The sequence below is a fragment of the Durio zibethinus genome, chromosome 16 (assembly GCF_047325235.1).
Source record: "Durio zibethinus cultivar Kanyao isolate XHJ-2024 chromosome 16, ASM4732523v1, whole genome shotgun sequence".
Lineage (NCBI taxonomy): Eukaryota > Viridiplantae > Streptophyta > Magnoliopsida > Malvales > Malvaceae > Durio > Durio zibethinus.
The window spans coordinates 17,324,685-17,381,317 of record NC_143177.1 but is presented as its reverse complement, the minus strand read 5'-3'; the positions used below and the strand labels follow the sequence as shown (position 1 = coordinate 17,381,317).

Here is a 56,633-nt window from a genome sequence, read left to right as displayed (position 1 = left end):
AACAAGTACCCCATCCCATTCATTGTGAACTTGTTCGATTAACTTGGAAGTGCAAGATGGTTCACCAAGTTGGATTTAAGGTCAGGCTACTATCAAGTCAGGATCGCTGAGGAAGATGAGCCAAAGACAGCATGTGTCACTTGGTATGGTTCGTATGAGTTCTTGGTGATGCCTTTCAGACTCATGAACGCCCCAACAACATTCTGCACCCTTATGAACAAGGTACTTTAGTCATTCCTTGATCGATTTGTTGTGGTTTATTTGGATGACATTGTGATCTCTAGCCAGACTTTGGGAGAGCATGTAGACCACTTGAGATAGGTGTTCGAGGTGTTGTGGGTGTACAAGCTATTTGTCAAGAGGGAGAAGTCCTTATTCACCCAGTAAGAGATCCCGTTCCTTGGCCATATAGTGGGAGGTGGCAGGATACGCATGGATGAAGGCAAGATACACGTCATCTTGGAGTGACAACCGCCAGCCAAGGTCACTGAGTTGAGATGTTCCTTGGGTTGGTTAACTACTACAGGCACTTCATCAAAGGTCACTCAACAATAGCCATGCCATTGACTGACTTGCTCAAGAAAGGGAGAGCATGGGAGTGGAGCGCAGGGTGCCAGGAAGCCTTTGACAGGTTGAAGCGGGCTGTGATCGAGGAGCCAGTCTTGGCTTTGCCAGACCATGCCAAGCCGTATGAGGTGCATACAGATGCATCAGACTTTACCATAAGGGGCGTGTTGATGCAAGAGGGACATCCAGTCACGTTCGAGAGCAGAAAGCTGAACGAGACTAAGCACAAGTACACGGTCCAAGAGAAGGAGATGACTGTAGTGGTGCACTACTTGTGCACTTGGCACCATTACCTGTTGGGGTCAAGGTTCACAGTGAGGATGGACAATGTGGTGACCAGCTACTTCTAGATACAGAAGAAGCTGTCCCCCAAGCAGGCAAGATGGTAAGATTTTCTTACGAAATTTGACTTTCAGATGGAGTACAAGCCGAGGCGGGCGAACCTAATGGCAAAAGCCCTGAGCAGGAAGGCTAACCTTGCTGCCATTAGCCAACTAGAGGGGTCATTGATGCCGCGCATCAAGGAGGGACTTACGCATAATCCTACAGCCAAGGCTTTGATGGAGTACACCCAGCAAGGTAAGACTAGGCGATTTTGGTTGTAAGATGGCTTGCTATACACCAGGGGCAGTAGACTATTTGTGCTGCAGCACGAGAAGCTCCGCAAGGAAGTTTTGCAAGAGTGTCATGATTCAAGGTGGGCTGGACACCCCGAAGTGAGCCATACCTTGGCACTGATCGAGGATCGGTACTACTGGCCGCACATGAGGGACGATGTGGAGGCCTATGTGAAGACTTGTCTTATGTGCCAATAGGACAAGGTGGAGCTCAAGAAACCAGGTGGTTTCTTGGAGCCATTGCTAGTGCCAGAGTGACCATGGGAGAGTGTTTCTCTGGACTTTATAGTCAGTCTACCCAAGACAGAGAGGTTTGGAAGCATCATGGTAGTGGTGGACAGGTTTTCCAGGTATGGAATTTTCATTCCAGCAACCAAAGAGTGCCCAGCCGAGGAAGCAGCTCGATTGTTTCTGAAAAACATGGTTAAGTACTGGAGAGTGCCGAGGACCATTGTTAGTGATCGGGACGAGCGTTTCACGGGCAGGCTCTGGACTGAGTTGTTTAAGCTATTGGGGTCAGACTTGAACTTTTCCACCAGCATGCATTCACAGACTGATGGGCAAACAGAACGAGTAAATGGACTATTGGAGGTCTACCTCAGGCACTATGTGAGTGCCACACAAAGGGACTGGCCAAAGCTGCTAGATGTTGTGCAGTTTTCCTACAACTTGCAAAGGAGTGAGGCAATGAACCAGAGCCCATTTAAGGTTGTGACAGGGCAACAACCACTAACACCCGGTTCGATTGCTGCAGGTTATACAAGGCCAAATCCAGCAGCATACAAGTTTGCCAAGGCATGGCAGGAGCAAACTGACTTGGCCAGAGTTTGTCTACATAAGGCGGCCAACAGGTCGAAGAAGTGGGCAGACCAAAATAGGAGGGATGTGCAGTTCCATGTTGGAGACTTGGTGTTGGTGAAGCTGTATCCCATTGTGTGCCACAGGGGGCTACACAAAGGCATAGTCCGAAGGTATGAGGGACCTTTTTGAGTAGTCAAGAGGGTAGGCAAGGTTGCCTACAAGCTGGATATGCCACCCAAGCTGAGGGTACACCCAGTGTTCCATTGAGCATGTTCAAGCCATTCCATGAGGATGAGGGAGATCCAGGACGGGCAAAGTCAAAGCGTGCACCATTAGGAGCAAGGGCCTCATATGAGAAGGAGGTCCACAACATCATAGCTGATCGGGAGGTGAGACGAAAGAACTATCAACCAAGATAAGAGTACTTGGTGCATTGGAAGGGACTTCCAGATAGTAAGGTGAGCTGGAAACCAGCAGATGACTTATGGCAGTTCAGGGACCAAATCAGGCAGTACCATACAGAAGACGTAATGAGGGCATTGCGTAATCAGGTGTGGGAGAATGTCACGCCCTGGGCAGGTGCGCAAGGCACATCAAGCAGACCAGCAGGCGAGCCAGAGGTTGAGGCCTGTAGACCAGGCATGCTGGCGGGTATCTGTGCACAAAGCCTAGGAAACGAGTTCAGAATGCCCGCCCAACTTGCAAGCCAGCCCGTGAGACCAAGGCTTGGCATACAAGCTGCCCGTACCACATCCAGAAGGGCCCAAGGTGCTGGACATGCAAGGGAAGCTTCTGGAAGCAGGCAGGATCAGCTGGAGCATCCTGGCAGATTTGGTTGACCCTAAAAATCAAGAGTTAGCGTCCTGATTGATTGTAATCTGTATAATCCCATGATTTTAGCCTTTATTCTAAGGATATGCCATTAAGTTATAGCTGGAGCCTCAACTATAAATAGAGGGTTACTCCAACCTCATTTGTACAACATCAAACACTTCTGTTTCAGTGAATACAAGAGCATTTCCAGAATTCTGTCTGTTCATCCTGTTTCTCTTTAACTTGCGTAATCAGCCTTTCCTATTGTTCTAGTGCCCGCACGCTTGTGTTTTAGGCTGACTTAGGCATAAAGGAGGAGATTCCAAGTCTAAGGCCGCACGGATTCTTAGTCTAAGGTCAGAGCCCGTGACATAGGCACATGGCTAGACCATTATTGGCAAAAGCTTGAATTTGGTACAGCCACTTACCTTGACCACCATCAGCACAACTGGTCTTTGGTATAGGCACTTGGTTAGCCATCATTAAAACATGTTGGCCCTTGGTGTAGGGACATATGTCAATTAACATTGGTGAAGATGGCCCTTGGTGCGGGCAATTTCTCAAACACCATTGACACAAGCTAGCTTTTATTACAGGCACTTACCTCAAACACCATTAGCACTTGCTGGGCCTTGGTATGGGCACATGCCTCGACCACCATCAGCATTTGTGAACCCTTGGTGCAGGATATGCCTATATGAAAAAAGTGTTCTCATTTTAGACATACTAATGTTTATTGCTAACATATCTGTAAAATCTTTCATGCTCTTTAGGGGTTGATTATTTATGCCCCCTTCTCCCTTATAGGGTAATAGGTATGCGTGATAGGCTTGTCATTTCTTACATCTATGAAAATGTCCCTAAAGGAAAATTCAGGCCATGCATGTGTTCTAGTCATGTTGTTTAATGATTAGTTACTATAGTGACCTACAAGTGCCTATGGCCTTAACGAATTGGTATGCATGTGGAAAAAGGGCTTGGTTGTGCTGAGCTCAAGCCTATGCCTGTGTCATGAGTTAGGAGTTTAGCCTAGGTACTATGTGACCTTAGGTAGGAAACTACCATCCGTATGCATAAGTCAACCTCTAAACCAACTCAGTGCCGTGTACTAACTGACTATGCCATGCACTTGTGCTAGAACTTAACTAACCTCTTAAGAGTTTAAGAGAAAGCTAAGAAAAAAATGGTCAAGGCAAGAGTAGTTTATTGAATTGATGGGGTATGTACACTTACTCTTGGAACACAGTCCCTATGTGTTCTCTACAATGGCTTTCAAGGCCTCGGTCCCTAATGCTCACACTCTTGCTTCCCTATATTGTCATTTGGTTGTGGTTTACATACAAATGATAGAGAGGCTCTTTTATTTATACTTGAGCCCCCTTGGTACTTATGGCTACAATGAATCCAAGTGTATGGGCATTAAGGGCCTTTTGGATAGTTCTAGGGTGCCAACGCTCCAACAAGGTTGGCTAAGCCTTTTCTAGAGATATACTGGTTTCAAGCTCTCTATCGAGCCCTTAGGTTTGGAAGAGTTTGGGCACTTCCTAACTGCCTATGCCTAGCGGGTTCCAAAGTCTTCTTTATTTGGGTGCTATTCTACCCATAGCTAGGGTATTCTAAAGGCTTCTTTGTCTAGGCATTATAGTGCCCATCATTGTGCTTGTGCTAGCCCTTTTGGAACCTTTGGTGCCCGTGCACTTTGCTTCCTTCTAAGCTTCTCTAAACCTTTCATGCCCTTGCACTTAGCTTACCTTCAAGCAATACTAGGCCTTTCTGTGTCTAATGACCCATGCCACATCTTGGGGTGTTTTAAAACCTTTCAGCAAGTAGTCTCCATGCCTATTACCATATAGCTTACCATGAGTGTACTCCTGCACTTTGGTTGTGGCCTTGGCCTTCACACTTAGGAAAAGTATGCACCTTTAGGACTTTAATCTTAATATTTCCTAGTGCTTCACTTGCACCATCTTAAGCAAGTCCCAGCAAGAGTCCATCTTAGTCTAAAACTCATGTGCGGTCTGTGACATTATCTTCCACTAATTTTAGCATCACCCTTATTGCTAGGGGAATTCTAATCCTTCATCGTACATGCTCATTGGATCAATGTTTGTCTCTTATCCTGATGGTCCTTGGCACTTGATCATGATTGTCCTTTTCTCTTACCTTCACATTAATGCATTTGTTGTTGATCTGACTTCCACTTAAGAGTTGCCTATTACACACTCTGATGGGAGGGTTTTGGTTGATCTTTTTATTTCAACTAATGGCTCTTTGTAGCCACACTCCATTGATCCTATTGGCTTGACTGGTGGCTCTTTATACCCATACCATTATCATTTTTAGCAAGAGCTTGAGAGGTTTGCTCCCCCTAGCTTAACTGAATAGCACTGAGCCTCAACACACCATTAGAGTCTTCAAGGTGTTAATTGCTAGATCATTCTTGCCATTGGACTCCTTATAAGTCTTCATAATGGCTACAAGCTTATTTTGTTATGGGCAATCCTTGGGCCTATGTTATCCTGAACACAAGAAACAGCTAAAGGTAAAGGCCTTCTTACCTTTGTCCTTGTTAGACTTCTCGACCCATACCTTGCAATGTTAGGGCTTTTCCTTAACCTCATCCACTAATGAAAAGCAGTTACTTTATCTCTTCCACTCAAGCCACTGTCCCTAGGCTCGAGAGAGTTGGTGCACTCATTCTTGAACAATGATTCAACAATTGTAATTTCTTGACTCAAGTCTTGGATCATATGCCACTTTAACTTGATTTTTACCCATGACTTTAACTCATCGAGGAAGTAAAACAAGGCTTCTTGCTCACCTATGTTGGGAACCATAAGTGATAGTTCTTACTTACCCATGCTAGGGTTTAACCCTACGTGTTCTCTACAAAGGCTCTCAAGGCCTAAGTCCCTAATGCTCACACTCTTGCTTCCCCATGTTGTCACTTGGTTATAGCTTATGTACAAATGTGGGGAAGGCTCTCCTATTTCTACTTGAGCCCCCTTGGTACTTATGGTTATAATGAATCCAAGTGTATAGCTATTAAAGGCCTTTTAGATAGTTCTAGGGTGACTAGGCTCTAAAAATGTAAGCTAAGGCCTTTCTAGAGATGTGCTAGTTTTAGGCTCCCTACCAAGCCCCTAGGTTTGGAAGAGTCTAGGCACTTTTGATGAGTGCATGCACCTAATGGGTTTTAGAGTCTTCTCTATCTAGATGCCACTTTGCCTGTAGCTAGGGTCTTTTAGAGGCTTCTTTATCTAGGCGCTTAGTGCCTATCTCTACGCCTGTGCCTGGCTTTTCTAGAACCTTTGGTGCCCATACACCTGGCCTACCTCTAGCTTTTTTAAATCATTCAATGCTCACAGCACTGGCCTATCTCTAGGCAGTTTTAAGCCTTTTTGAGCCTAACTACCCATGCCACATCCTGAGGTGTTCTAAAACCTTCCAACAAGCAATCCTTATGCCTAGTAGCTTGTAGCTCACCATGAGTGTACTGCTACACTCCAACCTTAGCTTGGTCTACACACTTGGGTAAAGTATGTACCTTTAGGACCTTGGTCTCGATCTTTCCTAGTGTATCACCCGCACCATCTTGAGTAAGTCCCGTCACTTGACCTTTTTGGTTTAGGACTCATGCATGGTCCATGACATTTTCCCACACTTATTCTAGCAATGCTTTCATTGCTAGGGAAACATCGATCCTTCACTACATTTGAATGTTGGATCATTGTTTATCTCTTATCTGGATAGTCCTTGGCACCTAATCATGATCATCCTTTTCTCTTACCTTGACAGCGTTGCATCTATTGTTGAATCGATTTTCTCCTAAGAGTCACCTACTGCATATTATAATGAATGGGGTCTGGCTAATCTCTTTGGTTCAATTGGTTGCTCTCACCAACTACACTCTGTTAATCTTGTTAGCTTGACTGTGGCTATCCTTTGCCATACCATTATCACCTTTATTGAAAGCTTGAGAGGTTTGACCTCTTAGCTCAATCGAATAGCATCGAGCCTCAACACACCATTGGAGTCTTCAAGGTGCTGATTGCTACCATTATTCTTACCATTAGACTCTTCATTGGTCTTCACACTAGCTACAAGCTTTCTCCATTGTGGGCAATCCCTAGGCCTATGTAATCCTAAACACAAAAAGCATCTAAAGGTAATGGCTTTCTTACCTTTGTCCTTGCCAGGCTTTTTGATCCTTACATTGCGATGCTAGGGCTTCTCCTCAACCTTGTCCTCTAATGAAGAGTGGTTACTTTTGTTTCCCACACTCAAGCTACTATCCCTAGGCTCAAGAAACTAGTGCATTGATACTCAACCAAAGATTTTGCAATTACAATTACCTAACTCAAGTATCAGACTTTATGCCACTTCAACTTAATTCTTGCCCATGGCTTTAACCTTCAAGAAAGTAGAACATGGCTTCTTGCTTACCCATGCTAGGAACCATTAGTGACAGTTTCGGGAACTCTTGATAATAGTCTCACACTCTTCCCTTTGAGTGAGCCAGTGAAGCTTCATTTGAGCTTTTTCTTTTACATACTCTAGCTTAAATTGTTTCATCAGTTCCTTTACAAACCGACCCCATGTAGTGATTGCAGTCTACCTTTACTGCATGGCATCATACCTTTCATGCCACCACAATAGGGCCATATCAGTTAAGTACAAGGTAGTGGTGCTATCATGGCTTTCTCTACTGTACCAACCACTAGAAAGTATTGCCCTTGCCCTTTATGAAGTTTTTGACTCTTTTAGCTGAATGACTTCCCATGAATGGCTTTGGCTTGGGTACCTCCACCTTAGGTTCCAAACCATCGTTTGCAACAATGGTAGCTTAAAATACAGCAAATTCTTGCTCGAGTTGCTTTAGTTCTTCTCGAAAGGCTACCACTTGAGCCTTTAGAGGTTCTTTATGCTACATAAGCACTTCCATCTCTTGAGTCAAGGCATCAGGCATCTCTTCTTTAAGCTTTTCTTATGCTAAGTCTCATTCTTGGATGCAATCCTTGGTGTCTTTGAACTGATCCCTTAAATCTCATATGGCTAACTCACATTTTGCCAACTGAGAGTCGATGATGACAACAGATCCTTTGAACTAGCCTTTTCCATTTGCCTATGGCTGGGTAGCTCTCTGCACTTCACTCGTGCACTCCACCTGAGGGTTACTGGCCATGCTTTTACACATTCAAACAGTTGCAAAGCTTGAACTAAGGATTTCTTATAATTTTCCTAAGAGCACTCAAGTGTCTTTATACCATACTCTTGGCACAAACAATAAGCAATCACCTATAAAACAATTTCCACTGCAAGTTTATAGTACAACTGACACACTAACACACAAGTTGCTTGTGCATTTGAACTGACACCAACATCGATCGTAATCAAGGTTTGAAACTTACTTTGATTCCAACTCCAGTTAGAGCTAACATTAATGCCAATTGTCATAGGCCAAAAGCTTAAGCCTAGCTATCGTGTCATTTTAAACGAGAAACTATCATCTATATGCCTAAGTCAACCTTTAAACAAACTAGATGCCATGCACTAATTGACAATGCCATGTACTAACTGACTGTGCCATGCACTTGTGCTAGAACTCAACTAACCTCCTAGGAGTTTAGAAAAAAGCTAGGAAGGAAGTGGTTAAGGCAAGAGTAGTTTATTTACTTGAAAAGGTATGTACACTTGCTCTTGGAACATAGTCCCTATGTGTTCTCTACAAAGGCTTTCAAGGCTTAAGCCCCTAATGCTTACACTCTTGCTTCTCTATGTTGTCACTTGGTTATGACTTATGTACAAATGAGGGGGAGGCTCTCCTATTTATACTTGAGCCCTCTTGGTACTCATGGTTACAATGAATGTAAGTGTATGGCCATTAAGGGCCTTCTAAATAGTTCTAGGGTGCCCATGCTCCAACAAGGTTAGCTAAGGCCTTTCTAGATATATGCTGCTTTTTGGCTCCCTACCAAGCCCTTAGATTTGGAAGAGTCTAGGCATTTTTTATGACTGCTTGTGCCTAGCAAGTTTTGAATCTTTTCTCTCTAAGCACCATTCTACCCGCAATAAGAGTTATCTAGAGGCTTCTTCATCTAGGTGCTATAGTGCCTATCATTGTGCCTGAGCCTGGCCTTTCTAGAACCTTCGATGCCCATACACCTGGCCTACCTCTAGGTTTTTCTAGAGACTTCCATGCCCGCACACTTGGCCTATCTCTAGGTGGTTCTAAACCTCACTATGCTTGACTACCTATGCTATATCTTAGGGTGTTCTAGAATCTTCTAGCAAGCAATCCTCATGCCTAGCATTGTGTAGCTCAATACGAGTGTACTTTTGCACTCCGACCTTGGCCTTGGAATGCACACTTGGGTAAAGTATGTGCCTTTAAGACCTTGGTCTTGATCCTTCGTAGTAATTCACCTACACCATCTTGAGGAATTCTCATCATGTGACCTTATTGGTCTAAGACTTGTGCACAGTTTGTGACACCTACGACTGATGCTGTCTTAGACCCCAGACTAAGTCCTTGAATTAGGCAACAGTTCCCTTGGGTGGTGCAACCAAAAGCTGCAGTTGTGGGCTTGGTTTGGCCAAGTCTTTCAACTATTTGGTAGTCTCATGGTCTTTTCTCGTTGACCACAAAAATACCTTGAATTGGCCAAGCCCGTGAATGTAGCCAATGCTGGCTAAGACCCAAGGAATAAGTCCCTGAATCAAGCAATGTCCCATTGGGGTGGTGACAATAGGTTTGCATGTGTGGTCCCAACAGGACCAAGCATTGGTGGTGTCATGCCATCGTTGCTTGTTGGTTGGTAGGGGTAGTCTCATGGCCCTTGCTGATGTTTTTCCCATGCCAAGCGGTTGTGGCATGGCCTCATACATCATTTCCCCTACTTGTTCATCGAGTAATCGATTAGGTGGGTTATGGACCAGTGTGCATGGTTGCTACCATTTGTATGCAATAGGCATATGAGTGGTGCTATGGTTGTGCATAGTCACAGGCTCTATACTCAATGCATCAAACTGTCAACATGTCATCCTCTTCAATCTCCCCTTATGTGGTTATCATACCTTAGGGCATAATTAGGATCATGTGCTGCATTCCTAAGTCAATGCGAACGAGATGTCTTGCCATCCCTCATCCTTCTTGTGTCCATAAAGGCTATAGATTATACCTTAATCATGCCAAGTGTCCTAAGTGTGCCACCCAAACCTCCATGGCTACATTGGTGCACTAGTGTTCAATTATGCTTTCAAATGTAGAATGTTTCATGGGCATGGGCTTTCAGCCCATGTTCATCTGATGCTATACATTTTATGTGCTTGACACGAACAACACTTCTGCTCCGTATTGGCTCTCTTCGTAGCTAAGTTAGTGCATTAAGGCCCATACAGTGCTAACATCCTGAAAGAATGCTAACTAGTTGATCCTACTAGAAGTCCTATGCTTGTTTCAAAGATTGATTAAGCCATGCATGTGTAAGTATAAACTAATTCAAATGATGAAACTATGAATGGCTTATTAAATTAGTTATAGTTTGTTTAATAGTATTTATTACTCAGATAACTATAGTAATTCTAGAGCTAATATGTGCAACAAACCCTACCTTCTAGAAGGGATGCATCTATTAGATAAAAGGATGACATGAGCTTTGCTCGTTGCTCTAATAATTCATGGTAACTCAACAAATTGTATGGCCTTTGTGCCAGTGACACATCATTAAAAATTTTGCCCTATCAACTTTTGATGGTAGGATAGTGGTATACTATGGTGGTGATGGTTGATAAAGAATTAGGGTTTGATTTCAGAAAGAGAGCTTGAGAAATGGCTACCACATCCAAGGAAGGCAGTAGGCATGCAAATTACCCAATCTTGACATAGAGAGGGAGTGATAATAAATAATGATACTAGCCTCTATGAGTCTAGTAATTGGAATGAGTACAATTTAAATCTCTTAATGAGGATCCATTGGAGGGTAAGTTTGGTGCTAGTAGCCATGGTAATTCTAGCTCCAATAGGGTATATTTAAGTTGTTACAGTTAAAGAGCTTGTAGTTGAAACTAGGATTGGGTCGTTCGATCCACCTCACGGTGAGCACCAGTTTACTCGTCCATATTGTTGGCAATGTGCTCTTGGCCTTAATTAGTCAAGTCGTTCCTCTAGAGCTATTACTTTGAAGTAATTAAAGTGCTCATAGTAGGTTTATGCTTGTATACATTAGCATGGGATACCATCATAGGATTTCATTCATATTATGTTGGCCTTTGGGATCAGAGTAATGATTAATAGGGATAGTTGAAAGCATTTGTATTTCATAGTCAAAGGTGAAATTCTTGGATTTATGAAAGATGAACAACTATGAAAGCATGGCAAAGATGTTTTCATTAATCAAGAACAAAAGTTGGGGGCTCGAAGATGATCAGATACCAACCTTGTCTCAACCATAAACGATGTTGACTAGGGATCAGTGGATGTTACTTTTAGAACTCTACTAGCACCTTATGGGAAATCAAAGTGTTTGAGTTTCGGAGGGAGTATGGTTGCAAGGTTGAAACTTAAACGAATTGATGGAAGGGCACCACTAGGAGTACAACTTGTAGCTTAATTTGACTCAACATAGGGAAACTTACTAGGTCCAAAAATAGAAAGGATTAATAGACTGAAAGCTTTTTCCTGATTCTATGGGTGGTGGTGCATGGTAGTTCTTAGTTTGTGAAGCAATTTGTCTAATTAATTCCATTAATGAATGAGACCTCAACTTGCTACTATCTACATGGAGTTGATCCTTTGTGTCTAGCTTCTTAGATGGACTATGGTCACTTAAGCCAAGGAAGTTTGAGGCAATAACAAGTTTGTAATGCCCTTAGATGTTTTGGGTTACACACATGCTACATTAATGTAAAAACAAGTATGTAGCCTTAGCTGATAAGCTCGGGTAATCTTTGAAATTTCATCATGATGGGGATAAATCATTGCAACTGCTAGTCTTTAATTAGGAATTCCTAGTAAGCATGAGTCAACTTGCATTAACTATGTCCTTGCCCTTTGTACCACTCATTGCTTTTACCGATTGAATGTTCCAATTAAGTGTTCAAATCACAGCAACATGGATGGTTTTTTGGCCATGACATCATGGGGTCCACTAAACCTTATCATTTAAAGGAAGGAAAAGTCATAAACAAGGTTTCCATAGGTGAACCTATGGAAGGATCATTGTCGAAACCTACTCAATGAATGACACATGAATGTGTTAATGAAACATCGACGAAGCGAGGGTGCTTTCATGCCCTAAGCCCTTTCTGGCCTTGGGCATGCATGATGGTTGATTCATTCTACCTCACAACCTGGCGAAACAATTGGTATCATCACCCATAGTCGAATAACAAACCCCTCCATGTGAATTGCTCCAAGGAACTGGAATAAAAAAGAGCAAGTGTGATATCACCATCTTATTTGCAGTGCATGCACGGGTGGCACCTTGACTCCTTTTGTCATGAAAAACCAAAATGACTCTCAACAACAAATATCTTGGCTATTACATCGATGAAGAACATAGCAAAATGCTATACTGGGTGTGAATTGCAAAACCCTATGTGTAGAAAAATTCTTGTATTTTTGTTGGCATCCACAAAAAAATTTAGCTAAAAAATCTATGTGTAGAAGATTTTGTGGCCATTTAAAAAAAATGTCCCCATTTTAGACACTTGGAAGGCTACTAACATGCAAACTTGTAAAAGCTTTGATGCTTTTTAAGAGGTGTGAGTTGTCAAGGTTCATTGGGGAATAAAGGGCCAATATAAGGGCCAATATAAGGGCCAACGACTAGCGCCCATCACATATCATGTGTGCACACCCCCTGGCCCCCTACCCCAATTGCCAAAACCCCTAATGCCACTGATCAAGCTCTTTGGTGATGCTCAGGTGATGGTGCCCTAGGCAAAAAAATGTGACACCAGCACATGCCCATGCCTAGAATTTGCACCATAGCCCAAAATCAAACTTCAGCCAAGGCTTCAACCATCAACAGCATATTTTGGCAGATGGTGCGAGCACATGCTGACGGATAAAGCAGGCACATGCTGGCAGATAGAGCAGGCATATGTCTTAACCATCATCAGCACAAGTTGGCCTTTGGTATAAGCACTTGCCTTGACCACCATCAACATAAGTTGGCCCTTGGTATAGGCACTTACCTCAACCACCATCAGCATATGTTGGCCCTTGGTGTAAGCACATGCCTTGATCAGCATTGGCATAATCTGGACCTAGTGTGAGCACATGCCTTGATTAACATCGACAACAAATGGCCCTTTGTCATGGGCCACACATTCCTTAGACTAAAACCATGCATCCATCTAACACCAAACTACTCCTAGGTGAGGTCAACCTTTTTTCAAGTCCATTTCTCCATGGATAGATCATTTTCCAATCCTTCAAGATACATACTCATGAGCCCTTTTTGGCTCAAACCCCATAAGAATTTACATGTATTCCCAAACTCATAGGGAGGAACCCAACTCCCATCACAATTCTTAATCATCGAATCTCAAGGTAGCCCCGAGCTCCTATCTTTGCCTATAGGCATTAAGATCTGGAGCACCAACCCACCTTGCTCATAATGGCACACAACACTAATTCTCATGATTTTGTCTCATTTTGGCCTAGTGAGAACCCAACACCATGCCTGCCTACATCGTATGCAAGTTCTCATGGCTTAAACTTGAAGGCCCAACACAAATACTAGTCAGCTACTAGCTTAAAGGCACACTAGGCTCATCTCATCCTATGAAATTCATATCTTAGGGCCTAAGCCCTTAGCCTCATTCTAGGCTACCCGCACACATGATGGACATTCAATATCACGCTCGTCCCACTTTGGGGACTTAGGTGTGCTACCCTAGCTATAGCACACTTCTACCAATTAGCCATAAGGGTCTACTAATGTGCCTACCTGCTAGCTCGCTCATCCTTTAGGCTTTATGGCAACCCTCTTATGCAAACCTCATTTCACGATTCTTCTAGCTCAAAGAGGGGAAACTAAGGGGCATAGACTACCTAACCCCATGGTTCAATGCAAAGGTGCGATACGCTGGCCCCAACCATCCCTAGATTTACCATGACTTGAGGAGACACCATACCACACTCATGACCTGACAATGTTTGCCCACCTAGACACCATATGTGCCTAAAAGTAGCTCACTTAAGACTAGCTAGGCCCCTTTAGCCTGTTAACAAAGAGGGTGGTGGAAAGCTGACACAAGTCATCCCCTTATGAAGAGTGTAAAAAATTTCCTAACCATCTAACCATAAGTCGTAAGACTATCTAAAATAGGGACACTTTTCTCCCCAGCCATCTCAATGCCTTTCTTTATCCATCCTAGGGCCTAGTGACCTTCCTCTTACTCACCATAATTCCAGCATTCCAATTATTGCTCCACCAACCCACTCAAAAGTGTCTGTGCATGACTTTGACTAACAGCACCAACTGGTTACCAAGCTCTAGGGCACCCTCCCACTGGCTTGCACTTACCCATGCATCTTGAGGCCTAGGGCTCATAGTGCCTACACAAATTATTAGCAACCTGTTCCTATGCTTAAAATTCCCATGCACAACTCCATGACCACTGTTTTGACCATAAGGCCTCATCGACTGCTCAGCTTAGGGTCAATCATGGTAAGATCGAGGCACACTAGGGCCTAACCATGACACTTTCCCTCACTTACTATATCGATAGCCCTCATCGATGCTAAGGCCACACCCATCTCTCTTGTTGCACACAATTGACATTTTCTCATATATCTCACACTTGTGCCCTCAAGGATTGGGTCAAGATCTTGTCACATGAGGCACTTCGCATAGTATTCATTCGTTGTTGATGTCGATGGATCTCATCCCAACTCTAATGCACCTCAGTTACTCAATATGTGACACTGCACTGCTTCCTTCATGATCTTATAATGTTGTGACCTCGAGGCACCCTTTTTGATCATGACCTTTAGTAAAATGAAGATCACTTGCTTTGCCACATATCGGTGCACCCTACTAGTGTGACCCATCACACCAACCACATGCCTGTGGCACTAATTCTTTGATGCACCCCTCTGGACATGGTGGTTAGGTCAATTGCACTCGTATGGCACCACCCACAAAAGACCCTAGCATGGTGGCATTTAAACACTTCGATCATCTCACAACTTCGGTCCTTCTGGCCTCTCCAAGGTCACCTCTCTACGTGTGGCCATCTGGCTATTTGCCCTCATGGTGGCACCTTAACATATGCCATCTGAGACTTAAACACAGTTTTTAATAAACTCGTAGGCTTTGCTGCCTAGGCTTAGTTCCATAGGAAATCACAAGTCTCCCTCACTTTTAGTCAAACTTAGCTCAGCTTTACATGTAATCATGCTTGGCTCTACATGCAATCATGCCTTCATGATGGTTCCACAACTCATTTGTCTTGACTTTGGCATATCTCAAAGGGTAACTTAAAGCCCACCCAATGCTCTAAGATTTGCTGATCCACTCTAAACACAAAGTCCTCTGACTTGCTCTATCCAAGGTTCACCAACCCACTCAAGACTCAATGTCCACTGACCTATTCAAAGTTAGGGCCATCCCATTAGCCAATATCTACTCAAAAGGTTCCACACTTAGCTCATCTTAACTATCTCAATTTTAACTTGCTCAAACTCGTCTAGCCCACTGACTCAATTAACTCAAATGCCAATACCAATGGCTTACTCAACTCATTTGGTCCTTTGACCCATACAACTCAAGGCTTTGTCAACTGGCCAACTTTCACTTGCTTGTTCCATTAAATTGCACAATGTCATAGTCCATAAACCACCACATCCTATAAGGCCTTCTCTCTCAACCAACATAAAGCATGGTCCACTCACACTCTCATAATCTTCTGACTGTGAGAACTCATGGTCCATTAACTATCACAAACTTAAGTCTTCAATTATCTACCAACTTAAACTTCTTTGCCTCTACAAAATGGCTATGCGTTTGGACCCAAATACTCAGCTCGTACTTTTACTAGGGCACTTGCACCATACAACAAGTGCAAATGTTACTAACTAATCTTAATACACATGACCCATGTCTCTCAGGATAAAACGTAATCGGCCTACATGGCCTTACTTAAACACCATTTCAAGGAGTAGCCTATTTTCATAATTCAATCTCAACATAGTTTTTCCATTCAAAAGGCATCGCATACCTGCACAAGTTAACTTCTTTCCCTAGGTAAGGCTAGACTCCCATGCCCTTTCACTTGGCATCTAAGAGCCTACTTGAAGGCCTTTCACTTAAGCCATTTTTTTATGTATCACCTCAATGGCTTAGTCCAGAGCCCACATATTGATGATATCGCGATCTCAACTCAATAGCTCTTTTTGGCTTACTTCGCCTCAATTTCTCATTATCATGCCCACACCTAGGGCCACATTAGTCACACCATTGTGCCAAACTAGGCTCTGATACCACATGTCACAAGCCACATATTCTTTAGACTAAAACCATGCATCCGTGTAGCATAAAGACAACTCTTAGTCAAGGTTAGCCTTTTCTTGAGTTCATTTCTTCATGGATAGATCATTTTTTGATCTTTCAATCTACATACTCGTGAGCCCTTCTTGGCTCAAACCCTATAGGGTCAAACATTCATTCCCAAACTCTATAGGGAGAAGCCCAACTCCTATCATGATTCTTAGTCCATGAATCTCAAGATGGCTTCAAGCACCTATCTTTACCTGCAGGCATCAAGATCATAAGCATTAGCCTGCCTTACTTAAAAAGATGCATAGCCTTGGTTCTCATGATTTTATATCATTTTGGCCTGGTGAGAACCTAACACCATACCTGCCTACATTGTACTCAAGCTCTCATGCCTCGAACCCAAAGGCAAAACACAATGCTAGTCAACAGCCATCCCAAAGCCACATTAGGCCCATCTCATCCCATGAAACTCATATCTTAGGGCTTGAGCCTTTAGCCTTATTTTAGGTTACCCACACACTTGATCGACATTCAATATTATGCCTATCCCACCTTAGGGACTTGGTTGTGTTACCTAGCTATAGCATACCTCTGTTGATTAGCCATAAGGAACTAGTAGTGTGCCTGCCTACTAGCCCATTCATCCCTCAAGCTTAGTGGGCCCTTCCTATGTATACACCATCTCATGATCCTTCTGGCTCAAGGAGAGGAAACTGAGGGGCATAGCAAATGCCACCACCTAACCCCATGGTTCAACACAAAAACATGATATGAGGATCGTTAGCCCCAACCATAGTTTTACCATGACCTAATAAGACACCATGCCACACTCGTGACCCAATGATGCCCACTTATCGAGACACCACATGTGCCTAAGAGTAGCTTACTTCAAACTAGCTAAGCCCCCACCTATTTGTTAGCCAAAGGAGTGGTGGAGAGCTAACACCAATCATCCCCCTATAAAGAATGTAAGAGATTTCCTAGGCATCCTACTAGGACTCGTAAAACTAATTGAAATGGGGACATTTTTCTCTCCAGCCATCCCAAGGCCTTTCTTCACCCAATTTAGGGCCCAATCACCATTTTTTTGGTCACCATAATTCTAGCATTCCACTCATTACTCCACTAACCCACAAAAGGGTGCCTGTGCATGACTTCAACTAATAGCACCCAATTAGCTACCAAGCTCCAGTGCACCCACCCATTTGCTTGCACTTGCCTGTGCATCTTAGGGCCTAGGGCTCCCACTGCCTGCACACACTATCAATAACCTATTCTCAAGCTTAAAATGTCTATGCATAGCTCTAAAACTAGTCTTGACCATAAGGCCTCATCTATTGCTCAACTTTGGGTCAATCATGGCAAGATCAAAGCACACCAAGGCCTGACCATGCACCCTTATTGTAAGCACTTGTCTTAAACATCATTGGCATGTGCTGGGCCTTAGTGTGGGCACATGCCTCGACCATCATTGACACCTATAGACACTTGGTCCAGGATATGCCTATTTGAAAAAAACATCCCCATTTCAAACACTTTAATGCCTATTGCTAGCATATTTGTAAAATCTCTCATGCTCTTTAAAGGGTGGTTATCTAGGCCTTTTTTTACCCTCTCGAGAGGAGTAAGTATACATGATGGGCCTATCATTATGTACATCTATGATAACATCCCTGGAGCACAATCTAGGCCATGTAAGCCTTCAAGCTGTGTTGTCTAACTACTAGTTACTTTGGTGACCCTCAGGTTCCCATGACCTTGATTGGTTGGTGTGCATGTGAAACCAAGCTCAAGCTCGTGCTTGTGACTAATACTGCCTTAAACCCTAGACCAAGTCCTTGAATCAAGCGATGGCTCATTAAGGTGGTGCAAATAGAAGCTATGATCATAGGCTAAGTTTGGCTAAGTCTCTAGGGTATTTGGTAGTCTTATGGTCCCTTCTCATCGACCATAAAAATGCCTTACTCTAGCCTAGCCTATGCATTGACGGTACCTAAGACCCTAAGAACAAGTCTTTAAATTAGGCAACATCCCTTTGGATGGTGATAGTAGAGTTTGCATGTGTAGTCTTAGCTAGACCAAGCATCAGTGGTGTCATGTCGTTGTTGCTTGTTGGATGGAAAAGGTAGTCTCATGACCCTTACTTGTGATTTTCCAAACCAAGCAGTGGTGGTGTGGCCTCATACATCATTTCATCTACTCACTCATCGAGTAATTGATAAAGGGTTATGGATCAATGTACATGGATTCTGCCACTTGTACACAATAAGCATATGAGTGGTGCTATGGTTTTGTGTGTTGGCAAGTTCTAGGCTCGATGCATTGAATGGTCAACCTATTATCCTCTTAAATCTTCCCTATATGGTTATCGTACCTTAGGGCATAATTGAGATACTAAGCTGCATATTGACACTAAAAAGAGAGAGAGCCTTGTTTTGTTTGGACCTTGTCATACCATGGGCCACTATCTGCATGTTGGGTTGTTTGGGAGTACAACCTTAATGGGGTGGTAAATTCTATCCAAGGCTGAATATAGGTGAGAGACCGATAGCAAACAAGTATCATTTAGGAAAGATGAAAAGGACTTTAAAAATAGAGTAAAAAAGTGCTTGAAATTGTTAGGAGGAAAGCGAAAGGAAGCCAGTGATACACCCTGGTTGGATGTAAAATGGCGAGAGCTAGTTCGTTAATTAGCTCAAGGTATGGATTGATGTAGGTCATGGTGGTGGCCTAAGCTTGGGCTTTTTATATACCTACCATGATCATGGAATACAGCACACACCATTTTGACGTTGGCCTATAGGTTCTTTATGCGGCTTGCCTTGAAACATAGACCAAGGAGTCTAACATGTGTGCAAGTCAATGGGCTAGAAAATGCATAAGATGCAAAGAAGCTAATTGGCAAGATCCCTCATGGGTGCACTATCAACCAACCTTAATCTTCTAAACTATACCTAAGTGAGGCAAAGGAAGAGAAAACTTTATTGGAGGTTCGTAGTGATACTAACATGCAAATCATTCATCTGACTTGGATATAGGGGTAAAAGGCTAATCAAACCATCTAGTAGTTGGCTCCCTACAAAGTTTCCTTTAAGATAGCTAGAGCCTTTAGCAAGTTTTATCAAGTAAACCCAATGATTAGAGGTATTAGAGGCACAACACCCTTGATCTATTCTCAAACTTTAAATAGGTAGAAAGGCATGACTACTTTTATGGAGGCACTCTATAGAATTATGAGCCCCCATATGCCATTTTGGTAAGCAAAATTAGCAATGTAGGATGAAGTAGAAGCTAGGTTATAATGCCTAACTGCTCGCTAACCTAGAACCCATAAAGGGTGTTGGTCGATTAAGATAGTAAGACAGTGTCATGAAAGTTGAAATCCACTAAGGAGTGTGTAACAACTCACCTACCAAATCACTATTCTTGAAAATGGATGGTGCTTAAGCACATGACCTATACTCAATTGTTGGGACAAGGGCTAGGCCTCGATGAGTAAGATGGCATGGGGGTCATTACAAAACTTGAGGCACAAGCTCGAGTGAAGTGGCCATTGGTGTAGATCTTGGTGGTAGTAGCAAATATTCAAATAAGAAATTTAAAGGCTGAAAAAGGGAAAGGTTTGATGTGAATGGCACTTGCATATGGCTTAGTCAATCATAAAAAATAAGGCAAGCCAATCCAATAGTGCATCTAACACAAGCTTCAAAAAGGAATTAGGTTAAAATTCCTAAACTAGGGCATGGTGGCTGATGGCAACATTAGAGAGTCTAGAGACATCAATGGAGGCCTCAAGAAGAGTTATCTTTTCTATTTAATGGCTTACCCACCCTAGAAATGACTTAACCAGAGGCATGGTCTAGCAGTCAAAAGAGCACTACATGTAGCATGGTGTATAGTGTGCGCCAATAACCTTTGAAAATCTAGAAGATCAATTACCATCCATACCCAATTGTACTCATAATCACATAGGTCTCAAAGGCGAACAACCTCTGGTTGATGGACCAATGTAGACAAGGGAAGTCAGCAAAATAGGTCTATAACCTTAGGAAAAGGGGTTGGCTCTAACGGCTAGGCACAGGGGTCCCAGTGCTGAACCTATCAACTATCAGTGCACTGCTTAAGCTACTCCTGTAATAAGAGTAGATCACTATGTGCGAGCCAAGGGACAGACTAGGAATGGCTCCCTCAAGGGCCTTCTTGGGCAACGAACAGTTGACTCAGAATTGGTACGAACAAGGGGAATCTAATTGTTTGATTAAAATAAAGCATTGCAATGGTCTTTACGGATGCTTACACAATGTGATTTTTGCCTAGTGCTTTGAATGTCAAAGTGAAGAAATTCAACTAAGCACAGGCAAATGGTGGGAGTAACTATGACTCTCTTAGGGTAGCGAAATGCTTTGTCAACTAATTAGTGATATGTATGAATAGATTAACGAGATTCCCATTGTCCCCATCGACTATCCAGTGAAGCCATAACCAAAGGAATGGGTTTAACAGAGTCTAACTTTGTGAAATAATGTGAGAGGTGTAGAATAAGTGGGAGCCTTCGAGTGAAATTTAAATACAACTACTTTTAATGTTCTTTTACTTATTCTGTGAATTGGAGGTGAAGCATGACCCTTTCTTTTGGACTCAAGGCTGGCCTTGATTGATCGATACAAGTGGAAAACATTGTCAGGTAGGGAGTTTTGCTGGGCTAACACATCTATTAAAAGATAACATAGGTGTCCTAGGATGAGCTCAACGAGAATAGAAATCTCATGTGGAATAAAAAGGTAAAAGCTCATTTGAATTTGATTTCCAATATGGATACGAATGGTGAAAGCATGGCCTATCAATCCTTTAGAGCTTTGAAATATAATGTTAGAGGTGCTAGAAAAGTTACCACAAGGATAATTGGCTTGTGGTAGCCAAGCATTTATAACGACATTGCTTTTTGATCCTTTGATGTTGGCTCTTCCTATCATTATGAAGCAGAATTCACAAGTGTTGGATTGGTCACCCACCAATATAGACCAAAAGCTGGGTTTAAACTATCATGAGATAGGTTAGTTTTACCCTACTAATGGTAGCATTGCAATAGTAATTCAACCTAGTATAAGAGAAATCATTGATTCACACAATTGGTCATCGCATTTGGTTGAAAAGCTAGTGGTGCGAAGCAACCATGCACCGAATTATGATTGAAAGCCTCCAAGTCAGAATCAAGGCTAGAAATGATGTATCCACATATCACATGATTGCCAACCTGTAGTAAGGGCCTATAGTCCTCAAGAGAACATGTCATAGGTGCAACCCTTGTGGTAGACAAGCCATGCAGGCTTCCTTAGAGCTCAATTCCCATCAACCGATAGGTAGAATCCTTTGTAGATGACTTAAAGATACGATGGGGTATTGTAAGTGGTAGAATGGCCTTACCACCATGATCCACTAAGATTCAACCTTTTGTCACTTTGATTCATCCCCCCCTACACACCCATCGAAGTCCTCTCATTTCATTTTTTCATACCACACCCTTTTAGGGTCGGGGATGAATGGTGTTCTCCATTGCAATTGATTTAGCCAAGTGATGACATCCCTTCCTCAAGCATCTAAGTAAACAATAAACAAATGCCCTTGGTATGGGCACTTACTTTAAACTCTATCGGCACACTCTAACCTTTGGTGCAGGTTGTTACCTCGAACACCATGATAGCATCTGGCCCTTGGTTCGTGTGGGCAATTGCATCCAACACTATTATTAGATGTTAGCCTATTGTTGCCTCGGACACCATCTGTAGATGCTAGCCCCATATTACGAGATGTTACCCCAGACACCATCACTAGATGTTAGCCTTGGTGTGGGCACTTGCCTCGACCACCTCTTTGGCAAATGCTAGCACTTGGTGCGGCATGTATATCATGGCCCTCCTACCCAAGGCAGTTGTCTACCTCTTGATCACCATCGACACCAAATGACTCTCAGTGCATGTGTCACGAGATCTTGTCTTGAGCCAAACTCCATGCAACCATGGACCAAGAATTGACTCTTTTTGCTAGATGTGTAAATAACACATTAGTACTCGCCAATTATTTGGGTTTGACTAGAATAAAATTTGAATTTGGCTTGGTTATTATCAAGTGAAGCTCGAGCTCTAGTATCAATTAAGCCAAGTTCAAGCATTCTTATAGCCAACTTGAGTAGCTCACAGTTTAATTGACCTTTTATATTTTAATATATTTTAATTATTTTAATTAATAAAATATCTCAAACTCGAGTTTGAGCTCGAGCATAGATAATTGAGCTTTTATCAAATAAAAGAATCAAGCCTAATTAAGTGAGCTTGAGTAGCTTGAATCTATCTCGAGTTGAGCTTGAGCTAAAAAATAAATTTTGATCAAGTTTGAGCTGAGTTTTGAGCTAAAATTTTGAGTCAAGCTTGATCTCGAACTTAATACTGTATTGACTTAAACTCAATCGATTACACCCTTATCGTCTACCTAAGTTAGCCTACAAAACTCAACTACTCAACATAATTTTAGCTTGTCAAAGATTGTGTTGTAGTACTAGGCCTTTTAGAAGCCCACAAATATTGATCCACCTAAGACTGTGTTCAGGCATATCTAACCAAGCACCCCTACCTTAGTCTGACTGTGTGCTTGGCGTCGCTCACTAGCACCTACATGTGGGCTTGGCTTAATTTTTTCAAACTTGAACACTATGCTTAAGCCTATGGAGTCTTGAGCACTACCCATACCATTATTTTAGGCTAGTTCCTAGTGACCTGGGCCTCCAGTAAGCTTCAAGGCTCGGTCTTCCTAGTTGTTAGACCTTGTCCCACTAGAACTAAAATTGCTCCTTGACTCAGAAAGAACCCCTGGGCTAAGACCATATTGTAGACCATGACATGTGCACTTGCCTTGACCACCATTAGCACATATGGGCCTTCAGACTTAGCACAGGCTTCGACCACCATCAGCACATGCTGGCCCTTATTAATCCAAGTGTATGGCCATCATAGGCCTTCTAGACCATTGTATCGTCCCTAAACACTTCCTAGGTTGACTAAGGCCTTTACAAAATCCAGTTGGTTCCAAGCTTTCTCCTGAGCCTTTGGTCGAAAGAGTCTAAGCACTCTCATTTAGTGCTCGTGCCTAGGGGGTTCTAGTACCATCCCTATCTAGTCACTGTTTTATCCACAGCCAGTGCCTTCTAGAGCTTTCCTCGTCTAGGTGCTACAATACCCACTATTATTCTTGCGCTTGGCCTTTTTGAAACCTTTAGTACTAGCGCATCTGGCCCACATCTATGCTTCTCTAAACTTTTTTACACCCATGCACGTAGTTTGTCTCTAAGCTAATCTAAAGCCTTCTGTGCCTACCTATCTATGCCACTCTTCTTAGGCATTCTATATCCTTCCAATGAGTAATCTCTATTTTCGGCACTAGGCTGCTCACTTCACCATTCTTTCGCACCTTAGCCTAAGCCTTAGTTCGCACACTTATTTGTGCCTTTAGGACTTGGTCTTGATCCTTCCCAATCCTTCACTTACACTAACTCAAACAAGCTGTGTCTCTTGACCCACTAGGCTTAGGACTTTGCATACAGACTGTGACACATGCAATCGATGTTACCTAAGACCACAAGAATAAGTCCCTGAATCGAGCAATGTCTCCTTGGGGTGGTGACTACAGAGTTTGCATGTGTAGTCTCGGCTAGACCAAGCATTGGTTATGTCATTGTATTATTGCCTATTGGATGGTACGGGTAGTCTTGTGGCATTTTTTTTATGTTTTTCCCATGCTAAGTGGTTGTGGCATGGCCTCATTTGTCATTTCCTCCACTCAGTCAATAAGTAATCAATTGGGTGGGTTATGGAGTAGTGTGTCTGGATGCTACCACTTGTAAGTAATGAGCATATGAGTGGTGATATGGTTATGCATGTTGGTGGGCTCCATGCTCAATGCATCAAACTATCAACCCATCATTCTTTTCAATTTTCCCCTATGTGGTCATCGTACCTTGGGGATGTAATCAAAATCCTATGCTACATACCTAAATCAATGGAAATCGAATGCCTTGCCATCCTTGTCTTGTGTACTTAAGGGTTATGGGTCAAACCTTAATCATGCCTTGTGTCCTAAGTGTCCCACCCAAACTCCATAGCTGCATTGGTGCACTGGTGTTCAATCGTGCCTTTAGTACAAAATGCTTTGTAGGTGCTATTGCTTAGCTCTTATTCATCCGATGCTATGCATTTTACATTCTGGACATGCACGATGGTTGTGCTTTGTGTTGGCTCCCTCTGACATTTAATCAGTGCATTGAGGCCCATGTGGTGCCAACATCCTAAAGGAATGCTACCTAGTTAATTCTGCCAATAGTCATGTGCTTGTCCTAAAGATTAAGTCATGCATGTGTAAATATGAACCACTTCAAACTATGAAACTATGAATGGCTCATTAAATCAGTTATAGATTATTTAATGGTATCTCTTACTCGGATGGCCATAGTAATTCTAGAGCTAATACATGCAACAAACCTTGACTTCTAGAAAGGATGCATTTATTAGATAAAAGGTCAATGTGGGCTTTGTCCGTTGCTCTAATGATTCATGATAACTTGACAAATCATATGGCATTTGTGCCAATGACACATCATTCAAATTTCTACTCTATCAACTTTCAAAGGTATGATAATGGTTTATTATAGTGGTGAAAGGTGATGGAGAATTAAGGTTTGATTTTGGAAAAGGAGCCTGAGAAACGGCTACCGCATCCAACAAATGTAGCAGGTGCATAAATTACCCAATCCTGACATGGGTAGGTGGTGACAAAAAATAACAATACTGGGATCATGGGTCTAGTAATTGAATGAGTACAATCTAAATCCCTTAACAAGGATCCATTAGAGGGTAAGTGTGGTGCATGCAATTGCTGTAATTCCAACTGCAATAACGTATATTTAAGTTGTTGTAGTTAAAAAGATCATAGTTGGAATTAGGGTTGGGTCATCTGGTTTACCTTGTGAGTATCTGTCTACTCATCCCTACTACTAGTGATGCATTGTTGGCTTTAATTGGTTGGGTCATTCCTCTGGCATTGTTATATTAAAGAAATTAGAGTGCCTAAAGTAGGCCTACACATGTATAATTAGCAAGGAATAATATTATAGGATTTTGGTCCTATTGTGTTGGCCTTTGGGATCAGCGTAATGATTAACAAGAATAGTTAGGGCATTTGTATTTCATAGTTAGAGGTGAAATTCTTGGATTTATGAAAGACAACTGTGAAATCATTTGGAAGGATGTTTTCATTAATCAAGAAAAAAAATTAAAGGCTCAAAGATGATTAGATACCATCCTAGTCTCAACTATAAATGATGCCAACCAGGGATCAGTGGATGTTACTTTTAGGACTCCATCGGCACCTTATGATAAATCAAAGTCTTTAAGTTCTGGGAGGAGTATGGTCACGAGGCTAAAACTTAAAGGAATTTATAGAAGGGCACCACTAGGAGTGGAGCCTATGACTTAATTTGACTCAACATAGGGAAACTTACTAGGTTTAAACATAGTAAGGATTGATAAACTGAGAGCTCATTCTTGATTCTAAGGGTGGTGGTCCATGGACATTCTTAGTTGGTGGAGTGATTTTTCTGGTTAATTCCATTAATGAATGATACCTCAGCCTATTAACTAGCTACACAGAGGTGATCCTTCATGGCTAGCTTATTGAAGGGACTATTATAGCTTAGGCTAAGGAAGTTTGAGGCAATAATAGGTCTGTGATGCCCTTAGATGTTTTGGGACACACGCGTGTTACACTGATGTATTTAATGAGTTTATAGGCTTAGCCTACAAGCTCAGGTAATCTTTGAAATTTCATCATGATGGGGATAGATCATTACAATTATTGGTAATGCAATTTTTATAGTTGAACCTATGAAAGGATCATTGTCGAAACCCATTTAACGAATGACCTACGAACATATTAACAAAACACCAAGGGCACAAGGGCATTTCCATGCCTAAGGCTTGAAGCCCTTTCAAACCTTGGGTGTACATGATGTTTCATTCATTCCTCCTCTTGGGTGGGCAAAATGATTGGTATCATTACCCAGGGTCAAATAATGAACCTCAATGCAAATCCTGGAATTGGAATGAAAAAGAGCATGTATACTATCCCCATCCCATTCATGATGTGTGAGTGGGTGGCATCATGACTCCTTTTGTCATTGAAAACCAAAACAACTCTTGACAATAGATATCTTGGCTCCTGCATCAATGAAGAGTAGCAAAATGCTAGACTTGGTATGATTGCAAAATCTTGTGAACCATTGAGTCTTTGAACATAAGTTGCACCCCACGCCATTAGGCCAAAGGCGCACCTACATGGGTGCCATGCATTGTCTCCCCCTCTAACCACCCACCCATTGAGCTTTGGGTGAAGGGGTAAAAGATGGCCTCTCATGATCTCACCAATCATGGTTGGCCCAAAAATGAGTCCCTAGCAATGATAGCACAAAGATCGTTACTGGTAAAGTTCTTGGATACCTCATCTCTAGTGATATGTGCTCATTGTCCATCCAGACCCCATTAGACCACTAGCATCACTTAGTTGATGCTCACATCATAACCCCAAGTCAAGGAGGATTACTTGCTAAGTTTAAGCATATTAATAAGTAGAGAAAAGAAACTTACCAAGACTCCCCTAGTAACGGTGAGTGAACTGAAAAGAGCCTAGCTTGAGAATTTGACACCTACAATGTCTAAATTGTAGTATGAAGAAGTGTCCTTAATAGCAGTTTGGCCCAAGTACCCTGAAAGGTGCTCTAGAGAGGGTGAGAGCCCCATTGTATGTGGACCCTATCACACCATGAGGCACTATCTGTGAGTTAGGTTGTTTGAGAATGCAACCCTAATCAGGTGGTAAATTTCATCCAAGGTTGAATATAAGCAATGGAAAGATGGAAAGGACTTTGAAAAGAAAATCAAAGAGTGCTTCAAATTGTTGGGAAGAAAGTGGATAGGGATAATGATATGCCCCGATTGGATATGGAATAACAAGAGCTAGTCCTCCAATCAGCACAAGGCATGGACCAATGTAGGTAGCGACAGCGGCCTAAGCCTAGGCTTTCAATATGCCTATAGAGATGTCATCACTACAATGGTGGAATGCAATATGCATCATCTCGGCATGCCTCGATAGCTACTTACTCTCGGCATCAGCCCATGGGATTGTCCACCCACCAATAGGGAATGTGAGTTGGGTTTAGATTATCTTAAGGCAGGTTAGTTTTATCCTATTAATGGCAACGTCATAAAAGTAATTCAACCTAGTACGAGAGGAACTGTTGATTCTCACAATTGGTCATCGCGCTTGGTTGAAAAGCTAGTGGCCTAAAGCTACTACGCATTAGATTATGACAGAATGCCTCTAAGCTAGAATCCAAGCTAGAAGCAATGCACACATTGGTTACCCATTGCAAACCTGCAATAGGGGCCCATGGCCCCCAAAAGCACGTGTCATAGGTGCAGCCCTAGTGAAGGACAAGCTACATGGGCTTCCTTAGAGTTCAATTCCCACTGAGCAATGGGTAGAATCCTTTGCAAATGACTTAAATACATGATGAGGTATTGTAAGTGGTAGAGTGGCCTTACCGCCACAAGCTACTAAGATTCAACCCTTTGTTGCTTTGATTCTTCTTTCCCCCCCACCATACCCACCAAAGTCCTCTCACTTTATTTTTTACACTATACCACTCTAGGGTTAGGGATGAATGGTGTTCACCATTGCAACCGATTTGGCCAAGTGATAACATTCATCCCTTAATCATCCAAGTAAATGACAATAGAATGCCCTTGGTATTTGCTACAATGATAGGCTTGTGCTTGGTACAGGCACTCGCCTCGAACTCCTTCAGCTCATGCTGGCCTTTAGTATAAAATCTTGCCTTAAACACCATCGATAACATTTAGCCCTTGGTTGGTGTGAGCAATTGCATCCAACACCATCAGCAAATGCTACCTTGTTGTTGCCTCAAACACCATCAATAGATGTTGGTCCCTTGGAGCAAGAAGTTATGTCAAATAGCATCACAGATGCTGACACTTAGTGTGGGCATTTGCATCAACCACTGTCAGTGCAATCGGGCCCTTCGTGCAGCTTGTTGCCTTATACACCTCTTTGGTAGATGCTGGCATATAGTATGCATGTGTACCAAGAACCTACCACCCAAAGTACTTGTTTACCCCTCGATCACCATCGACAATGAATGACACTCGATGCAATTGTCATGGGCTTTGGTCTTAAGCCAAAGTCTATATGGCCTTACATAATGAATTGACTCTATCTGCCTAAATCAGCCTATAAAACTCAATTGCTAACCATAATTCCAACTTGTCAAAAATTGTGTTGTAGTACTAGGTCTTCTAGAAGCTCATAAATTTGATTTTCCTAAGACTATGTTTAGGCATGCCCACCTTGGTTCTGACTGTGCACCTACACCTCGATCATCAGTGCCTACACCTAGGTCTGACTATGTGCCCAAACATTGCTCACTAGCACCTGCTCCTATGCGTGGCTTAATTTTGCCAAACCTAAACACCATGTCTGAGGCTTTGGAGTCTTGATCACTACTCACACCACTATTTTGGGATTGTTCCCCACATCCTAGGCCTCCAATAGGCCTTAAAGCTAGTCCCCCTTACTATCAGACCCTGTCTTACTAGAACTAGAACTACTCCTCGACTTAGAGAGAACCCATTGGCCAGAACTAGCTTATGGACTGTGACACATGTGCATGCATCAACCACCAATGGGATATGTTGGCCTTTCATTTTGACACATGTTTCGACCACCATCGACACATGCTAACCCTTAATGTGGGTAGTTCCCTCAAACATCATTGGCACATGCTAGGTCATGCACCAAGTGCCAGTATCTTAGGCTTAAGTCATGCACCACACACACCATGACCGAGCAATAAGTGGGCTTAAGCACATCTTCATATTTTTGCCATGCCAATGCCATTTTTAAGGCTTGTAAATTCATATAAGCATTCACCAGTGCTTGCACCTAGGCCTGGCTTAAATTTGCCAAACATAAACACCATGCCTAAGCCTCTAGAGTCTTGATCACTACTTATACCACTGTTTTGGGCTAGTCCCTCATGACCTCAGCCTTCAATAGGCCTTAAGGCCTAGTCCCCCTATTGTCGGACCTTATCCCACTTGAACTAGAACTGTTCCTTAACTCAAAGATAACCCTTAAGCCTGAAGTAGCTTGTGTCACTAACCAACTATACCATGCACTTGTGCTAGAGCTCAACTAACCTTCTTGGAGTTTAGAAGAAAGCTAGGAAGGAAATGGTTATGGCAAGAGTAGTTTATTTCTTGATGGTGTACATGCACTTGCTCTTAGAACACAATCTCTATGTGTTCTCTACAAAGGCTCTCAAGGCCTAAGTTCCTAATGCTTCACACTCTTGCTTTTTCTCTTGTTTATTGCTTATGTACAAATAGGTGTGAGGCTTTCCTATTTATACTTTAGCCCTTTTGATAATTATGGTTACAATGAATCCAAGTATAGGGCCATTAAGGGTCTTTTACACAGTTCTAGGGTGCCCAGGCTCCAATAAGGTTATGTATGGCTTTTCTAAAGATATACTTATTTCAAGCTCCTTGTCGAGTCCCTAGGTTTGGAATAGTCTAAGCACTTCCACTAAGTGCCTAAGCCTAGGTTCCAAAATCTTCTCCATCTGGGTGCCACTCAGCCCATAGCTAGGGTCTTCTAAAGGTTTTTCATCTCGGTGTAACAATGCACATTACTATGCCCATGCTTGGCCCTTTTAAAACCATCATTGCTCACAGATTGGCCTACTTCTAAGCTTCTCTAGACTTTTTCATACCAGCACACTTGGCTCATCTCTAAGTGGTTTTAGGCCTTTTTGTGCCTAACTACCCACACCACATCATAAGGTGTTCTAGAACCTTCCAGTAAGCAATCCTTATACTTGGCACCATACAGCTCACCATTAGTGTACTCCTACCCTATGGCCTTGGTCTTAGCCTGCATACTTGAGTAAAATATTACTTTTAAGACCTTGGTCTCGATCCTTCCTAGTGCTTTGGTTTTATCGTCTTGAGCAAGTTCTATCATGTGACCTTTTTGGTCTAAGACTCATGTGTGATCCATGATACTTGTAGACCATGACACATACACATGCCTCGATCACCATCGAGAAATGTTGCCCTTGGTCTCGGCACATGCTGGCCTTTTATTTGGATAATTCCCTTGAACACCATCGTTACATTCTAGGCTTCACACCATGCGCAGATATCCTAAGCCTAAACCATACATCGTGTGCACCATAATCGGGCAGTAGGTGGGTTCAAGCACATTTTCATATTTCTGCCAAAGCCAATACCATTTTTATGGCTTGTAAATTCATATAAGTGCTCTCTAGCACCCACACATAGGCCTGGCTTAACTCTACTGAATGTAAACATTGTGCCTGAGCCTTTAGAGTCTTGATCACTACCCATACCACTATTCTATGCTAGTTCCCCATGACTTGGGACTTTAGTATACCTTAAAGCTCAATCCCCCTTATTATCAAACCCTATCTTATTAGAACTGAAACTGCTCATCGACTCAAAGAGAACTTTTGGGCTTGGACAAGCTTGCAGATCGTGACACAAGCAAATGCCTCAACCACCATCAGTACCCAGTGATCCTCAACACATGCATATGCCATGACCACCATCGAGACATGTTGGCCCTTGGTCTTGGTACATACGTCGACCACCATCGACACATGCTTGCACTTGGTATGGGTCATTGCCTTGCACACTATCGCCAGATGCTAGCACTTGGTGCAGCATATGTATCATGACCCTCCCACCACTTTTTTATTCCTTTTAAGGCACTTGTCTACACCTTGAGCACCATCGACACTAAATGACACTCGGTGTATGGGTCACGAGCTTTGGTCATAAGCCAAAATTTGAGTCCTCGTATAAGGAATTGACTTTATATGCCTAAGTTACCCTACAAAACTTAAGTGCTTAGCATAATTCTAGCTTGTCAAAGATTGTGCTGCAACACTGAGCCTTCTAAAAGCCCTTAAATTTGATCATTCCAAGATTGTGTTCAAGTGTGCCTACACCTTGATCATCACTGTCCTTGCTTGGGTTTGACTGTGTGCCCATGCATCACTCACCAGCACCTGCACTTAGGCCTAGCTTAATTTTGTCAAACCTAAACATCATGTTTAAGCCTCTGGAGTCTTGATCACTGCTTATACCATTGTTTGGTGCTAGTTCCCTTTGACTTAGGCCTTTAATAGGCCTCAAGGTCTACTCCCCTAACCATCAGATCGTGTCTCGTTAGAACTAAACTATTCTTTAACTAGGAAAGAACCCCTAGGACTAGACCAAATTGTGGACTGTGACACTTACATATGCCTCAACCACTATCGACATTGAATGACCCTCAATGCATGTGTCATGGTCTATAAGTTGGTCCAAGCCTAAAGGTTCTCTCTAAGTTGAGTAGCAATTCAAGTTCTAGTGGGACAGAGCCTAACAACTAAGAGGACTAGGCCTTGAGGTACACCGAAGGTCCAAGTCATAGGGAATTGGCCCAAAACAATGGGCCAAGCAGTGATCAAGACTCCAAAGGCTCAAAAAAAGTGTTCAGGTTTGGCAAGATTGAGATGGGCCAACGCAAGCACTGGTGATCGATGCATGAGCACTTAGTCAGACCCAAGCAAGAGCACTAACTATCAAGGTGCAGGCCCAAGTGCAGGCATGCCTAAACACAGTCTTGGGAAGATCAAATTTAGGGGCTTTACAAAGCCCAGTGCTTAACATGATTTCAGCAAGTCAAATATTAGGTAGCAGCATAAATTCCTCTAGAATCAAGGGATTGTAATTTATAGAGTTTAAGGGTGTATATCAGGCACTAAGTGTAAGGGGGACTTAGCTATAAATAAAAAAGCTCCCAACCCATGCAATTGGTATCAGAGTAGGTTTTGACTGAGGGGGATTAGAACTTTCATTATGATCGGTGTTGATGTTAGTTTGATTTGTGTGTGCAGCTTACATGCTAATGTGCCAGTGGTGCTATCAACTTGCAAGTGGGGTTGTGTAGTGCAGGCATTGTTAGTCATAGATGCTGAGAATAGGGCACAAAAATGCTTGAGTGCCCTTACAAATATGCATGAGATTCTTAATTCAAGCTTCACATTTGTGGTTGAGTGCACAAGTAATGTGTATGAAGGCCACCCACCCACGTGCAAGGGGAGAAAGGCTAATTCGAATAAGAGATTGTAATCCAAGAAAGTTGGTTTGAAGGTACTAAAGATCTCAGACAAGTGCTAGACTCTACATAGAAAGAGTCTAAAAATGGGTAAAATAGCGATAAGTAAGAGCCTAGTGAAGTGGTAGGGTACAAACTTAAAGCAAAAGTATTACCATTACTGAGTTAGTTGTCAAGGCTAAGTGCACTAGTATCCATAACCCAATGGTAAAGGCTGAACCCAGAAGTAAGGGCTTGAATGGGGGAGATGAGAGTAGTAGTTCTTCAAAGGAAAAAAGAGGCTCAAGTTAGTGTAAGTGAAAGACTGGAAAGGATCGAGACCAAGGTCCTAAAGGCACATATGAAGCCTAAGTGTGTAGACCAGAGCCTAGGCTAAGGTGTAAAAGCATGGCAATGTGAGCAGCCTTGTGCCAAAAATAGGGACTGTTTATTGGAAGAATCTAGAATGCCCCAAAAGAGTCATACAAATAGTTAGGCATAGAAGGCTCTAGATTAGCCTAAAGACAGGCCAGGTGCACGAGCGCAAAAGAGTTTAGAGAAGCTCTAAGGTAGGGTAAGTGTGTAGGCACTGAAGGTTCCAAAAAGGCTAGGCACAAGAATAGTGGCAGGTACTATAGCACCCAAACAAGGAAGGCTCTATAAGGCCTTAACTTTAGGTATTATAGCACCCAAATGAAGAAGACTCTGAAAAGCCCTAGCTTTGGGTACTATAGTGTCCAAATAAGGAAGCTTCTAGAAGGTCTTAACTATAGAGTAGTAACCAAATGGGGAAGATTTTAGAACCCACTAGGTGCAAGCACTTAGTAAAAGTGCTCATACTCTTTCATACTTGAAGCTTAGCAGGGAGCCTAGAACCAGATGGATTCTGTAAAGGCCTTAGCCAACCTAAGAAGTGTCTAGGAACTTTGGAATGGTCTAGATGGCCTATGATAGCCATACACTTGGATCAATAAGAGGCATATGTGCTAGAGAGGCTCAAGTATAAATAGGGGCCCTCCCCTATCATTTGTAAGAAATTAGAAGCTACATAAGTAAGAAAAACCATGTCATAGACTTAGGCATTGAGCAATTGTATATAGCATTAAGTAAATAGGAGTTACAATTGCTTTAGCTCTTTTTCCTAACTTTCTCACAAGCTCTGAAAGAGCTAATGGAGTGCATGACAAAAGTGTTCAGCACAGAATCGAGGAAAAGGCTGACTTAGGCATATAAATAGTAATTTCCCGCTTAAGGCCCCATGGTAACTAGGCTTAAACTCTTGGCCTATGACACTATACGAGTGTGCAGATGTGCATACTAGTGCCTAACTAAGAGGCTTGTGTGTTAAGCAAGTGTGTAGATTAGTGCCTGATAATGTGTGATGTGTCGATGTGCCATGCTGACAAAATGGTATGCTGGTTTGGGAAAACCAAAACTAGATCACTTGAGTGCCTACTAGAGTTGAGGTAATCCTTTGGTTTATACATTCATGGTCTAACAATTTCTGTATTTGAGGCTATGGCATTGCTAGGGAAAATTAGATAGGAGGCCAAAGCAAAGTGCTCAAGAAGCACCCACCTACAAATAAGTGAGGGAAGGCTTTAGCAAATGTCGACAAGCACTTGATTAGCAAAATATGAAAAGGCCATTTTTAGATAATAGATTAATTCAAAGACATTGAGGGATCCTCAAATAAGGCAATGGAAAAGCTCATACAACATAATAAGGTGTTATAATCCATGATGACAACTTTACGAGAGGAGCTAGCTTGGCTCAAAGTTGACCATACTACATTATGAGCTACCTAGTGTAGGCTTGAGACCAAGAGTGGAGGTGCCTAAGCATTTCATTAATGGATTAAAGCTATGGGTAAAGGCTAAGCTACAATGAAGAGGCATGTAGGAGTCAAGCCAGGCCAAAGTTGCTACAAAATCATTAACTCAGGTTGAATGCACTAAGTCCCTAAGGCCAAAAGGAAAAGGCCAAAGTGGGGGGACAGTGGTGTTTATTCCTTAAGGGAAGAAATGGTTGCAGGGAACCCTAGCTTTTGTAAGACCAATAAAGTAGCCAGTACGGGCAAGGGGTCCTTGAGTTGATATTTTTGTGTCAGTCCATATCGGGTCAAGGAGTGCCTGAATCTTTCAGCCATCAAGCAAGCAAAGAGGTTGGTCAAAGGCAAGAGTGGCTATGGTAAATAGCACAAAAGGAAACCCAAATAGGAGCAGCCAAATGGCAATCGAGACTATCGAGAGGCTAGAGCCTCTCAAGGAGTTGATGAGAGGAAACCAATGGTAGTGGAATGCCACAGCATAAATCCCACAATGCAGCTAAATCCCTCATAAGAGAATGTGCCATAAGTAACTCAATGAAAGTGCAGGAAGTGTCGATAGCGTGGGCAAAAGGGACCATTGTAACAAAGTGTTGGAGAATATTGGATTGAGAACATCGAAAGGCAATAGAGTACACATTTAGTTATAGGACCAAAATGTTAAAAAACTAGTTCATGGGGCAAGAGTTAGAACTAGCATACTGGGTAGGTATATCATTCCCTAGCAATGAGGGCATTGCTAGAATGAGTGGAGGAGAATGTCATAGTTCACAAGCTAGTCCAGGCCTCTCATCCAATTGAGTGATAGTTCTAGTTCTAGTAAGACAAAGTTGGTAACTAAGGGGACCAGCTCTTGAGGTGCACTGTAAGTCTAGTGCAGGGAACTAGCCTAGAATAATAAGGCAAGCAATGATCAAGAGTCCAAAGGCTCAGGGAAGATGTTCAGGTTTTGTAGGATTAAGCTAGGCCCAGGTGTGGGCACTGGTGAGCAATGTGCAAGCATCCAATCAGACCCATGTGAAAGCACTAATGGTTAAGTTATAAGAACATGATCGAGCCCAAGTGCAGGCATGCTTGAACACAGACCTGGAAGGATCAGATTTTAGGGCTTCTAGAAGGCCTATTGCTCAACATGATTTCAAGAAGTCAAAGATTGTGCAACAATACCAAATTCCCTAGAAACAAGGATTATAACTTAGCTTCTAGAATCAAGGGATTTTGTAATTTCTAGAGTTTATGAATATATCTCGGGCACTAAATGTAAGAGGAATTAGCTATAAATAGAGCCTTCCACCCTCATTATACATACATGAAGACTGTTAGGTAATAACATCCTTACCCTTGCCTTAAACCTTTTTGCTATTCTTTTATTAGCCTTTCTTCGGGCACTTGCTGTGCCCTTTTATTTTGTAGCATATTGGGTGGTAAAGCCCCATAAAAAAGAGTGTCCATGCACCATTTCTTGTATTAGGCTGATTTAGAATGCAAAAGATTCCATCTCGTGTCCTGGAGTAGCATGAGCCTAGAGCTTGAGTCTCATTCCATAACAGGTAGGGTTTTCTTTGAGTCGAGTGATAGTTTTAGTTCTAGTAGGACAAAGTTGACAATCAAAAGAATTGAGCCTTGAGGCACACTAGAGTTCTAGGTCATGTGAAACTAGCCCTAAACAATAGGGTGAACAGTAATCAAAACTCTAGAGGCTTAAAGAAGGTGTTCAAGTTAGTACGATTAAGCCAGGCCTAGGGGTGTGCATTGGTGAGCAATACATTGGCACCCAGTTAAACCCTGGTGAGAGCACTGATGATCGAGGTGTAGGTGCATGATTGAGCCTGGGTGCAGGTGTCACGCCCTGGATGGACGTGCCAGGCACATCAGGCGGACCAGCAGGCAAGCCAGAGGTTAAGGCCCGCAGACCAGGCATGGTGACGGGTGTCTGTGCGCAAAGCCTAGCAAACGAGTTCAAAACGCCCGCTCGACTTGCAGGCCAGCCCGTGAGACCAAGGCTTGGCATACAAGCTACCCGCACCACATCCAGAAGGGCCCAAGATGCTGGACAAGTAAGAGAAGCTTCTGGAAGCAGGCAAGATCAGCAGCAACATCCTGGCAGATTTGGTTGACCCTAAAAATCAGGAGTTAGCATCTTGATTGATTGTAATCTGTATAATCCCATGATTTTAGCCTTTATTCTAGGGATATGCCATTAAATTGTAGCTAGAGCCTCAACTATAAATAGAGGGCTGCTCCACCCTCATTTGTACACCATCAAACACTTCTGTTTCAGTGAATACAAGAGCATTTCCAGAATTCTGTCTTGTTCATCCTATTTCTCTTTAACTTGCGTAATCAGCCCTTCCCATTATTCTAGTGCCCGCACGCTTTTGTTTTAGGCTAACTTAGGCACAAATGAGGAGATTCCAAGCCTAAGGCCGTACGGATTCTGAGTCTAAGGTCAGAGCCCGTGACAGTTGGTATCAGAGTGAGTTTGATTCTACGTGTTTGTGTTGTGCAGGTTAGATCGTGATTGAGGAGATGGCATCCCAAAGCGACGTTGCTAGCCAACAACCAGAGGCCCAGGAGCATGGGCACGGAAGAGGCAAGAAAGTCAGTTCTAGAGATATCTGGTCTACCATGGACGGTAGGCTGGCCAAGGTGGAAGTGACCATGGGCGACATGGGGGAGAAGCTTGAGGAAGTAGAGACTCACATTGCATCGCTAGACTCCATGGGGGAGAAGATCCAAAGTGAGCTAGAAGCTACTCTCAACAAAGGCCTGGATGCAGTCATCTGAAGGAATGAATCCTTGAAGGTGAAAGTGCTAACTTTGCGAGATGGCATGGAGGCCATGCACCAACGGATGGAGGAGCTTACCAGTGAGCTCGTGACTTGCGAGACTGCCATTGGGAATGGCATGTTTGCTGGAGTGTCCAAATCCAGATTGGATGTCCCCAAGCCTAAGGAGTTCAAGGGGACTAGGGCGGTTAAGGAAGTAGACAACTACCTTTTGGGTATGGAGCAGTACTTTCAGGCCATGGGCATGCAAGACGAGGTGATAAAGGTAAGCACCGCTGCTATGTATCTCACTGATGTAGCCTTATTGTGATGGAGGCACAGGTGTGATGATGTCAGGCGTGGGAGCGCCAAGATTGGAACCTGGGCAGAGTTCCAAAAGGAGTTCAGAGAACAATTTTACTCAGAGTATGCCGATGATGAGGTATGAACAAAGCTGCGTAGGCTGAGCCAGCAAGGGGACATAAGGGAGTATGTCCAGAAATTCTCTGAACTAATGCTACAGATCTTGGATCTAGGCGAGAAGGATGCCTTCTTTGCTTTCATGGATGGGTTAAAGCCGTGGGTGAAGCATGAGCTATAAAGGAGAGGAGTTCATGACTTGGCTAAAGCCATGACTACTGCCGAGGCCTTGATAGAGTTCAAGCCTCTGAACAAGTTCGAGTCTTCCAAGCCCAAGGGTAAAGGCAGGAACGATAGGGACCGAAAGAAGCAGTCCAAGGGGAAGGACCGTGATCGAGAGTCCAAGGATGGAGACTGAGATCATTCAACTAAGGATGGCGAGAGGAAGCCACTAGCAGGCAAGTGGAAAGCAAAAGGGGACCGAGAACCACTAGCATGCTACCTATGTGGAGGGAGCCACATAGCACGTAATTGCTCGTAGAAGGGCAAGCTGGCTGCTGTAGACAAAGAGTCTGACGAGGAGCCAGAGTTAGGGCCAGCAAAGCTTGGGTCGTTGGTGCTCAATGCTGTCCAGAGTAAGGGGAGCCGTAAGCCAAAGGGCTTGATGTTTGCAGATCTGATGGTTGCGGGTCAGAAGGTGAGCGTACTAGTGGACACATGTGCCTCACATCTTTTTATTTCAGGTGATAGAGCTCGGAAGCTCAGACTGAAGGTGTAGAAAGGGATTGGTACCATTAAGACGGTGAACTCCAAGGAAGTTCCAACCATTGGAGTAGCACGGGGAGTGGAGTTACAGCTTGGAGACTGGAAAGGCAAGGAGACCATTGAGGTAATACCCCTTGATGACTATGAGTTTGTGATTAGGTTGGATTTCCTTGTTCGGATTAACGCCCTCCTTGTGCCTTTTGCTGATTGTGTTTGCATCTTGGATGCACGGTGCCAATGCCTAGTGCCATTGAGGAGAGGGTCTGGAGTTGGGTCGCGGGTGATGTCAGCCATCCAATTTGCCAAGGCGATAAGCAGACAAGAAGACACCTTCTTGGCAGCCCTGAAATATGATGAGCCAAGGGAGAAAGAGACCGAGTCACCCTTGGAGGTGCTAAAGGTGCTGAAGACCTTTAGTGATGTGATGCCCGCAAAGCTGCCTAGCAAGCTACCACCTAAGAGAGAGGTGGACCACAAGATCGAGCTGGTGTCCGAGGCCAAGGCACCAGCCAGAGCCTTTTACGGAATGTCTCCACTAGAATTGGAGGACTTAAGGAAGTAACTCAAGGAGTTAGTTGATGTTGGCTTCATCAGGCCATCAAAAGCACCCTATGGTGCATCGGTTCTATTCTAGCACAAGCATGATGGATCGTTGTGACTGTGCATAGACTACCGGGCTTTGAACAAGCTGACCATCAAGAACAAGTACCCCATCCCACTCATTGCGGACTTGTTCGATCAACTTGGAAGTGCAAGGTGGTTCACCAAGTTGGATTTGAGGTTGGGCTACTATCAAGTCAGGATCACGGAGGGAGATGAGCCCAAGACAGCATGTGTCACTTGGTATGGTTTGTATGAGTTCTTGGTGATGTCTTTTGGACTCACGAATGCCCCAGCAACATTCTGCACCCTTATGAACAAGGTACTTCAGTCATTCCTTGATCAGTTTGTTGTGGTTTATTTGGATGACATTGTGATCTACAGCCAGACTTTAGGAGAGCATGTAGACCACTTGAGACAGGTGTTCGAGGTGTTGCAGGTGCACAAGCTGTTTGTCAAGAGGGAGAAGTGCTCATTCGCCCAGCAGGAGATCCCGTTCCTAGGCCACATAGTGGGATGTGGCAGGATATGCATGGATGAAGGCAAGATACACGCCATCCTGGAGTGGCAACCGCCAACCAAGGTTACTGAGTTGAGATCGTTCCTTGGGCTGGTTAACTACTACAGGCGCTTCATCAAAGGTCACTCAACAATAGCCACGCCATTGACTGACTTGCTCAAGAAAGGGAGAGCATGGGAGTGGAGCGCAGGGTGCCAGGAAGCCTTTGATAGGTTGAAGCAGGCTGTGATCAAGGAGCCAGTCTTGGCCTTGCCAGACCATGCCAAGCCGTATGAGGTGCATACGGACACATCATACTTTGCCATAGGGGGCGTGTTGATGCAGGAGGGACGTCAAGTCGCGTTCGAGAGCAGGAAGCTAAATGAGACTGAACGCAAGTACATGATCCAAGAGAAGGAGATGACTGCAGTGGTGCACTGCTTGCGCACTTGGTGCCATTACCTGTTAGGGTCAAGGTTCATGGTGAGGACGGACAATGTGGCGACCAGCTACTTCCAGATACAGAAGAAGCTGTCCCCCAAGCAGGCGAGATGGCAAGATTTTCTTGCAGAATTTGATTTCCAGATGGAGTACAAGCCAGGACGGGCAAACCTAGTGGTAGATGCCCTGAGCAGAAAGGCTAACCTTGCTGCCATTAGCCAACCAGAGGGGTCACTGGTGCCGCGTATCAAGGAGGGACTTGCGCATGATCCTACAGCTAAGGCTTTGATGGAGTACGCCCAGCAAGGTAAGACTAGGCGGTTTTGGTTGCAGGATGGGTTGCTGTACACCAGGGGCAGTAGACTATTTGTGCCATAGCACGGGAAGCTTCGCAAGGAAGTTCTATAAGAATGCCATGATTTAAGGTGGGCTGGACACCCCGGAGTGAGCGTACCTTGGCGCTGATCGAGGACCGGTACTATTGGCCATACATGAGGGACGATGTGGAGGCCTATGTGAAGACTTGTCTTGTGTGCCAACAGGACAAGGTAGACCTCAAGAAACCAGGGGGTCTCTTGGAGCCATTGCCAGTGCCAGAGCAACCATGGGAGAGTGTTTCTCTGGACTTTATAGTCGGTCTACCCAAAGCAGAAGGGTTTGGAAGCATCATGGTAGTGGTGGATAGGTTTTCCAAGTATGAAATTTTCATTCCAGCAACCAAGGAGTGCCCAGCCGAGGAGGCAGCTCAATTGTTCTTGAAGAACATGGTTAAGTATTGGGGAGTGCCGAGCACCATTATTAGTGATCGGGACGGGCGTTTCATGGGCAGGCTCTGGACTGAGTTGTTCAAGCTGCTGGGGTCAGACTTGAACTTTTCCACCAGCATGCATCCGCAGACCGATGGGTAGACAGAACGAGTGAATGGACTATTAGAGGTCTACCTTAGGCACTATGTGAGTGCCACACAAAGGGACTGGCCAAAGCTGCTAGATATTGCGCAATTTTCCTATAACTTGCAAAGGAGCGAGGCAATGAACCAGAGCCTATTTGAGGTTGTGACAGGGCAACAACCACTAACACCTGGTTCGATTGCTGCAAGTTATACAGGGTCGAATCCAGCAGCATACAAGTTTGCCAAGGCATGGCCGGAGCAAATTGACTTGGCCAGAGTTTGTCTACACAAGGCGGCCAAGAGGTCGAAGAAGTGGGCTGACCAGAATAGGCGGGACATGCAGTTCTAGGTTGGAAACTTGGTGTTGGTGAAGCTGCATTCCATTGTGCGCCACAGGGGGCTGCACAAAGGCCTAGTCCAGAGGTATAAGGGACCTTTTCGAGTAGTTAAGAGGGTAGGCAAGGTTACCTACAAGCTGGATATGCCACCCAAACCGAGGGTACACCCGGTGTTCCATGTGAGCATGCTCAAGCTGCTCTATGAGGATGAGGGAGATCCAGAATAGGCAGAGTCAAAGCATGCACCATTGGGAGCAAGGGCCTCATATGAGAAGGAGGTCCACAGCATCATGGCTGACCGGAAGGTGAGACGGAAGAACTATCAACCAAGACAAGAGTACTTGGTGCGCTGGAAGGGACTTCCAAATAGTGAAGCGAGCTGGGAACTAGCAAAAGACTTATGGCAGTTCAGGGACCAGATCAGGTAGTACCATACAGAAGACACAACGAGGGCATTGTGCAATCAGGTGGGGGAGAATGTCATGCCTTGGGCGGGCGTGCCAGGCACATCAGGTGGACCAGCAGGCAAGCCAGAGGTTGAGGCCCGCAGACCAGGCGTGCTGGTGGGTATCTATGCACAAAGCCTAGCAAATGAGTTCAGAACGCCAGCCTGACTTGCAGGCCAGCCTGTGAGACCAAGGCCTGGCATACAAGCTGCCCGCACCACATCCATAAGGGCCCAAGATGCTGGACACGCAAAGGAAGCTTCTGAAAGCAGGCAGGATCAGCAGCAGCATCCTGGCAGATTTGGTTGACCCTGAAAATCAGGAGTTAGCATCGTGATTGATTGTAATCTATATAATCCCATGATTTTAGCCTTTATTCTAGGGATATGCCATTAAGTTGTAGCTGGAGCCTCAACTATAAATAGAGGGCTGCTCCACCCTCATTTGTACACCATCAAACACTTCTGTTTCGGTGAATACAAGAGCATTTCCAAAATTTTGTCCTATTCATCATGTTTCTCTTTAACTTGCGTAATTAGCCCTTCCTATTGTTCTAGTGCCCGCACGCTTTTGTTTCAGGCTAACTTAGGCACAAAAGAGGAGATTGCAAGCCTAAGGTCACGCGGATTCTGAGTCTAAAGTCGGAGCCTGTGACACAGGCACACCTGAACACAATCCTAGAAGGATAAGATTTGGAAGCTTCTAGAAGGCCTAGTCTCAGCATGATTTTAGCAAGTCAAGGATTATGCAATAACACCAAATCCCCTAGAATCAAGGGATTGTAATCTCTAGAGTTTAGAAATGTATCTTAGGCACTAAATGTATGGGGCACTTAGCTATAAATGGAAAGTCCCCCACTCTCATTGTACACATACTAGAACTATAGAGTAATAACATCCTTACTTTTGCCTTAAACCTTTCTATTGTTCTTTTGTTAGCCTTTCTTCTAGTACTTGTTGTGCCCTTTCATTTTGTAATGTAATGAGTGGTCGAGCCCCATAAAGAAGAGTGTCTATGCACCATTTCTTAGGTTAGGCTATTATGGGACATGGTAGAGTCCATTCCCATGTCTGAAGCCTACGAGCTTGGAGCTTAACTCTCGACCCATGACATATGTGCATGCCTCAATCACCATCAAGACTTGTTGGCCTTTTATCTCAACACATGCTTCAACTACCATTGACACACATTTGTGCGGATAGTTTCCTCAAACACCATTGGCACATGCTAGGCCACACACCATGCACATGTATCTTAGGCCCAGGCAGTAGGTGGGTTCCAACACATCTTCCCATTTTTCCCATGCTAATGCCATTTTTATTGCTTATAAATTCATATAATTGTCCCCTAAGCCTTCAGGTGATGTTTCATGTCAAGATAACTTATTTTTTATTTTTCATAATTTTCAAAATTTTTTACGATTTGAGATTTTTCAAAATTTTTTTGGAGTTTTGGCCCCAAATTTGGTATACATGATCCTTGTTTTATTGGCATCCATAAAAAAATTCAACTAAAAAGTCAAAGTGTAGAAGATTTTATGGCCATTTGAAAAAAGCATCCTTATATTAGACACTTGAATGGCTACTGACTATAAACCTATAAAAGCTCTTATACTTTTTAAGAGGTGTGAGGTGTTAAGGTTTCTTAGGGGATAAAGGCCCAATACAAGGGCTAAAGACCAACACCTATCACACATCATGGGTGCACACCCCTTGGCCGCCACACCCAATCGTTAGAACCCCTAATGCCACTAGTAAAGTTCTTCGATAATGGTACCCTAGGCAAAAAAATGTGGCACCAATACATGCTTAAGCCTAGCATGTGTACCATGGCCTATAATTAAACTTTGTCCAAGGCCTTGACCATCAATAGCACATCCTGGCACATGATATGGGCATATGCCTCGACCATCATCGTTACAAGCTAGCCTTTGGTACAGATACTTGCCTAACCACCATTGGCACAAGCTGGCCTTTGGTACGGGCACTTGCCTCAACCACCATCAGCACATGCTAGCCCATGATATAGGCACATGCCTCAATTAGCATCAGCATAATCTAGACCTAGTGTAGGCACATGTCTCGATCAACATTAACAAAAAATGGCCTTTTGTGTAAGTAGTTTCTTCAAACACCATCGGCACATGTTAGCCCTTATTGCAGGCACTTGCCTTGAACACCATCAATACATATTGGGTGTTAGTGGGGGCACATACCTTGACCACCATCACACTTGTAGACCCTTGGTGCGAGATATGCTTGTTTGAAAAAAGTGTTCCCATTTTAGACACTTTAATGTGTACTACTAGCATATCTATAAAATCTTTCATGCTCTTTAAGGGGTGGCTATTTGAACCCCCCTCTCCCTCTCATGACGGAGTAGGAGTACGTGATGGGCTTGTCATTGCATACATCCATAATAATGTCTTTGGAGTAAAATCCAGGCCATGCAAACCTTCTAGCCATGTAGTTCGGTAACTAGTTGCTCTAGTGACCTACAGGCACCCATGGCCTTGATCGGTTGGCGTACATTGACAAACTTTCTTCATCATGGAAGGACATTAAGAAAACACTAAAACATAAAAAAGTTGATGTTAATCATAAAAACTTGCAAGTCATCTTCATTTAGAAGAGCAATATCCTAAGGAAAATGATAAAATAAAGAAAGCCAATTCTTCCAAGGTCAATGTAGTGGAAGATGTCATGCCATCCAAATCCATAAAGAAAAGGGAACTCTCACAAAATGCTAAGAAGTTCAAGAAAAATAAAAGTGCATATTTCCCTTGTGGGCAACAATGTCACTTTCAGAAAAGATTGCCCTATACCCTAAAGAAGAAAGATGCACCTAAAACAACCAAATTTTGTTGCTTCAATTTCTGAAATCAATGCCAAAGATGACATTGACGTATAGTGGATGGATTCCATCACCATAAAGCTTGTTTGCACCAACAAAAGCCTTATTCAAAACTTTCCAATTGGAAAATGAAGGCAATGTGTTTTACATGGGAAATTCTTCAACAACTGAAATCAAAGGAAAAAAATAAATTGATTTGAAATTTAAATCTGGTAAAACATTAAAAATTACCAATTTTTTGTATGTCTTGAAAGTTGGGAAAAATCTTGCATCCATTAGCTTATTTAACAAGCATGGTTTCAGGTTAGTATTTGAAAGAACCAAGTTTATCTTGTCTATCGATGGCATATTTTTGGGAAAGGATTATGCCTATAATGGCTTGTTGATTATAATATTATAGATTACGACATGTTTATTATAGAATAATTGATGCAATGTCTAATAAGTTTAATTCTAATTGTTAAAAAAATGATGGAAAATGTAAAACATGCATACTTACTAAAATAACTAAAAAACCTTTCCATAAAGTTGAAAGAAGTTCTAAAATCTTAAAATTAATACAGAGTGATGAATGTGATTTACATAATACTCATTCAATAGGTGATAAAAAGTACTTTGCAACTCTCATAGATGATTGCTTAAGATATTGTTATGTTTACTTGATGCATTCTAAGGATGATGCATTGGATAAGTTCAAAATTTATAAAAATGAAGTAGAATTGCATTTAATTCTAGAATTATGATTTTAATGACTGATAGGGGAGGTGAATGGTTTAATCAAAGTTTCTTTGAACCTAATGGAATTATAAATAATGTAACACCACCATATAGTCCACAATGTAATGGTGTGGCTGAAAAGAAAAACATATCATTAATTGAAATGGTTAATGCATTGTTATCATACTCCAATTTAGGACAAGGTTTTTGGGGTGAGGTATTGTTAACTTCATGTCATATCCAAAATAGAGTTCTTAACAAAAAAATAAGTTAACCCCATATGAACTATGGAATAAAAGAAAGTCTAACATAAATTGTCTTAAAGTATAGGGCAGCAATAGTAAAAGTCCTCGAACCTTAAAAAAAAAGAAAGTAAGTGAAATGATAATTAAATGTATATTCATTGGTTATGCTCAACATAGTAATGCATATAGATGCATGGTGATAGACCCAAATAATTCAATACCTATTAATGCAATGATTGAATCAAGGAAGCTATCTTTGATTAATATAGATTTAAATTAGAATCTAATTCAAAATAAATTGCCCTAGATAGCTTAAAAGAGTAAGAAAAGATAACTTCACTTGAACAAAAAAAGAAAACCTTGTACCTAGAACTAGTAAAAAGTAAGAAAGGTTGAAACCTTGGGGTTAACATTTTACATGTTTCTAATTGAAGAAATAAGAGAAATAATCATTAAACATATTGAATATGTGTTTAACATGGAGTTGGATCCTAGAACATTTAAGGAGGCAATAAAGTTCCAAGATGTAGTTTTTTTTTTTTTAAGAAGGAATAGATGATGAAATGCATTCCATTATGAGGAACAATACATGGATCTTAGTATTTACCATCTGGTTACAAACCTATTGGTTGCAAATGGATTTTCAAAAGGAAAATGAAAGTCGATGGAACTCTTGATAAGTTCAAAGCTAGAATTGTTGCTAAGGGATTTACACAAAAGCATGGTATTGATTATTTTGAGATTTATACACCAGTAGCAAGAAATGCTACAATAAGAATGCTTATAGCATTGGTTTCCATTTATAAACTTGAAACTACCAAATAGATGCTAAAACAATATTCCTAAATGGTGAATTAGATGAAAAAGCTTATATGGAACAATTGGAAGGATTTATACTTCCAAGTTAAGAAAAGAAAATGTGTAAATTAAGTTATTATATGACTCAAACAAGCTCTAAAGTAAAGGCATCAAAAGTTAGAAGATGTTATGCAAGCTAATCGATTCAAGATCAATGAATTTGATAAATGTGCCAATGTTTGAAAAGAGAAAATGTGTCATCATATGTCTATATGTGAATGACATGCTAATTTTTGGTACAGACTTGGAAGAAGTTAAAAGTACTAAAAAGTTCTTGTCTAGCAACTTAGCTATGAAAAACATGGGTGTTACAAATGTGATTTTGCAAATTAAGATAATTAGAGAAAACTCTAATATATCTTTATCACAATCACATTACATCAAGAATATTTTTAAGAAATTTAATCATTGTTATAGTGAACATTAGTTTCAACACCCTTTGATCCTAATTTAAAGTTAATTCCAAATACAAGGATGCCATTGCAGAACTTGAATATGCAAATGTTATAGGTTGTCTAATGTATACAATGACTTGCACTAGATTGGATATAGCCTATACAGTTAGTAAGTTTAGTAGATATACAAACAACCATAGTAATTTGAATTGGAATACTATTATAAGAGTCTTTCTTAAGAAGACTATGAATTATGGCATTTAATATTATGGTGAACCTTTGCTTTTAGAATGATACATTGATGTAAATTGGATAACCAATATGGAATACCATTCATCCACAAATGGATGGATTTTCATGATTGGTGTGATGCGGTTTCTTGGGGTTCTAAGAAACAAACTTGTATAACCGATTCTATTATGGCTTTTGAGTTAGTGATATTAGCTTTAGCATACAAGCAAGTGGAATGGCTAAAGAATTTACCATTAGAAATTCCTAAATAGCCTAAACTAATGTGAACTATATCTATTATTATGATAGTCAGGCTACACTTGCAAAAGCATATAGGTATGTGTACAACGAAAAGTTAAGACATGTAGGTCTAAGACATAGTTATTTTAGCTAACTCATAAAAGATGGGGTGATCACCATTGATTTTGTCAAGTGGAAATTTGGCTAATTCATTGACAAAAGGTCTCACAAGAGATATGGTGTCTAAAACTTCCTTAGAGATGAGATTTAAGTCCATAAATTAAGTCTCACATGATGGAAGCTTAACTTAATGCTTGATTGCAAGTCTTGAGTTTTATAAAGTAAAATACATCATTCGTACATGATGAGACGTATTTTAAAATTTTAAAACCATCCCAAGGTAGATAAGTGCTTGAATCGTGTAAAGAAATGATGATAATTAACATGTTAATTTAACATTGGAATGCTTATATGGTTGTATTCTTGATGGAGTTCACTTATATGAGTGAAAGTGGTACCATTTCTACAAGCATGAACTTGAGTCTAAAAGCACTCATGAATATACATGAGATATGACCATTGAAATTATGTCAAAACAAGGCTAAATGATGCTTTGTTAGGATTTGAAATTTTGTGTGTGGGTTCAATACATGAATAGTCATATAAATTGGTTGGTTTAAAGATTTAAGATCTACCATTTAATTTGGCCAATTCAACAACATTTTATCAATAAAGTAAATATTTTAAAATTATGTTATATGATATCTTTACTCATGCATAAGATTTCTAGAAGTACCAAAACTAAGCCTAGGTTTGGATTCCACCGCACTAATGATTGAGCTCACCGCATCACCAGTTGAATCAAAATGCTTACTCCAATAAGGTCCATTCAACATAATTTTCTCATTAATTTTTTTTTCAATCACAACTACAATAGTTTTTTTTAATTGCAATTGCAATAAATTTTATTGGTATTCTTATTCTCATCGGAGCCAATATTACCACCCATCCAAATGGAGTCTTAGCCTTATTTTGAAAATAGGTGAGGGAATGTTAGAAAATATTTTCAAAATATGAAAATATGATATACCTACAATTCATATCATCGTGTCATGTAAAATACTATATTCGTTTGTGTTTTACATAAAAATCATGTGTCACAGTTCATATTGACATGAAAACATAAAATAAAATTTTTTGGTTTTATTAAACCTATTTATGATTTTTCTAAAGTTTCAAGTCATGTTATCTTCGTGTTCTTTATTCGTATTGTTTTTGTATCATGTCACCATATCGTGTTTCAAATTGCCAAGTCTAAAATATGATTAAGTAATAACTTAATCAAAGAGAAAACTAATTAAGCTATAAGATGGCTTAAGGTAAAGCTTCAAAGATCAACGACATGATTCTAGATTTAAAAGAATCATATTAAAAAGACTATATAAGTAAGTAATTGATTGCGTTCCTCTTCTAAGATAAGTAGTTGATTGCCTTAGGCTTCCAAGATTAACAACGGACTATCAAAGGCATGAATCGACTTCTTTGATAAGTAGAAGATAAATATCGATTCTATTTAAATACTGGTCGATTGCTAGCCTAGAGTAATCGAGTTCTATGGCTGAAAAATGACTGGAATCAATTCCAAACCCTAATGGAATTGACTACCAATATTTAAAAAGTCTTTTAGTGATTGATCTATGATATAGTAGTCAACTACCATTGGAAACAAAATTGATTGGTCTATAAGAGATTGATATTATAACCTTTCTAGAAATTGAAAGGAGTCAACTACTGTGTAAGTAGTTAACTGCTTACATGTTGAATATATTCTATAAGATAAAAGGAGTCAATGGTCTATAAAAGAGTCAATTGCCCTACTTCAAAAAGCATTTTATAAGTTGAAAATATAAAAGGGCAGTCAATTGGTTTTCAGGCAGGGTTGATTGTTTTGCTTGAAAAGTTACAATTTCTAGAAACGTGAAAAATAGTTTCTTTTTGTATAAAAAGTTTGATTATTCAAATAAAGAAATATGTCTACAATCTATCAAAGAGACATATTTCTAATAAAAAAAAGATGATCTTTGATTGAAACATTACAATAAAAAAAGTCACAACTTTAGGAATCTTTATAAATAAATATTGATGTGAGTTCATTTGTACAACAAACAATTTAATTCAACATAACTCTCTTCTTTCCCCTAATCTTTTCTCAACTGAAGGCAAGTTTCTTTAGCATTTTTTGCTATAGAGAACCTTGTTGAAGGTAAGGTATTTTTGTTTTTATCAATGAGTATTTAGTGGTTTGTTTTACTATTGCAAAGTAAGAACAAACAAGGCTTCATTGTATCTTAGAGGCTTTTTGGTTCACCTTTGTAGCATATTATAACTAGTAAGGACAAAATAAGTCCTAAGGAAAGTGGTATTTGCAGCACTCCATGAAGTCATTTCCTTTGTGTTTGAAAGTCCATACTATTCTACTCTAACTATACAACAAGAAAACTACTAGAAGTTTATAATATCCCATTTATCTATTATGTTAGCTTCAACATCTTCTATTTCATATGATGATGATCGATTTCTTAACATAGGTGTAGACAATCATTTAACTTTAGATGTTAGTAATCTATTAGTGCATTCAGAATATCAAATGCATGACCATGTTAAAATAAAAAATGGAACAAGTTTGCCAATTAAGCTCATCCAAACTCGCTTTTTGTTCTCGACCTCTTTACATAAATAATGTTTTTCGTGTTCTTTCTATTACTAAAAATATTCTTAGTCTTTCTCAATTCACCTTTGATAATAATGTGTTCTTGAATTTCACCCTTTCTTTTGTGTTCTTAAGGATCAATCCTTGGGCCATGTCTTTCTCAAAGGGGATCAATGTTTCTATTACATCACTTCTAATCCTACGTCCATCTCTCATTTCACCCTCAAGCTTTCATCGGTGAAAATAACTTTTTCAAATGTATGGCATCAATGTTTAGGTCATTCTAATTCCAAATTAGCTTATCATGTTATCTTTTCTAATAATCTAATAATAATAGGCAACAAGTTAATGACCTTTTGTTCATCTTGTCAACTAAGGAAATCGCATAAATTGCATTTTCATTTATCTAATTTTGGGTCTAAAAGTCCTCTCAACTTGGTCCACTCTGATGTATGTGGACCCTCTCTAGTTTATTCTAATAATAGACATCATTTTTATGTGAGTTTCATTAATAATTTTAGTAAATATACCTAGCTATTTCCAATGATAAAAAAAATTGAAGTTTTCCAAATATTTCAAAGATTTAAAATGCAAGTTGAAACTTTTTTTAATAAAAAAATCAACACTTTACAAATAGATTAGGAAGAGAATATCATAATGTCTCAAATTTCTTATAACTAAATGGCATTCTTCACAAAATTTCTTGTCTTCACATTCACCTAAAAAAGGGTAAAGCAAACTGAAAACACAAACATATTATTGAAACAAGCCTTACCTTTTTATTTAATGCCCAAGTCCTTTATCTTATTAAGTGTTTCCTTCTAATTAATCACTTACTTTCTATTACACAAAATGGCTACTAGTTTTGCTTCCTTTGGCTATTTTGCTGCTCATGTTTATGCTCCAACAAACCTCTCTTCCTTTCATTTTTTTTTCTTTTACTGCTGCCTGTGTTCTTGCTTCTTTTGCCGCTTGTTTGTTTAGTCTTCAGTTTTGCTTCCCATATTTTCTTGCTGTATACCTCTTTAGCTTTTCTGCCAGTTGCTTTTTTCTACTTATCTCGTTTTTTGCTTCTTCCCATTTTTCTATAGTTTTTTGCTGCTCACCACTCAGTTGCTGCGCTATTTTTTTTTCCTTGCTGTTACTTGCTTCTCTTCTTTTTTCTTATCTCCCATCTCATTTTTTGTTGTCTTTCATGTCTTTTTTTTTCTCAATACTCCTCTACCCATGTAGTTTTATAGCCACCTCCATTCAGTTTTGTTTTGGTCCCATGTCTGCATGTCCCTTGTACTGTTTCTTCCGACAGCCCTCTTCATTTTTTTTTATGCCACTTTTTTCCTCTTCTGGCTTTCATGCTCCATGCAATTTTTATCAGTTTGTTTTAGCTTTTTTTTATCATGTAGTTTTTACTTTAAGCTTTCATCATATATCCATGTTAAACCAAATGGACTTAAAAAGGGAGCCCAATGCTTGCCTCTTGTTTAGGCTCTCTTTCATTTTGTTCTTTTATTTTTAAAGTGGGTTTGGGCTTCCAAGTTTTCACTTTTGTTTTTAGGCCGAGCTTTTATTGTTCTACTAATTTTTCTGGTATTTTTTATTATTAATTTTATTATTAATTATTATTATTTTTTATTTTTTATTTTTTATGGCTAACAATGGGCCATTAATGGCCTTTTGAAAATGAGATATTGTTGAACCTTTTATCGGGTCCAATCGGACCATCTAGGGCTACTACAATGCGACTATTATGGGATACACATTGGAAGAACAAACTCAGATTACAAGAAAATGTGTCCCAAACAAAATTGGGTATTTGTAATTATTCCTCTTTGCATATTTTTGAGAATCAGGAATAATGCAAAGATATAGACAATAATTTTATCCAGATATTGCCTTTTAAAACCCAATTTTTTTGTTTTTATTGTTTTCTTTTTTTTTTGTTTTTTTTTTGTCAAAAATAAAAACAAGACCGGGACAACACTGTAAGTCAAAAAATAAGTAACGATTGGGACAACCATAAGTCAAAAAATAAAGAATTATTAGGACAACACCACAAGTCGAAAATAAAGTAGATCGAGACAACATCGCAGGTAAAAAAAAATAAGGATGTCCAGGATAATACTACAAGTCAAGTAATTAAGGATAAAGTTTATTCTTGTTGCCAGCTAAATTGGGCTTAAATTTTCACTGAGTGCAAACTAATCTGAGCTTAAATCCTTATTAGGTGCTAGTTAAATTAGGCTTAAATCTTTATTGTTGCCAGAGAATATGGGTTTAAATTTTCATTAAGTGCCAGCTAAATCGGGTTTAAATTTTTTTATAAGGGCTAGGTAGACTGGGCTTAAATTTTCATTGGTGCTAATTAATACTGGACTTAAAACTTGGGTGCTCGTTAAATTGGACTTAAATCTTTTCATGATGTGCTAGCCAAACTGGGCTTAAATTTTTCATTAATGCCAGCCAAACTAGGCTTAAATCTTTCATTGATGTTAGTCAAACTAGGCTTAAATCTTTTCATAAAGTGCTAGCTAAACAGGGCTTAAATTTTTATTGGAGCCAGCTAAACTAGGCTTAAATCTTTCCATGAGGTGCTAGATAAATTGGGCTTAATTTTCATTGATGTCAGCTAAACTAGGCTTAAATCCTTTCATGAGGACCAGGTAATTTGGGCTTAAATCTTTATTGGGTGCTAGCCAACTTGGGCTTAAATCTTTTCATGAGATGCTAGATAAACTGTGCTTAATTTTCATTGGTGCCAGCTAAATTAGGCTTAAAACTTTGTTAGGCTAGGTAATTTAGGCTTAAATTGAGTGCCAACTAATCTGGACTTAAATTTTTTCATGAGGGCCAGGTAATCTGGGCTTAAAACTTCATTGGGCTAGGTAATTTAGGCTTAAATTTTCTTTAGATGCCAACCAACTTGGACTTAAAATTTTTCATTAAGTGCTAGCTAAACTTGGCTTAAATTTTTCATTGATGGCAGCCAAACTTGGCTTAAATCTTTTCATGAGATGCCAAATAAACTAAGCTTAAAACCTAGGTGCCAGCAAAACTAGGCTTAAATCCTGAGTGCCAGCTAAACTGGAATTAAATCTTTTCATGGCGTGTTAGATAAACTGGGCTTAAATCTTTTGTTGATGCTAGCTAAACTGGATTTAAATCTTTATTAGTGTCAACTAAATTGGGCTTAAATCTTCATTGGACGCTAGGTAATTTAAACTTAAAATTTCACTGGGTGCTAGCTAAACTTGGCTTAATTTTTCTAATGCCAAATAAACTGAGTTTAATTTCTTTAAGGCTAAATAAATTAGGCCTAAATTTTGCATGAGTGCCAGATAAGCTGAGCTTAAATCGTCATTGGGTGCCAACTAAACTGGGCTTAAATCTTTTCATCAAGTGCCAGCTAAATTAGGCTTAAATCTTTTTGAGGGCCAACTACACTAGACTTACATCTTTTTTATGGATGCCAGCTAGATTGAGCTTAACTTTTTCCTCAAGAATTGGTGATCCCTATAAAAAATGGAAAAGGTGAAAATTTTGATTGAATCGTTTAGCACACTTAGGTTATTGTTTGTTCAAAAGGGTTTTTCCACTTGAAAAGGAGAAAAAAGGCATATACATTTTTCATACAAGCTCACAAATGAAATATAAGTTTTTCCAAAAACATGAATTCCTTTAAAATCAAACATGTTAAACACTTTCTTTAGCCTTTAAATGTGACATTATGATATACGTCAAGGTTAGCTATAAAAGGCTTAAGATTTTGAAAGGTTATTTGGGAATGAAATAAGACTAAAATTTTTGAAAATCAACGCTTCTCAAACTTTTGGGACTTTGATATTTAGATCTTTCAAAAATGTTTGGCTTATCTTTGTTTAAGATCTACCACATTTGGCCTTCAAGGTTTGCTGTTGATTGCCCATTTTAGGGTTTTCACCCTCGAGCCACATTTATTTTTTAATTTTTTTCTTCTTTTTTATCATATTTTTTTATTGATTCCCACTCCATGCACTTAAAAATTTAAACCTATCCAAATGGTCTAAAGAGGAAATTAGGTAATAAAGAGGGACCAAAAGATTCATGGGTTTCATGGCTATTTTTATCATTCTTTCATTTGAAGGATTCACTTCGAGTATATTCCCTGCCATTTTCTTGTATTTTCCACCGATTCATTTCTTTCATTCTCTTTTTTTTTCCTTATTTTCTTTTGTTCTTCTTTCTTTTTTTCCTTTCTTTTTTCATTTTACTCTTTTTCTTCACTTTTTTTTTCCTTTTTCTCTTCACCATTCTTATTCATTCTTTCACTTCTTTTTTCTTTGAATGGATTCAAAGCTTTTGGGAATTTATAATGGGCATCTATTCGAACATACAAGATTTCATTTAGACAAAACCATTCTTAAACCCCTAAATGCATCCTTCTTTGGTCCCTCAGTATAGAGGGTGATCCTTAGTTAACGTTTACCTTGAAAGAATTTAATTAGGCTCAAAGAGGTAGTAAAGATAAATTTCAAGATTTAAAAGGATGATGAAAGATGGCCATTTGTCATTTTAAACATTATCATCTAAATTAAAGAGCAATTGCCTTTTGGATAAATGAATTTGAAGAAAGGTTTTCATTTCAAAAAGTTTTCTTTCTTCTTTTTTTTTTGTTTTTCGATTCTCTTGACTTTTTTTTTGGCTTTTCATTTCAGACTTTTATTGTTTCCTTTCCAAAATTATGGATTGGTCAAGACTTTATTTGGCTTTATTAAACTTCTTAAGTGCATGATGTCATAACCATTTTGCTTTTCTTTTTTCTCTTTTTCTCTTTTTTTTTTAACATGCCCCTTATAATTCATACCTTAATCCACTTTGCTAGAAATACAATTCATGGACGATGCCTTATTTTAACAAACCATCCTTAATAAAAGTTATTACAAGAAAACAGTTACATGGAATGAATGAGAAAAGGGTTATATGGAATAAGCCCCCTTAAGGTATCAAATGGTTCATGTCACTCCATAAAAAAGAATGAATGGGCTTTTCATAACTCGAATTGTCTTAAAGGTAATGAGATCTTTCTTCTCTAATCAGTATATCCTCAAGCTGAATAGGTTAAGCTAATTTTTGGGGTAAATAATTGAAAAGTTGGTATGTTTTAAGTCATTTACAAGACTTTGGGTAGCTTTGATTTTGGAAATTTTAGAACTACAATGTAACATTGACACATCAAATTGCCACATCTGAATTGTTAAAAAAATGTCATGTTTGCTTCATCTTCTAGGAATCCAAATTTCTTTCTTCCATTCTTAATTAGATATTTCAATGTTCATTACCTTGGAAAAGAATATCACCCTTTGATATCATAACATTATTAGGTAAAGGTAAGGTTCACGAATTCAAATTCAAGGCTTTTGAAGGGTCATGGCTGATGAATGGGATCAATTGAATGACTTAAGAAAAAGTGTTTAGGTATTTGACAAATTTCTAATATTGATCACTAGCTCTTCCGAGACTCAAAACTTTCTCTTTTTGCATTTCTATCCTTTTTCTTTTTTTTCACTTTTCTTTCAAGGTATTTCTTTTTTTACAACCTTGTGACCTAACTATGTGAGGTTTTACTCAAATCTAACATTCTCCCCCTTTTTACCATATTCTTTCAAGGAAAACCTACAAGTCCAAACTTTAAAAGAAATAAAAAGACCTTAAGTGACAATATAAATCCATAAAATACCATGATGCACAATGTCCATTCATGCAATACAAAGATTCAAACTTGACCCAAAAATTGTCATTCCCAATAGTGGTCTTGAGATAACACTCAAACTTATGGAAACAAAAGTTCCCCATTTGGTGATTCAATCTTAGCAACGTTGATCCTCAATTCCACCACTATCAATCATCAAAATCACTAACTAGTTATTTAAATTTTGTAAGATCTACATCAATCAAAGCCTAAACTATATCCTTGAAGGTTGTACAATCTCTTATGGGATACCCCTTGATCCCATCATAGAATTCACACTTTACATTGGGTTTATACTACTTTTGGTAAGAAGGCTTTTCTGGGTCTTGCAAGAATAATAAAGATCATATGATTTTTGGCTGGTAAGGTGAAAAGTTTAGTGTAAGACATTGGGAGCAAATGATACATCTTGACTTGCTTTCTCTTATGGTTTTATGAATGGCATGGGTTGATCCTTTGTTCTATAATTATTTGTGGCGAAAAAATTGGAGCACATAAATAAGGTACTTGAGAAAAATTACCAGCTCGTGTGTCAATTGGGAACAATATGGTTACCATTAGGAATAGTCACTCATCAAATCTGCTTGTGACATGGTAAGGTTTCTCATATTTTACCCTTCAGTAATTATCTCTTGGGCATAACCATCGAAAATATTCCCTTGCCTTTCATTAGGAATTTCTACACTGGCATCCATAATCCTTCCCTTTTTTATCCTATCCTCAATTCTGCCTACAACAAATAGCAAATTGGTAAATTCTAATGACATATTACCAATCAACTTATCATAATAAGGAGAAGGAATAGTATCTACAACTAGGTAATTTAGTCCCTATTAGGTTGACGCTATTGGACTTGCGATGCAACCTCTTTCCAACTAACAACATATTTTTTATAGTTCTTATTGGGGTCTTTCTCATGTTTTAAAGGGTTAGTTGGTCTGGAGCCATCTTCAACATGTTGTAATATTGCTTATAAAATGCTCGAGACCAATCCCTCAAAGAATGAACTTGGTAATTTTCCAAGTTGTAATACCAATGTGCTGTTGGCCTAGTCAAACTTTCCTAAAATGTATGAATAAGTAGCTTTTCATCACCGGTATACCCAACCATTTTATGATAGTAC

At 40.7% G+C, this 56,633-nt stretch overlaps 4 pseudogenes; all 4 read left to right on the top strand.

Moving 5' to 3' along the window:
• Positions 1-10,221: 10,221 nt before the first annotated feature.
• LOC149514361 (18S ribosomal RNA) lies at positions 10,222-12,021 on the top strand (annotated as a pseudogene).
• Positions 12,022-18,547: 6,526 nt separating this feature from the next.
• LOC149514360 (25S ribosomal RNA) lies at positions 18,548-21,777 on the top strand (annotated as a pseudogene).
• A 2,882-nt stretch (positions 21,778-24,659) lies between these two features.
• Positions 24,660-25,754, top strand: LOC149514359 (18S ribosomal RNA; annotated as a pseudogene).
• A 791-nt stretch (positions 25,755-26,545) lies between these two features.
• LOC149514358 (5.8S ribosomal RNA) lies at positions 26,546-26,698 on the top strand (annotated as a pseudogene).
• The last annotated feature ends 29,935 nt before the right edge of the window (positions 26,699-56,633 follow it).